Source organism: Aegilops tauschii, chromosome 3 (genome assembly GCF_002575655.3).
Source record: "Aegilops tauschii subsp. strangulata cultivar AL8/78 chromosome 3, Aet v6.0, whole genome shotgun sequence".
NCBI lineage: Eukaryota > Viridiplantae > Streptophyta > Magnoliopsida > Poales > Poaceae > Aegilops > Aegilops tauschii.
This window is the reverse complement of record NC_053037.3, coordinates 51,960,389-52,031,633: the sequence shown is the minus strand read 5'-3', so window position 1 is coordinate 52,031,633 and position 71,245 is coordinate 51,960,389. Positions and strand designations below refer to the sequence as shown.

At 48.1% G+C, this 71,245-nt stretch overlaps 4 protein-coding genes across 5 annotated transcripts; 1 reads left to right on the top strand and 3 right to left on the bottom strand.

Annotated features, from left to right (window-relative positions):
- Window positions 1-18,846: 18,846 nt before the first annotated feature.
- Window positions 18,847-21,156, bottom strand: LOC109754135 (pentatricopeptide repeat-containing protein At5g66631). The gene has a single exon (XM_020313063.4). It carries the CDS (start codon window positions 21,050-21,052, stop codon window positions 19,178-19,180), a length of 1,875 nt encoding a protein of 624 aa, XP_020168652.1. The 5' UTR covers window positions 21,053-21,156; the 3' UTR covers window positions 18,847-19,177.
- A 634-nt stretch (window positions 21,157-21,790) lies between these two features.
- Window positions 21,791-25,619, bottom strand: LOC109754132 (serine/threonine-protein phosphatase 7 long form homolog). Its single transcript, XM_040403435.3, has 6 exons — window positions 25,486-25,619; window positions 24,308-24,984; window positions 23,158-24,212; window positions 22,756-23,050; window positions 22,243-22,624; window positions 21,791-22,073 (listed from the first exon to the last, which is right to left on the bottom strand). The coding sequence occupies exons 2-5, from the start codon at window positions 24,977-24,979 to the stop codon at window positions 22,253-22,255; spliced, it is 2,394 nt and encodes a 797-aa protein (XP_040259369.1). The 5' UTR covers window positions 24,980-24,984; window positions 25,486-25,619; the 3' UTR covers window positions 21,791-22,073; window positions 22,243-22,252.
- Window positions 25,620-32,010: 6,391 nt separating this feature from the next.
- LOC109754133 (uncharacterized) lies at window positions 32,011-37,775 on the bottom strand. The gene is made up of 7 exons (XM_020313060.4): window positions 37,339-37,775; window positions 34,500-34,691; window positions 34,119-34,391; window positions 33,705-33,807; window positions 33,067-33,185; window positions 32,650-32,817; window positions 32,011-32,544 (listed from the first exon to the last, which is right to left on the bottom strand). The coding sequence occupies exons 1-7, from the start codon at window positions 37,627-37,629 to the stop codon at window positions 32,104-32,106; spliced, it is 1,587 nt and encodes a 528-aa protein (XP_020168649.1). The 5' UTR covers window positions 37,630-37,775; the 3' UTR covers window positions 32,011-32,103.
- A 1,705-nt stretch (window positions 37,776-39,480) lies between these two features.
- LOC109754134 (cysteine-rich receptor-like protein kinase 2) lies at window positions 39,481-43,536 on the top strand. Of its 2 annotated transcripts, none has more exons than XM_020313061.4 (7): window positions 39,481-40,561; window positions 41,168-41,296; window positions 41,396-41,532; window positions 41,641-41,851; window positions 42,185-42,419; window positions 42,583-42,733; window positions 42,997-43,536. In XM_020313061.4, exons 1-7 carry the CDS (start codon window positions 39,805-39,807, stop codon window positions 43,321-43,323), a joined length of 1,947 nt encoding a protein of 648 aa, XP_020168650.1. In that variant the 5' UTR covers window positions 39,481-39,804; the 3' UTR covers window positions 43,324-43,536. The 2 variants fall into 2 exon arrangements, with proteins under 2 accessions (XP_020168650.1, XP_020168651.1); XM_020313062.4 differs by having other exon boundaries at window positions 39,503-40,561; window positions 42,239-42,419.
- The last annotated feature ends 27,709 nt before the right edge of the window (window positions 43,537-71,245 follow it).

Below are 71,245 nucleotides of genomic sequence, written 5' to 3'. Positions count from 1 at the left end.
AACTCACCCGGAACCATTCCGATGTCCAAACATAGCCATCCAATATATCGATCTTTATGTCTCGACCATTTCGAGACTCTTCGTCATGTCCGTGATCACATCTGGGACTCCGAACAACCTTCGGTACATCAAAACACATAAACTCATAATACCGATCGTCACAGAACGTTAAGCGTGCGGACCCTACGGGTTCAAGAACTATGTAGACATGATTGAGACTCATCTCTGGTCAATAACCAATAGCGGAACCTGGATGCTCATATTAGTTCGTACATATTCTACGAAGATCTTTATCAGTCAAACCGCATAACAACATACGTTGTTCCCTTTGTCATCGGTATGTTACTTGCCCGAGATTCAATCATCGGTATCTCAATACCTAGTTCAATCTCGTTACCGGCAAGTCTCTTTACTAGTTCCGTAATGCATCACCCCGCAACTAACTCATTAGTCACATTGCTTACAAGGCTTATAGTGATGTGCATTACCGAGAGGGCCCAGAGATACCTCTCCGACAATCGGAGTGACAAATCCTAATCTCAATCTATGTCAACTCAACAAACACCATTGGAGACACCTGTAGAGCACCTTTATAATCACCCAGTTATGTTGTGATGTTTGGTAGCACACAAAGTGTTCCTCCGGTATTCGGGAGTTGCATAATCTCATAGTCATAGGAACATGTATAAGTCATGAAGAAAGCAATAGCAATATACTAAACGATCAAGTGCTAAGCTAACGGAATGGGTCAAGTCAATCACATCATTCTCTAATGATGTGATCCCGTTAATCAAATGACAACTCATGTCTATGGCTAGGAAACTTAACCATCTTTGATTCAACGAGCTAGTCAAGTAGAGGCATACTAGTGACACTCTGTTTGTCTATGTATTCACACATGTACTAAGTTTCCGGTAAATACAATTCTAGCATGAATAATATACATTTATCATGATATAAGAAAATATAAATAACAACTTTATTATTGCCTCTAGGGCATATTTCCTTCAGTCTCCCACTTGCACTAGAGTCAGTAATCTAGATTACACAGTAATGATTCTAACACCCATGGAATCTTGGTGTTGATCATGTTTTGCTCGTGAGAGAGGCTTAGTCAACAGGTCTGCAACATTCAGATTCGTATGTATCTTGCAAATCTCTATGTCTCCCTCCTTGACTTGGTCGCGGATGGAATTGAAGCGTCTCTTGATGTGCTTAGTTCTCTTGTGAAATCTGGATTCCTTTACCAAGGAAATTGCACCAGTATTGTCACAAAAGATTTTCATTGGACCCGATGCACTAGGTATGACACCTAGATTGGATATGAACTCCTTCATCCAGACTCCTTCATTTGCTGCTTCCGAAGCAGCTATGTACTCCGCTTCACACGTAGATCCCGCCATGACGCTTTGTTTAGAACTGCACCAACTGACAGCTCCACCGTTCAATATAAACACATATCCGGTTTGTGACTTAGAGTCATCCGGATCAGTGTCAAAGCTTGCATCGACGTAACCATTTACGACGAGCTCTTTGTCACCTCCATAAACGACAAACATATCCTTAGTCTTTTTCAGGTATTTCAGGATGTTCTTGACCGCTGTCCAGTGATCCACTCCTGGATTACTTTGGTGCCTCCCTGCTAAACTGATAGAAAGGCACACATCAGGTCTGGTACACAGCATTGCATACATGATAAAGCCTATGGCTGAAGCATAGGGAACACCTTTCATTTTCTCTCTATCTTCTGCAGTGGTCGGGCATTGAGTCTAACTCAACTTCACACCTTGTAACACAGGCAAGAACCCTTTCTTTGCTTGATCCATTTTGAACTTTTTCAAAACTTTATCAAGGTATGTGCTTTGTGAAAGTCCAATTAAGCGTCTTGATCTATCTCTATAGATCTTGATGCCCAATATATAAGCAGCTTCACCGAGGTCTTTCATTGAAAAAATCTTGTTCAAGTATCCTTTTATGCTATCCAGAAATTCTATATCATTTCCAATCAATAATATGTCATCCACATATAATATTAGAAATGCTACAGAGCTCCCACTCACTTTCTTGTAAATACAGGCTTCTCCAAAAGTCTGTATAAAACCATATGCTTTGATCACACTATCAAAACGTTTATTCCAACTCCGAGATGCTTGCACCAGTCCATAAATGGATCGCTGGAGCTTGCACATTTTGTTAGTAACCTTTGGATCAATAAAACCTTCAGGTTGCATCATATACAACTCTTCTTCCAGAAATCCATTCAAGAATGCAGCCTTTACATCCGTTTGCCAAATTTCATAATCATAAAATGCAGCAATTGCTAACATGATTAGAACGGACTTAAGCATCGCTACGGTTGAGAAGGTCTCATCGTAGTCAACTCCTTGAACTTGTCGAAAACCTTTTGCAACAAGTCGAGCTTTGTAGACAGTAAACATTACCGTCAGCGTCAGTCTTCTTCTTGAAGATCCATTTATTCTCGATGGCTTGCCGATCATCGGGAAAGTCAACCAAAGTCCACACTTTGTTCTCATACATGGATCCCATCTCAGATTTCATGGCCTCAAGCCATTTCGCGGAATCTGGGCTCATCATCGCTTCCTCATAGTTCGTAGGTTCGTCATGGTCAAGTAACATGACCTCTAGAACAGGATTACCGTACCACTCTAGTGCGGATCTTACTCTGGTTGACTTACGAGGTTCGGTAGTAACTTGATCTGAAGTTACATGATCATCATCATTAGCTTCCTCACTAATTGGTGTAGGAGTCACAGGAACAGATTTCTGTGATGAACTACTTTCCAATAAGGGAGCAGGTACAGTTACCTCATCAAGTTCTACTTTCCTCCCACTCATTTCTTTCGAGAGAAACTCCTTCTCTAGAAAGGTTCCATTCTTAGCAACGAATGTCTTGCCTTCGGATCTGTGATAGAAGGTGTACCCAACAGTCTCCTTTGGGTATCCTATGAAGACACATTTCTCTGATTTGGGTTCGAGCTTATCAGGTTGAAGCTTTTTCACATAAGCATCGCGGCCCCAAACTTTAAGAAACGACAACTTGGGCTTCTTGCCAAACCACAGTTCATAAGTTGTCATCTCAACGGATTTAGATGGTGCCCTATTTAACGTGAATGCAGCCGTCTCTAAAGCATAACCCCAAAACGATAGCGGTAAATCAGTAAGAGACATCATAGATCGCACCATATCTAGTAAAGTACGATTACAACGTTCGGACACACCATTACGCTGTGGTGTTTCGGGTGGCGTGAGTTGTGAAACTATTCCGCATTGTTTCAAATGAAGATCAAACTCGTAACTCAAATATTCTCCTCCACGATCAGATCGTAGAAACTTTATTTTCTTGTTACGATGATTTTCCACTTCACTCTGAATTTTTTTGAACTTTTCAAATGTTTCAGACTTATGTTTCATCAAGTAGATATACCCATATAAGCTCAAATCATCTGTGAAGGTGATAAAATAACAATACCCACCACGAGCCTCAACATTCATCGGACCACATATATCAGTATGTATGATTTCCAACAAATCTGTTGCTCGCTCCATTGTTCCGGAGAACGGAGTTTTAGTCATCTTGCCCATAAGGCATGGTTCGCAAGTACCAAGTGATTCATAATCAAGTGATTTCAAAAGTCCATCAGAATTGAGTTTCTTCATGCGCTTTACACCAATATGACCTAAACAGCAGTGCCACAAATATGTTGCACTATCATTATCAACTCTACATCTTTTGGCTTCAATATTATGAATATGTGTGTCACTACTATCGAGATTCAACAAGAATAGACCACTCTTCAAGGGTGCATGACCATAAAAGATATTACTCATATAAATAGAACAACCATTATTCTCTGATTTAAATGAATAATCGTCTCGCATCAAACAAGATCCAGATATAATGTTCATGCTTAACGCTGGCACCAAATAACAATTATTCAGGTCTAAAACTAATCCTGAAGGTAGATGTAGAGGTAGCGTGCCGACCGCGATCACATCGACTTTGGAACCATTTCCCACGCGCATCGTCACCTCGTCCTTAGCCAATCTTCGCTTAATCCGTAGTCCATGTTTCGAGTTGCAAATAATAGCAATAGACACTACTAGAAACTATCATTTTACCTAGGGCCAAGGTCTTTACCTTGAGCTCATTGGCCTCCTCAAGGTAAAGAAAAGGCATGAACAGTATACCCTAGGGAAAGATCATTTTCTAGCAAAAAAAGAGAAACAAATTTCACCTTAATAGGCCCCACTTTAGCTAGCCTCCCTTGTGTTTTTGGTAGCCAGCGCGCCACATATTTTGCCTCCCCGCGCCCTTTTATTTACTTCTGCAGCAGTTGGCCCACTTATCAGCAAGAGTGAGAGATGGTATGTAGCGAGAAAGTGCACGAAGGGGATGAAAATTTGGGCAATCTTCTCCCTGGCTGAGTCCAAATCCCCCTCTCCCAACGCAGAGAGCTTCCCAGATCTGGGGCGTGCCCAGCTCCGGCCGGCCAAGCTTCTCTGCCATCGAGGTCGTCACTTCTCTTCCCCTTCCTCTGACCCCGATACCATCGCATGCTAGGGTTTCTCCTTTGATGTCGCCGCCGCCGCCCGTCGAATCTCGGGCCACCGGAGTCCCTCCTCTACTCTGACCGGTGGTTCGGGATCCACCTCCTCCCTGAACAACTTCGTCCAGAGCTTTGCCCTCCCATTGAAAAGTTGCCTCTTCCCTCAACGATTGGAAGCCACCTGAGCTGCCTCTCCCATCGCTCGGGCGTTGCTTCACCAATGACTCCCCGAGATGTCCCTCCTGCCGCCGACCCTGCATCACCACCGAAGCCCAACTACCGCTCCTCCCTACATCGAGTACATCTTCGCCACTGACACCGCCGTTCTACTTATCCTCCCCTGCCCCACCGAGGTACCTTTGTCCCACCCTTCCCGCACTATTGTTCGTTGCTTATATCCAATTACAGTTTGTCTAATTCACGTCTAGATGTTTTCTAAGGATGTCACATCTAATCTCCCACAAGTAACGTAGCAACAAGGAATAAAAAAAAGCTGAGACAAAAAAAACAGACCACAATCATAGTGGACATCTGGTTAGATGTGACATAACATCTAGATGTGTCCTAGACAGACCCATCCAATTAACCCTTCTTTTTATGTTACTCTGCATTCCTTGCTGCAGAAATTTAATGTTCAATGTAGAACCGCAGAAGTAGTCGAACTTGTAACATGGTAATTAAGCTTGCACCTTTAGGATATGATGCTCAGTGTGTCATACCAGCTTACTTGGTATAAAAACAAGTTTGTTATATTATATGTTGTGTCTTAACCTCAGACGGACTGACCAATAGTAGCAGATATTTGGCCTAATCAATAGCACTTGTACATGTTGATTTAGGTGTACTGCTAGCTGCAGCAAACTTAAAATTGATTTACTCTTAGAATTCTGGATCTAAATTGATCATGAGTCTGATGTATGTCTTCACTTATCGTGAATCTGATGTGTATGATGAATTTTGGCTGCAATTTATAAATTTGATGCGATGGGTGGGGTGACCATGGCAACGCCCGCCGGGTGACGGCGCCGCAATTCCCTTGTTGCCCGCGCATCGTGCTGACCATGCCGCCTGTGCCGACCTCGCCGCCTGTGGTAACCGAGCCATCCTTGCTTACTGGATGGCCACCGGATCCCTTCTGTCCAATAGGTTCTTCCTTATCTCGCTCTTATGTTCCCTAGATTTGGTAATTTCACATGTCCAGCAAAAATCAGGAATTTTGATTTAAATCTAGGTAGGTGGGTACATTTATGCACACTGCAGGTTAGATCTCTCTGAAAGAGGCGCTTGTTTTGTGGTCAGACTGTGATAGTGCGAGACTATCTTCTTGTGTACGTAAGTCAAACATTATACTCCCTCCTTCCATCTATATAGGGCCTAATGCGTTTTTCGAGGCTAACTTTGACCAAATATTAGAGCAATAATATATGACATGCAACTTACACAAAGCACACTGTTAAATTCGTGTGTGAAAGGAGCTTCCAATGATATAATTTTCACATTGTGCATGTCATGTATAATTAATCTTGTCAATAGTCAAAGGTGGTCTTTAAAAACACATTAGGCCCTATATAGATGGAAGGAGGGAGTATATTCATTTGTGTGTTGCAATTGCAAATGTTTTTGTAGTAGATATTTATATTTCTTGAACACCATTGTTTGTATGTTCATGTAGTTACTAGTCATTGACATTTTCTTGTGTGGGAGGGAGTACATAGCGCCATCTGATTGTGTGTTAAGTGGGTCAGCAATACATGAATTATTTCATGACTTAGATAAGTTCAAAACTGTTTGTTGTAATCCACTAGCATAGAATGTAACTGCCTAAGTTTCATTTCTTAAAGCTGACTCGATTCTGTTCTAATGACGACCACACCAGGCTCCACCTTAGCTCCATGGGTTCTCTGGTTCGGATACAGGACGGAGTGCCTCCTCACCAGTCCCGATCTACTCAGCAAGGAGTCTTGATCTCCCATGGATGCTATTCTCTATTGAGGTAGGAGAAGCGACTCGAGAAGTACATGCACAATTGCAATTTATATATAACTTTTTCCTGCCATGACTAGTTACTGTCTTTGTTTTCTTATATCAGGGTATTATATGAAGATTACCGTCTCTATAAGTGCATGTCTCTGTAAGTGCATCCGGCTCTGCTCCAGCTATATACGTCAATTTTTATGTGAGGACACATGTTTAACATGGTAATTAATATCCCAGGGTAATGTTTTGGGGAACAATTTGATGTTGCAAACATTGTTGTTTATTTTATGATCATGTAGGGCACATTTGATTTAGTTCAAAATACAGCTCATGGGATCCTGAAAGTTCTATCAAACGAACCATCGCGCGCTATATAGATGTGTTACTGTTTGCAGATATGATTGTCTCTGTTGTAGACTTAAACACATTTGATTTTTTTCCACGGAACTGTTGTTTGCTATATAAATACCACACCACCTTCCAATTCTCCTGGAGAATTATAGTTTGATGTATAAATACAAGTCTTGTGTACATTCAATTTAACATGATTCAGTGGCTATCAATCGTAATGGTGGCAACGATATTCAGTTTCATGTTATTGGCAAGCCACATGTACTCTTTTTGTCTAACATAACAGAATTTGTACGGGAAGATAGCAAAACCATCATAACCTGCAGGTTACGGCTATCCTATTTAGGCCAGTAAGCTATACACTTATCCTATTTCTCTATTCAGAATCAGAATGGCATAGCTGCTCAGTTCATACAATATTCTGCTTAAATTAGAAAAAAATTCTGCAAGCAATACATTTAATATCTCACTATGCAAATCAGTTGCAATGCAGGGGATGGTTTGTTTTCCTATGCATCTGCCAACCACCCCTGCCATCTATTTTGCCAATAAATTTCTTTTTTTAATTCTGTTTACAAGGTTGATCAGATCAGATGATGAGGTAAAAGAACTCCTCTTTTATTTCATAGATGATATATAAAACTAATGTTTGCTCGACACATCCATTAAATTATCATAAATATGGAAGATGTAAGATTCTAATTCGTTGAAGTTACACAATGATTAATTTTTCCTGTATTGCAACCTGGCGTGTGAGAGACCACATACCATTCTATGTTTTATCCCATCAAATCGTAGGCACTGTATGTTTGGTTAAGTTCATGTGCTGTGGAGAAGCAAAATTGGTCGAGCCCAACACCAAAATATTAATCTTTGTACATTTTCTAGAGATTAGTGCAACGAACTTTATCAATGAACTTGACCAATATTATTTCCTCGAGACGAATTAATTCTGGTCCAGATCAAATTGTAACCTTGTTAGGCCTATTCACTATAATCCTGAGCCCATTCTTGATTTCTCTGTGTTCAAACTCTTTACTTATCACTGGATTACCTTCTCCGTTTGTAGGAACATGTTCTTATGGGTGGTCATGGTCTGCTGGTCGATGGACACTATCTTATAATTCAGGCTCTTGCTCAAGTTCGTAATCGGAGGTGTAGCAAATCAAGCAGAACCTGCAGATAATTGGCCTGACCAACAACACGTGTACATTCTGATTTAGTTATACTGTTAGCTGTAGCAAACTTTAGCTATAGTTTACTTCTTGAATCCTAGCTGTATATTGACCATGAGTTGGATGTATGTGTAATTGAACAAGAGTCTGATGTGTACATTGAATTCTGGTTGCAATTTATAAATTTGAATTATGGCTCCAAATTTAATTGTTTGAAAATATGAATTATAATTTCGAATTGCATATTTAATATGACTAATATGAATATGATATATCCTGGACCCACCATCTTTCCCTAGAGCTAAACGCTCTTGTAGGTAAAACAACTTTCCATGCTGGACAAACAACTCACATGAATTCTTTCCCTAGGGCATGTGGCCCTAGGTAAAGAAATGGTTCCCTAGGGCTTGATAGGTTCACCCTAGGGAAAGACCTCTTTACCGGCTATACTTTACCTAAGGTTCTTTACCTAGGGCAAGCTCTAGGTAAAGTCTTTACCTATGGTTTTTTGCATTTTACCTAGGGTATATCACTCTAGGTAAAATCGTAGTTTCTAGTAGTGAGAACCAGTATCAAATACCCAGGTGCTACTGCGAGCATTAGTAAGGTACACATCAATAACATGTATATCACATATACCTCTGTTCACCTTGCCATCCTTCTTATCCGCCAAATACTTGGGGCAGTTCCGCTTCCAGTGACCAGTCCCTTTGCAGTAGAAGCACTCAGTCTCAGGCTTAGGTCCACACTTGGGCTTCTTCACTTGATCAGCAACTTGCTTGCTGTTCTTCTTGAAGTTCCTCTTCTTCCCTTTACCATTTTTCTTGAAACGGGTGGTCTTGTTGACCATCAACACTTGATGCTCCTTCTTGATTTCTACCTCCGCAGCCTTTAGCATTGCGAAGAGCTCGGGAATTGTCTTATCCATCCCTTGCATATTATAGTTCATCACGAAGCTTGTAGCTTGATGGCAGTGATTGAAGAATTCTGTCAATGACACTATCATCAGGAAGATTAACTCCCAGTTGAATCAAGTGATTGTTATACCCAGACATTTTGAGTATATGCTCACTGACAGAACTATTCTCCTCCATCTTGCAGCTGTAGAACTTATTGGAGACTTCATATCTCTCAATCCGGGCATTTGCTTGAAATATTAACTTCAACTCCTGGAACATCTCATATGCTCCATGACGTTCAAAACGTCGTTGAAGTCCCAGTTCTAAGCCGTAAAGCATGGCACACTGAACTATCGAGTAGTCATCAGCTTTGCTCTGCCAGACGTTCATAACATCTGGCGTTGCCCCTGCAGCAGGTTTGGCACCTAACGGTGCTTCTAGAACGTAATTCTTCTGTGCAGCAATGAGGATAATCCTCAAGTTACGGACCCAGTCTGTGTAGTTGCTACCATCATCTTTCAACTTAGCTTTCTCTAGGAACGCATTAAAATTCAACAGAACAATAGCACGGGCCATCTATCTACTACAACATACACATGCAAAATACTATCAGGTACTAAGTTCATGATAAATTAAAGTTCAATTAATCAAATTACTTAAGAACTCCCACTTAGATAGACATCCCTCTAATCATCTAAGTGATCACGTGATCCAAATCAACTAAACCATGTCGGATCATCACGTGAGATGGAGTAGTTTTCAATGGTGAACATCACTATGTTGATCATATCTACTATATGATTCACGCTCGACCTTTCGGTCTTAGTGTTCCGAGGCCATATCTGCATATGCTAGGCTCGTCAAGTTTAACCCGAGTATTCTGCGTGTGCAAAACTGGCTTGCACCCGTTGTATGTGAACGTAGAGCTTATCACACCCGATCATCACGTGGTGTCTCGGCACGACGAACTTTCGCAACGGTGCATACTCAGGGAGAACACTTGTACCTTGAAATTTAGTGAGAGATCATCTTATAATGCTACCGCCGAACTAAGCAAAATAAGATGCATAAAGGATAAAACATCACATGCAATCAATATAAGTGATATGATATGGCCATCATCATCTTGTCCCTTTGATCTCCATCTCCAAAGCACCGTCATGATCACCATCATCACCGGCGCGACACCTTTATCTCCATCGTAGCATCGTTGTCGTCTCGCCAACTATTGCTTCTACGACTATCGCTACCGCTTGGTGATAAAGTAAAGCAATTACATGGCGATTGCATTTCATACAATAAAGCGACAACCATATGGCTCCTGCCAGTTGTCGATAACTCCGTTACAAAACATGATCATCTCATACAATAAAATTTAGCATCATGTCTTGACCATATCACATCGCAACATGCCCTGCAAAAACAAGTTAGACGTCCTCTACTTTGTTGTTGCAAGTTTTTATGTGGCTGCTACGGGCTGACCAAGAACCGTTCTTACCTACGCATCAAAACCACGACGATTTTTCATCAAGTATGTGCTGTTTTAACCTTCAACAAGGACCGAGCGTAGCCACACTCGATTCAACTAAAGTATGAGAAACTGACACCTACCAGCCACCTGTGTGCGAAGCACGTCGGTAGAACCAGTCTCACGTAAGTGTACGCGTAATGTCGGTCCGGGCCGCTTCATCCAATAATACCGCCGAATCAAAGTATGACATGCTCGTAAGCAGTATGACTGTTATTGCCCACAACTCACTTGTGTTCTACTCGTGCATATAACATCTACGCATAAACCTAGCTCTGATGCCACTGTTGGGGAACGTACTAATTTCAAAAAAAATCCTACGCACACGCAAGATCATGGTGATGCATAGCAACGAGAGGGGAGAGTGTTGTCCACGTACCCTCATAGACCGTAAGCGGAAGCGTTATGACAACGCGGTTGATGTACTCGTACGTCTTCACGATCGACTGATCCTAGTACCGAAAGTACGGCACCTCCGCGATCTGCACACGTTCGGCTCGGTGACGTCCCACGAACTCACGATCCAGCAGAGTGTCAAGGGAGAGCTTCGTCAGCATGACGGCGTGATGACGGTGATGATGAAGCTACCGGCGCAGGGCTTCGCCTAAGCACTGCAACGATATGACCGAGGTGGATTATGGTGGAGGGGGGCACCGCACACGGCTAAGAGATCAATGATCAACTTGTGTCTATGGGGTGCCCCCTCCCCCATATATAAAGGAGTGGAGGAGGGGGAGGGTCGGCCCTCTCTATGGCGTGCCCTAGGGGAGTCCTACTCCCACCGGGAGTAGGATTCCCCCCTTCCAAGTAGGAGTGGGAGAGGAACGAAGGAGGAGAGAGGGAGGAAGGAAAGGGGGGCCGGCCCCCTTCCCAATTCGGATTGGGCTTGGGGGGGCGCGCCCCCCTCCTAGGCCGCCTCCTCCTCTCTCCCACTAAGGCCCAATAAGGCCCATGCACTCCCCGGGGGTTCCGGTAACCTCCCGGTACTCCGATAAATGCCCGAACTCACCCGGAACCATTCCGATGTCCAAACATAGCCATCCAATATATCGATCTTTATGTCTCGACCATTTCGAGACTCTTCGTCATGTCCGTGATCACATCCAGGACTCCGAACAACCTTCGGTACATCAAAACACATAAACTCATAATACCGATCGTCACAGAACGTTAAGCGTGCGGACCCTACGGGGTTCGAGAACTATGTAGACATGATTGAGACTCATCTCTGGTCAATAACCAATAGCGGAACCTGGATGCTCATATTAGTTCGTACATATTCTACGAAGATCTTTATCAGTCAAACCGCATAACAACATACGTTGTTCCCTTTGTCATCGGTATGTTACTTGCCCGAGATTCGATCATCGGTATCTTAATACCTAGTTCAATCTCGTTACCGGCAAGTCTCTTTACTTGTTCCGTAATGCATCACCCCGCAACTAACTCATTAGTCACATTGCTTGCAAGGCTTATAGTGATGTGCATTACCGAGAGGGCCCAGAGATACCTCTTCGACAATCGGAGTGACAAATCCTAATCTCGATCTATGCCAACTCAACAAACACCATCGGAGACACCTGTAGAGCACCTTTATAATCACCCAGTTACGTTGTGACGTTTGGTAGCACACAAAGTGTTCCTCCGGTATTCGGGAGTTGCATAATCTCATAGTCATAGGAACATGTATAAGTCATGAAGAAAGCAATAGCAATATACTAAACGATCAAGTGCTAAGCTAACAGAATGGGTCAAGTCAATCACATCATTCTCTAATGATGTGATCCCGTTAATCAAATGACAACTCATGTCTATGGCTAGGAAACTTAACCATCTTTGATTCAACGAGCTAGTCAAGTAGAGGCATACTAGTGACACTCTGTTTGTCTATGTATTAACACATGTACTAAGTTTCCGTTAATACAATTCTAGCATGAATAATAAACATTTATCATGATATAAGGAAATATAAATAACAACTTTATTATTGCCTCTAGGGCATATTTCCTTCAGGTGCACCGGCGGTGTGGAACTTGTGTCAGGTGGGGGAGAGCAGAAAAGGGAAAAACACGTTCACCAAAGACAACATCTCGCGAGATATACACACGATTAGACGGACATGAAGGCACTTATACCCTTTGTGAACAGAACTGTACCCAAGAAAGACACATTTCTTTGAACGGAACTCAAGCTTGCGATTATTATACGGACAGAGATGCGGCCAACACGCACAACCGAACACTTTAAGAAACGTGTAATCAGGAACCTGACCAAGCAAGAGTTCAAGTGGAGTTTTCATATGGAGGAGCCGCGAAGGAAGCCTATTTATGAGAAAACAGGCTGTAGTTAAAGCATCACTCCAAAAACGAAACGGGACAGATGCATGAGCGAGCAAGGTTAACCCAGTTTCAACAATATGACGATGCTTACGTTCCATTCTGCTGGTGTGTATATGGGCAAGAGACACGATGAGTGATTCCAAGTTTTTCAAAGAAAGTACTAAGATTTCGGTACTCACCCCCCCCCCCCCCCCCCAATCCGATTGTACATGAATGATTTTATGATTAAGGAGACGCTCAACATGTGCTTGAAATTTTAAAAACACATTAAACACATCAGACTTATGCTTAAGAAGATAAATCCAGGTAAAGCGACTATAAGCATCAATGAAACTGACATAATATTCGTGCCCACTAACGGATAGTTGGGCAGGACCCCATACATCTGAAAACACAAGCTCAAGAGGAGTTTTGACTATATGTGTAGAAACAGAAAAAAGGTAACTGATGACTTTTGCCTTGCTGACAGGCATCACAGATAGCAGCAGCTTTATTACTAGACTCTGACGGTAGCTCATGACGGTGGAGAACATTGCGAACAATGGGTGATGCAGGGTGACCAAGGCGAGAGTGCCACAGTGAAGGAGACACACGAACGCCACTGAAGACTTGGAACGCAGCAGCAGGAGCGGGAACGTCGGTGGGTGCATCAAGAGCATATAAACCATGGCGGTACATAGCTCTGATACCATATTAGACAAGGGTTTTAGGGTTTGTGGCTCACCTCCAACGTGGGATGACCTTTCCATTATATAGAGGGTACATAATGATGTACAATACAATTACAGGTGGGGTCACTAATACGTGTACAAAAGGCCCAGTATATACAGAGTCTAACATTATATATGCACATTGTTGCACTATCTCTTGAAATGTAGAAATTTAACCATGGCTCTTGTTGGGGAGATCTTCCGTGTCTACGGAATCTCTTGAAATGTAGAAATTTAACCATGGCTCTTGTTGGGGAGATCTTCCGTGTCTACGGAGATGAGGGAGAAGCTGGATACACACCTCCATTGGAGTGCCTCTTGAAATGTAGAAATTTAACCAAGGTAGTATTTCATGTTGTACTTGTAGCCATTGACAACATAGTTGCAAGATGGAACATCTCGAAAAAAAGTCTTGCAAGAAGAAAGACCGCTGGAGGACATTGAGATCATTGTGAGAGTCACACATCCCGAAGTATGAGCACCAAATTCACATATCATGTGATGTAGCTACTTAAAGAATGATGGTTGGATTATAGCAATGCCCTCTTCACTGACCTTGTCATGTCACGACACAATTATTTCATGTGCAATGAATACAGGGTGTGTTTGTATGGTGCCCCTGCTAGCCTTACCAACTGTGGACATGCCAAAATATTGGCGAACCATTCAGCTGCCCATAGCTCGCCAACTTATTGGCGTGAAAATCAACTAGCGCAGCTGATGCAGGCCGGGCGAGCCAAAATATTGGGCTCCATCCAAACGGTTGTCTGCCCTCGGTCAACGACCAACTATTTGGCATGGCAGGCTTAGGCTTCAATCCAAACACACCCTACAGTCAATGGATCCAAGCATCCCTGACCAACCTCTCTCTTCACTTTCTGTCCTGAGCCTCTTGACATCTTCATCAGTAGGGGGTTGTTTGGTTTTTAACACAGCCAGCCCCGCCAACAGAGGGCATTCCAAATAATTGGCAAACGATTTTGCTGCCCGAGCTTCACCAAAAAGTTGGCGCATATATACACTAGTAGCACTGTGGTGGGCTGGGCGAGCCAAAATATCGACGCTCATCCAAACGACCTCACTAGCCTGGTCAACGACCAATATTTTGGACGGCGACTGTGGGTAGCAATCCAAATAGCGGACGAGCTCGCGTGCTCCCGCTTGGCCGACCAATGGTACGGCGAGGCGTGGGAGGTTGCATTTAGTGCTGATGAAAGTACGGCCGAAGATACCAGGTGGGAACAGTTCGTGTACGGTGTGTGTACGCATATGACCTGGCAACGGCGCCGTGACGGACTAACGGTAATCCTAGAAAACGTTCCATCGGTACAGAATGGTGGAAACGCGCATCGACGTGAACGAAATCGCTCAACACTCTCTCCTTCACTCATCTCCCACCCTCAGCACCACACACATAGCACACACACCAGGGGGACGCACGCACGCGCACATCGCCGCCCACGTCCCGCTTGCTCGCGCGCTTGCCGGACGCCACGCCGCCGCCGGCCGGCGAGATGCCTCACCCGCGCAGAGGCGGAAGCGGGAGGAGGAGCAGCAGATGACCGACGCCTCGCCTCGGCCAGCCAAGTAGCTGCTGTTGGTGTTCGAGCGCCGAAACTACTTCGCAGCCGACCCACCTTGCACGATGCATGAGCGATTGACCATCTGATGGATGTGATGCACTTGGTTCCTTGATTCGATGGCTGGATGAAGAACCTGGACGACGCGCCCTGGTTCGCCGACTCATAGCTCGCCTTGGCCTGACGGGAGTGCATATGAAGCGTAGTACTAGCAGCATGTACGCTATCGATCTGTATCTGTGCAATTTTTTGAAAATGTTTTGTATTGGTCAATGGGATTCGGGAGCAATTTTTTCCCTCTATAACATACCAAGTTTGAATGAAATTTCTATTGGTCACATGGCAAAGTCAGAACATTAAGTTTCCAAGCACATGGCAAATTTTTGGAAAAATTATAATTGTCACACGACAATTTTCAAATTCTATTTTCTAAACCATGGCAATTCTTGAAACAAATTTATAGTTGTCTAACGGCAATTCTAGAAACAAATTGTGTTTTCTAAATCATGGCAATTGTTGAAACAAATAGTTTACATACATGCCAACTTAATATATATTGCCATGTTCACATGAAAAATACAGGTATTCTTTATTTGCGAGTAAATACAGGTACTCTTGTTTGAATTGTACCATGACAAAAGCAAATAAAAAAAGTATTTATCATGGCATTTTTACTGTAGAGACAATGCCAAATTGTCTTTTTATTGTTTTTATAATGGCATCTGTTTTGTAAATACCTTCGCAATTGTTGAACATGTCAAAAAATTCTCTTCCGTAGCATGGCAAATTCCTAAATTTGCCGTGTTTCTAGTGAACAAAATTCCTAGCAAATTAAAATGCTAATGCACCCATGAAAAAAAAATCCTAAATTTGCCATCTTTCTCAAAAGAACAATACTCTTCAAATTTTCCATGATGTGCACTGTTTTTAAGAGCATGATGGCACACATTTGCGTACGCATCCTAACAAAATTATGTACACAATTACCATGCTTTGTTTTTTTCAACATCATGGCAAGTAGTGTCATGGTAATTTTTACACACAATTGCCATTTTTGCCATGTTGTGATTTTATTGGCTTTGACAACTTATGATGTTTTATTTGCCTTCCACTATGTACATGACATGGAATTTTACTTGATTTTTAGCTATAATCTATACATGGCAACCTTTTTTTTCATGTGCAGTTTAAGTTTTGTACTGCAACCATATAATATCCATGGCAAACTTAATGTGTTTTTGACATGGCGTCTTAAGTAATTGTTCTATATCTATGTAGTTGCCAGGGCAAAAATAAGATCTTTTTTGCCACGCCACCTTAAGTTTTGTAATACATATGCATGCCATGTTAAACTTTTCAAAGATGTTTCTGCCATGGCATCTTAATATGTATTAGATCTATGTTCATTAAATCGAAAAAATTTACTTGCTTTTTAGCTATAAACTAGGCATGACAAACTTTCTGATGTTTTTGCCATGGGCAGTTTAAATTTTATACTACATTTCAATAAATGTACTTATGGGGAATTTACTGTATTTGACCATGACAGATTTATTGCATTGACCTTTGCATTTTTATTTGTGGCTACCACCGTAAATTCTTATTTTTGAAACTTAGCATGTCAAATTTATTTGTACAAAATCAAAGAATTTTGCCATGTTATTAATTCCCATCATTTTAGAAAACATAGGGAAGTGAATTTGTGATCGCCTGAAAAGCATAACAGAAAATTTTGCAGTTGCCATGGTCCACTATGTAGATTTGCCAGCAAAGTCAATTTTTTTTACCATGGTGTAAAAATAGTAGGGGTGTTTCAAGAATTGCCTTGCGTTATAGTGAATTGTTTTTCATAAATTACCATGTGAACATTACAAAAAAAATATGAATGTGCGCTCTTGTATGGAAATAGCAAAAAATAATTCTGAAACTTTCCAATATTAGAGAAGTTGTGGACAATCAATCAAGCTGCATGGATGGAGTAGTTAGCTAGCTCTGCGCACACGAATAAGTGTACCGGTGTATGTGTGTGTCTCAATCGCATGGCAAGCCTATTAGCCAGATATGTGACGGACATCGAGTCTCTGTTTGTGTCGTATGACTTTGTTTAATCTAGAAAGAGTAGTATTACTTATTTCGCAGCTACGCACACCTGCTTCATGGAGCAGTTTTTTTTTTTGACAGTATGCTTCATCAAGCAGGTTTACAATGCGGGGTGGCTAAAATGAGCGGTCCCGGTGTGCCCCAGTCGCAGTTGCTGACGTGCACGGATCACCCGTTACGTACCGTCTTCGCTGCATCAAGTAAACGCCCGTCCGCTATGCACATGGGTCCACCACCCAAAAATAAGGATCTTATAGAAAACCTATACGGCCGAAGATACCTGACCCAACCCATATCCCGAAGGAAACGAGCGCCTAGCGATTCCAAGAGCGTACGAGCTCGTCCGCGCTTGCTAATTTTCGCTAGAATCCCTCAGGTACTCTAGTCCATACATCTTGATCACAACTTTGGTGAATCATCTCACACACTTAAGGATGAGATTTTCCTCGGTGCAAACATAATCATCAATGGCATTGGACGGGCATCCGTCGGCACAGACTCGCATGTTTAAGGACAACTCCAATGCACCAACACAATTTGTCTGCGCATGTCCGTTTGGATCAAAACAGACACAAAATCATGTCCCAACGCGCCAATGCAAATGGACGAGCGTCCGCTTTTTCTCCGCGCGCGACCCATTTCAGGCCCAAATTTGAGTCGAGTTTGCGTCGGCACAGACACAAAGCGGACGCGCGCGGCGTCCACCCTTTGTCCTCCCCCTGGCCCGTCAGTCGATGGCACATTGGTCATTCCCTCCTCTCTCCCATCGATAGGCAACACACCCAGCGACCCCCGCCGCCCAGTTCCGGTGGTCAGGTCGCCGTCCGCACCCACATAGCTCCCCCCCAGCAGCACGTCGCACCCCGACGACCGTGCTTGCCGGCGTTGGTGGACTGTTTTTGCCGCCGTTGTAGCACCCCCCAAGTCCACACCACCCCTCGCCTCCGCCGCCGCCAGCAACGCCCCAAGCGCGGCTTCCTCGCTCGTCGGTCGCCGCTACGGTCGCCTCCACGCCGACAGGCCTGTTGCCTGGTCTAGGAGAGACGCAGGGCTCTTCACCGCCCGGCGCCTTCCGTCATGCCCGCAAGGTGTTCGACGCTTCGTCCGCAAGGTACAAATGGATAATTCAACAACTTAATTTGCGATTTGGATGATTCGTCATCCGGCGACGATTGGGTTTGGTGGTGGGTGGGGTGTGTGTGGGGGGGGGGGGGGCGTTGAGGTAATTAGACAAACAAGGACGACGGCTGGCTACAGAGCTTAGACTAGGGCCGAACGATGTCGGGGGACACCGGCGGCACTGCCTAGTAGCCCGTACAGGCGGTTCCCGGGAAGGGACGCAACCAACACGGTGGGGTATAGAGACGACGACGAGGACGGCGGTGGTGGTCAACTTGGGTGGTTCCAGTGCTGTCGGCCGGGTAGGGGCTTGCGCGTGAGCCTCCTACACAATCTCCAAGGCCAGGCGGTTCGATTCCAACGAAAATGAACCTCGGCAGCAACGAAAATGTTGATTTTGACCCCGGCGAGTGAGGAGAAGGTGCGAGATAGGGTTGCAGGGTGGCGGCACGAAACGATTCCGCCGCCAAGGGCGTCGGCAGCGAGAGGCGGGGCGGTGCGGAGAGGAAGGTCGGGCGCCCACGTATATTTGCTATAAGAAGTGGTGTCCCTAGAGCAAAATTGGCCAGAGGGCTCAGTTTTGGGGATGAAAAAGCTATACTTCTGCGGTATTATTAGTTTGAGAGATCTCCTAGATGGGGCTTAATTCCTCAAACATGAAAATTTCCCTCGGATACATATAGATGCTCTAATGATTATTCTTCCTCCATGCTGCCATGCTTCTCCTTCAACTGCAATGACACTGAAACTTCTGTGCTGTTGGATCAATCTCTTTCATCGAACAGCCACGAGCATGTCAATTTGGTATCTCAACTCCGGAGCGAAGCAGCATCAACCAGTGGCTTCATCAGCCGCCAAGTGCTCTGCATCAGGCTCCCTGAAGCAGCCGGAGTAGATGCCATACACCTTGTTCAAGTCGGCGGCGCTCGCCGTCCACACATGCCCCGGCGCCGCCCCGGGAAGGCCGCCTCCCGCCACGATCATCTCCTCGCACCTCTCCTCGACCAACGCCGCCTCCCGGAGTTTCCCCTCCCGCCACAGGCTCTTCACAAGAAGCGCCTTGGTGGGCGCGTCCGGCGCGACCCCGGCGCCGCGCATTTCGTCGAACAGCTTCAGCGCGAGCGCCGCGCGCTCCCGCTTGCAGTAGGCCCTGATGAGCACGGCGTACATGTGCCCGTCGGGCCGCAGCTCGCACTGCCGCACCATCCCGAACAGCTTGTGCACGCCCTTGAGGTCGCCGGCGCCGGCCAGGTGCTCCATCAGCCCCGAGAATGTCTGCAGGTCCGGGAGCACGCCGCGCGTGGCCATCATCTCCTCCAGGAGCTCCATCGCGTCGCGCCCTCGCCGGCACTTGGCCATCGTCCTCAGCAGCGAGGAGCAGAGCAGCGCGAGGTTGGGCCGGGACACGGGGCCGCAGATGGAGTCGGCGTGCCGGAACACCCTCACCGCCGCGTCGGCATTCTTGGAGAGCCCGTAGAAGTCGACGATTAGTCGCACGGTGGCGAACGGGAGGAGGATGCCGTCGTCCCGCACCTTGGCCAGCAGGCGCTCCACCAGGTCGTCGCGGCCGGCGCGGGCGAGAATGGCGGCCATCCTCGCCACGGTGTCGCGGTCGTGCGCGAAGCCGCCGGGGCGGCACGCCACCCAGCAGAAGAACTGCCACGCCGTCCCCGGCTTCCTGAACGCGCGCAGGAGCTTGCACACGAGCCGCGGCGTCCAGACGATCCCGGCGGCCTCCAGCTCCGCCACCTCCTTGGGGTCCCAGCCTTCCAGCGCCCTCGCGAGCTCGCGCGGGTCCAGCCATGGCTTGAGCGGCGTCTCCTTAGCTCTGGGCGTGCCCTTTTCACCATCCTCTTCCTCCTCGCTGTCTCCCTCGCCGTCCGCGTCGTCCACGGCGTACGGGATCCTCGCGTCCGGCGAAAGCTCCTCGACGAAGTCCTCAGTGCCCTCCGTGTGGCCGGCTTCCCTCATGGCGGCGATGGCAGCCCGCGTCTGCGGCCCGGGCATGACGCCGTCGACGGCCGCCATCTCGCGGACCAGCCACCGGAGCTGGTCGAACCTCCCGGCCTCCGCGAGCGCCTCGGCGAGCACGTTGTACTGCCGGGTGGTCCGCCGCGCGCGCAGCGACGGCAGGAGCCGGAACACCTCGAGCGCCTGGTCCACGAACCCCGCGGAGGCGAGGTGGGAGACGACGACGGTGTAGGTGCGCGCGTTGGGGAGCGCGCCCTCGCGGACCATGGCGCCGAACGCATCCACGGCGGCGGCGTGGTCCCCGGCGCCGGCGTGGAGGGCGATGACGAGGGTGTGCGCCTCGGCGGGGCGGTGCGGGGCGGTCGGGACGGAGGCGAAGGCGGCGAGGGCGGCAGGGTGGTCCCCCGCGGCGGCGAGGAGGCGGAGGCGCACGAGCGAGGGAGGGGGCAGGGGGAAGGAGGCGATGAGGGAGCGGAGGTCGGGGAGCGACGCGGGGTTGGCGAGGCGGGAGGCGAGCGCGTGGAAGAGCGGGAGCGGGGCCGGCGAGGGGAGGGCGCGGAAGAAGGAGAGCGCCGCCGCCGGGGTGGGCGCGGCGCGGATGCCGTGGAGCGCGACCACGGGGTCGTCGGGTGGGGGCGGCGGCGGGGAGGAGGGGGAGCGGAGGCGGAGGCGCAGCGAGTCGATGAGGCGCGCGCGGCGGAGGTAGGTGGCGACGCGGCTGCCGGGCGGGGGCATCGCGTGGCGGCGGCGGCTTGACGAGGGACGGTCGAGCTCGTCTTCCCCCCAGTTCAAGAGAAAGGTTTTACAACTCTAGTCATCTGCACCCAACAGTACAGCCACATCACAGGTTAACAGCATTCCATTTCTTCAGTGTTTCATAGATGATTTAAAGCAGACACCATAATTTCTGCATGACTTTTCTTCAATTCAGTTTAGTTCATCGTGACTACGTGATACAATTCTACCATGTATTTCCCTGTACATGTGAATTCGAGAAGAGAAACACATTACACATCATTTAACACAATACGATTTCGGTCTAAGATACTAGTAGGAAAGATACTTGCAGATCGGTATTGGTTTTGCAAATTGCAACTATGGCCAAGGAGATACATAGATCAACATGCCCAATTCAGTACACCAAATGGTTCCATGGACCAACATTAAAGCCTCATCCCCTGAAGCAGTCATCGCCGCGAATGATGCAGAAACCAGAAAAGCGGGAACATCGGACCGAATTCGGAACCGGTTACAACCTATCTGTTTTTCCCCTGTCGAAGGGAAGCTGATCATACATCACATTTGCTGGAGAATCAGATGTGGAGGAAACTCCTTGAAGGTGTGCCAGAGGAAACCTCATATGTCGTCTGAGACGATTGCTCTGTCAATCTCTGCAACATGCGCTCCCGGGCGCATCAGGGACAGTAAAGCCTGGGAGTAACCACCACTCGGGTAGAATGAGTTCACTTCAAGTTTCAGTCCCACAAATGGGATGAATGAGCAATAGTTAATTATACAGTTTGCCAACGGAGGAGTTCATTGTAGACCATGAACATATAAACACGGGATCCATGCTACGACTGCCTACAAGAAAAAATAGAAAACGAGAACCATACTCCTCTCACTGCAGATTTGCGATCTCCATCGCTTCTACAGCAGCCAATGTTAAATTTGTCAGAGGCATGAACTTCTGGACACGCTAACCATCATGGCCTTTCTTCAGTCCACGGCATCATATGACTGAAACACACGAGCCCTTTAATTTTCAAACAAAACCAGTTAGCAGAGAAATAATGGCCCAAGAATCATTTGCGCGATGGTTCAACTAAAGCAGAGGCAGACCAAAGAGAACTATGATAAAATAGAATGAAGTATGTCACGGCTGTCCAACAAGAGCGGCAAAACTGTAATTCTGAATCACTCACCAAGCAGGTTTCATCTTGGAGCTGGTCCGCCCCTCCTCCTCTTGCTTGGTGACCTTGAATGGACTGTGCTGTCCACTTGTGTACGATCAACCTGGAATCGAGTCCGCTTCTCACGAACAGGGCCCGACTCATTCTCCTGATCAGGCACCATGGAGTTATTTAACTCATCCTCTGTGTCCCTCTGGCCCTCGGACCCCTGTTCAGCTGCAATAGTTGTTGAATCCGGAACCGCAGCAGCAATGTCGCAAAGTGATGACCCGCCAAGTTCCCCAACAAGTTCTACACACGTTCTAGTGACTCGCTCAATGAAAGCGCTACATTCGCCTCTGGAGCAGCCCTTTTGTGAAGCTGCCTCCTTCGCCAGAATAGTGAGTTTGTCAGTCTGGGGTGAAACAAGGAGGTGTCAGAAATATTCATGTGTATGCAGAAGAAGATGATCTGAATCTCTGCGCTTGATAATAGTGTGTGTCGTCATGAGAAAATTAAATACATCTTACAAGGAGAATATCTTACCACTGAGTGGATCAGATGAGCTCTGGGGGTGTACCGAAGCTTTGAAGCACGCAAAGAATCTTCATCATCAGCTGTTGCAGTTCGCACGGATGCCCCATCCTGGTGGCCATTACTTATTCTCGGTGTGCAGAGGCGGATACGTGTCGATCGTCTGTACCACCGCAAATAATCCATGTAGTTGGCATGATCGTATGGTCGTTCTTCCATGATAACATGCTGCTCCTTTACTTCCCACATATCCACAAAAGACTTATGCTTGTCTGCCCAATCACTACGGACCTTTCCACGGCAACACCTGCAAAATCATCAGAAAACCTCATGGGTGGCTACTGGTACATAATTTCCAACTTCCTCGAATCGAAAACAACCATGCACAGACAACAGACATATCTTTGGACATACCAATGGAGTTCCACGCTGGTGTCCCGAAATGGTGGCGGGCATTCCTGATGGAGACCAAATTGACGCATCACTCTCTCCGGTGTGTAAACCTCCACCATAAAGAAAAAAACTAGAGGTGCTTGAGTTAGCCACAAATGAGAGTCCTGGGTACATATAGGTGCAAGATGTAGTGTCTTCACACGGTCGTCCCTATATGGGCTCCAAACAACCTGGTCATCTGTTAATAAGTCGAACTCATTTGTAAAGTGCTCATAGCAACGTGCTGGAGCTGACCGATACGTGCACGCCCCCACAACCCATCTGAGACCAACTGTGGGTCTATCCCTGTCATCCTCTAGCTCATCCACGTTTGGGAATTTCGGCTTTAGCATATCTGGCCTGCCGATTGGGAAGCGCTCCCATGACCAGAACTGAAGGAGCAGAAGGCAACCAGTTAGATTACTTTGATCTGATTGCCTCCTGCAAGCATCACACATTGCCCTGTAGAGATATGCCAGAGTAGCAGAACCCCAACTGTATGAACCAATGTTCTCAAGATCAGCTATCAGCGGAAAGGGATAGACGGTGTACCTATCACCAGAGGCATCAGGAAACAATAGACCACCAACCAGGCTAAGGATGTATGCCCTAGCATGCTGCTTTACGGTCTCCTCGTCGGCATCTTCAGGGCACTTATTAAACTCAGCTCTGACCCATGCAACCCTCAACCCAGGACGGGACTTATCTGAAGGAGGTGCCTTCCCAAGGTAACGCTGGTACAATTCAATGTAGGACTCTGTTTTGTTTACAATGACAGCATGGCCAGAGATAGGTAGCCCAAGAATCATCGCAACATCCTGTAGTGTGATTGTAATCTCACCACAAGGCATGTGAAAAGTGTGTGTCTCAGGTCTCCATCGATCAACTAGTGCAGAGACGAGTGCACGATCAATGGAGGGCAATCCAGCCCTGCAAATGTTCGCCAACCCCATCAACCCAGCTGGCCTAAGGTAACGTTCATACCGCTTGTCAAACCGGAGAGGCTCACGGTTACGAGGATTGAGCTCAGTTAGATGCTGTGCCAAATCAAGGAAACAAGAATCAGTCCTCTATCACTATACCACATTTTGTTTGCATATAATGATATTGATACAGGTTGTCATTGATGTACCTGGCCTGCTGCTAAAGCACGAGCACGATGAACCTCGTCATACAGCCCAATTAAAAGACAGCTAGTTGTATCAACTGTCCCTGAAGCTCCACACTGGTATTGACCAGACTGAACCTCTTCACCTGCAACCTGCCCACGAATGCCAGCACGGGCTCTGGCGCTCCTTATTCTTCGTAGCCAAGAATGTTGAGGATGAACGGTTGGTGCATTGGCGGTCACCATCGAAGGAGCAAAAAGAGAAGCGCCCAGTTCTGGATCTCGCGGTGGGGTATTCTGATGCTGCGCATCCAGTGGTTCACTGTCCAGCAATGCAGGCTCTGGGGAAACCGGCTCTGCAGATGGAAGCTCCTCTGTCTGAACATAAACCTCCAGGCAATTCCAGTCGGTGCCATTGAAAACTGCTTTGACATAGTTACTCCAGGACATATCGTCATCGATAGGCACCATGATGAAGTGCCGATGAGCGCCGCCGCCAACATTCGTCCTTCCCTGTGCGCGGACATTGTGTGTCGCTGGTTCCAGCCCGAGCTTCTTGTACACGGCGTCGATCAGCTCACTGTATGTGGGTGCTGCCTTGAACCATATACCCTGCTCCGAGAGGTCCCCGAATTCCACCCCATTTGGACCCTTCACCAGCTCCCCACCGCTGTAAATTCGCACAAATTTGTCCATTGCCCCTGCAAACATTAATGCACCCATTTCAAAGGGTGCCCAAATTTACAATACAAACGTTATAAACCAAGAAATGTGATGCGTGACTAGCATGTGGGCAAATCATGGAGTACCAAATTGGGCAAAAATAGGGGGGAAAGTTCATGCGCCCAATCCAGGTGCCAAGCTAACTAGAGGAGTCACCATTAACTAGTATTCTTGGTCCCAATCGCGTAGGCGCCGTTCGTCTCAAGTTCCCCGCTGCTGCAAACCCTAGCTAAACTTTTTCCCCCACTTCACTCCCACTGCTAATTAAGCTAAACCATGGGTGCCCAAACACAACAGCCTAGCTTAGTTCCCGCTGCTCACAGAGGCCGCGCCAGCATCCAAAGTGAAATCGAAAGAACACGTAACTGAAAATCGCCCCCCAAATCTCCGGCGAGTACAGCTCGCGCGAGAGGGCTAGGGTGGCTCCAGGGCGGGTGACGGACGAGCGCGCTTGTCCGGGAGGGAGGGGCGGAGCTTACCGAAAAGGCGCGGGAGGGTTCCGCGGCGGCGCCGACGTCGCCGGGGACGGTGGCGGCGAGTAGGTGGGAGCTCGCGTCAAGCGTTTGTCACTGTCGCGTTTTTGGTCTCCAACGCTGGAGAGTTCAGCGTCTATACAAAGGAAATGACGCATAACTTTCCAGTACATACAAAAAAATCGAGAAAATTCAGAGGTTGTGTCTAGATGAATAAATAGAAATAATAGTTAGGGCATCTCCTACGCAATCCCTCAAAATGGACAGCCCAAACATCCGTTGTTGTGTCAAAAAAAAAGGTTTCCCCTACTTTATAGATTATAAAGTAATCATCTGATACAACAAGTTTACTGGGCCGCGGCACAAACCAGCCCAAAAGAAAAAAAAGAGAGAAAGAAAGAGAAATAAATGCCGGCAACCGCTGCACCCTCCGGAGAAGTACCACTGCGCTTCTAGCACTCTGAGGCGTCGCGTACAGGGCAGCATCTTCAAGAAGGAATGCGACAACGACGCCACTGCTGCCCGGACAAGTCCAAGGGTTTCCCCCGGTACGCAGAGGGCAGTGAGGAAGGAGTATATCCGACGCCCTTCAGAAAGGTATGGCGGCGCCCGCAAACGTCACCGCGTCGATGACGGACGAGCCACCAGGGATTTCTCCCACCCAAACGACCACCACCACCCCCGACGCTCTAAAGTGCATCACCAGAACTGCCGCCCACCAACATGTGCCACCACGGTCACCGAACCATCATCACCGTCTCTCTGAGCCACCGACACGAGACCTGGGGAAGGGACGAAGAGCCAACGGGCTCGGGGGCATCTGCCACTCAGCCGACGGATGGGGACTACCACCACCGCTGTCGCGGAGCCGACCGGACGGGACGACAGGAGCTTACCAAGCCCGCATGGATCCGGACAACCCCTGCCGCCACGCTGCAGCACATCGGCCGACGAGGCCGCCACCGCCCGCAACCCCCGACGCCGCGCCGCCGCGCCGCCGGAGCACCAGCCCACCCCAACCCAGGTGAGGCCCAGAGGGGCCCAGATCCGGGCGGAGCAGAAGCCGGCGGCCAGCCGCACCACCACGCGCCCCGCGGCCAACGGCAGCGCTGCCGCACCACCACGCGCCCCGCGGCCAACGGCAGCGCTGCCGCATCAGGAACGCCCGCGACCCGCGGGAACGCCGCCAAGTCGCACTATCGGAAGCCGAGGAGCACCGCCGCCGGCCACCGACGCCCGAGCAGGGATGGCCGCACGCGGGGACAGGCAGACCCGCCGGCGGCACCACGCGGGCAAGGCCCGGCGGCGCGCGCTAGCAGCGACGGGAGGAGGGAGGAGCGGTAGGGGAGCGCTGGGAGGAGCCGGGAAGGGGCCCCAGGTCGCCTCGCTCGGGAAGGCGACACGGGGGTACGGGGGAGGGCCTGGGGCGAGAGGGGGGCTAGCGGCGGCGGGCGCCGGCCGCGGCAGCGGCTACCCGCGGCGGGGTAGCCGGCGGCGGTGCGGGCGGAACCCTAGGGAGAGGGAGCGCTCGGGGTCAGTCGCGCCGCTCGCTCCGTTGTTGTGTTCACAAACACGAATGCAGAAACTGGCCATCTAACTTTATACCTCAAATGTTCACTTTATCAACTTTAAAATAGCTCGTGAGCTGCAATCCTTCCGTCAAATAACCAATCAATTGTGTGTTAATTTTCTTTATTATTAGTCATTAGCACGTTCCGTCAAATCACATGGAGTAGCTCACGACCGCGACCGCGCTCCTAGGGTTCCCCCCGCTCCGCCACCGCCGCCGGCCCCCTCCCCCCACCCTCCCGCGCCTCCGGCCGCGCGCGCCGCGCCGCGCCCCGCCTCCCGCCTCCCTCCCGGCCCGCCCCCCGCGTCGCCTCCCCGAGCGAGGCGACCGGGGGCCCATCTCCCCGCCCTCCAGCGCCTCCCCCTCCCATTCCCCTCCTCCCGCCGCCGCCGGCTTGCGCCACCGGGCCCTGCCCGCGTGGTGTTGGCGGCGGCGGTGGCCATCCTTCCCCGCGCGCGGTGCCACGGCTCAGGTGGTGGCGTCCCGCGGCGGTGCTCCTCGGTCAACGGTGATTCCGGCAGCGGCGGCTGCTCCTGGCGGCGCAGCTCCGGGTGGCCTAGAGGCGGCGGCGTGCTGGCGCGGTGGATGGTGGCGGCGCCCTCCCGGCCCAGATCTGGGCCCTTTTGGGCCCCATCTGGGTCTGGGCGGGCCTGACTCGGTCTCGCCTGCGGCGGCTCCGGCGGGGGCGGTGGTGGTGCGGCTCATGCGAGGGGTGGTGGAGACGGCGGCACGTCTTCTGCAGCTCGGCGACGGGTGCTTCACGAGCCCCTTTTGGGCTCATCCGGGCCTCGAGGGCCTGGTACGCTCCCCTTGCCGCGTCCGGTCGGTGACCGCCGATGGCGGTGGAGGTTGTCTCCTCCGGCATGGCTGCCCTCGTTGTCGTTCCTCGTTCCCGGCTGCTCCCTCTCGTCCTCGTCTGTCTCGCTTCGATGACCACGGTGAGGCGGCGGTGATGATGGCAAGTCCTTGGTGGCGCACGTTCGTGGGTGGCTTGTCTGGTGGTGCGCGGCGGACCGTTCGGGGTTGTGGGTGTTTGGCGGATGCGAGAAATCCGGGCCGGCTTGCCGGCACCGACGCGGTGACGCCCGTGGGCGCCATCGTTCCTTCCTGAAGGGCGACGGGTCTCCCCCTTCCCCACGCCCCTCCGCGTACCGGGGGAAACCCTAGGACCTGTCCGAGCAGCAGCGTCGTCGTCGTCGTGTTCCTTCCTGAAGGTGCTGCTTGGTATGCGGAGGTTCGAGGTGCCTGGAGCGAGGTGGTACATCTCCGATGGGCGCAACGGTTTTGGGTTATCATCGTTTTCGTCGATCCAACGCTGTGGACATTATTTTCTCTCTTCTTTCTCTTTTGTTTCTTTTGGGCATGCTTGTGCTGTTTGCCCCAGCATTGGACTCTTTGTTGTATCGGACGGTTGCTATATCAATATAGCGGGCGAAAGCCTTTTTCGTACAAATCACATGGAGTATGTGTTAGCACCTTCCGCCAGATCAAATGCATGCAACTTTCTTCTGCCAAATCGAATGCATGTAACTTAGCACCTCCCGTCAAATAGCTTTTTAATCGCACTCCTTCCATCAAACAGCAATCCAAATAGCAGCGGCTTTCTCCCATCCTACGTGGACGGAGAGGAAAGAGATTGTGGCTTGGAGGTATGTGGTGGTATTTAATTGGTGAAGCGGACGTTCGGATTACCGCAAATATCCCCCATTTTACTTCCGGTTTGTGGGAATTGGACATGTAGACTACGTCCAGACAACTCTACCCGAACGTATGCAGGTGTTTTGAAGATCAGCGTTGAAAATGCCCTTATAAATTGAACTTATAAACCTGTAAGACATAGTCGGGACAACCAAACACTCGAGACAAGACCACAACCGACTTGGATGCAGTTATGTCAATACAAGTCCTTGCTCTAAATTTTATTAGATTCCTCAAGAAGATATATGAACTAAAAACATGGGTGAAGGCCACAAGGGGTGTTTGTCACTGCCAGGCCTAATTTGGTTGCAAGGGGTATCCAAGGGCTCTAATGTTTCCATGGCCACAAGGGATCCTCTCCCACCATGGGGAGATCACCATGCCAATTTGGACGACAGGGGAGAGAAGATGATATCACGTCTAGAAAAATGATAGGGCGGTGTGAAGTTTCTTAGAAAAAATTTAATATTCAAAAATAATGAAAATTGACTCTAGTTTCTTTTCAGAAACATCATATCAATTCAGAAGTAATTAAAAATTTGTATATTTCCTTCAAAATCTAGGAAATTCAGGAAGGTGCAAAATACTCAGGAGGGTAGAGAATAACTCTAGAATTTTAAGGGGAAAACAAGAAATACACACAAATCAGCAAAAAAAGCACTTCAACCCAATCACAGACGTTAACCATGAGTTACACATGTCAATTCGCACAAATAACATAACACTACTGAGGTGTGCTAATCGCGGTTTTAACATCGAAAATGCAAACTACGGCTAGACATCCAGCAAGAATAGCATTTTTTTTCCATCAAGCTCATGTGTGACTGGTCCATAGCAAAATGTCTTCTTGTTGAAATAGTTACTCTACTAAAACTTCCACCATCAACTTCTCTGAACATTTTTATCGGCTAGCTTTAGCAAACCTGCAAAGCAAAAAACAACATTATTGTTACTACACAATATCGCATTTTTCATTATATGCATTTTTTTGCAAAGAAACATATGCAAAGATAATAAAATGCTATTTTTGCTGAGAATAATCTGTAGGAAAATTTTAAAACCTTAACAATATATGGATTCATGTTTTAATTGCTTTGTTACTAATACATGTTTTCCAAATCAAGCTTGAAGTTAAGAAAACAATAGATCAACTCAATGGTGTACATATAAAGTGTAAAATGGACAGAGATAATGAACCAAATAAACCACTTGGGTCCATAGAGTTTAAACCCCAAGGCCAATTATCAAGATTGAGTATGCCCAACCCTTGGTTCTATAGCTCGGTACAAAAGGAAGAACTTGAATGAGATTAATTTTCAACTTTGTCGATGGTCAGAGTTAAACTGAACAGTTTGCTTGATACTAATGCTACTTTCAGCAATGGAATTAAATTCCAATAACTAATATGTTTATGCTACAACATTATTATAGGCTAGACAAGCATACTTCAGGTTATCCTGAAGAATCTAAGTTAAAATTAGGACAAGGGTGGTACAAGTTGACTAGTCCCTTTCATATGTGATTTCTAGATTCGGTTTATTGACATAAGCAAATTATATCAAGGATTCAAGGGCTATCTTGATCATGCAAGAAAAAAATTGGTGAGTTGATGTTATTTGGATTACAGCCTTTGTACCTACTGATTTGGGGGCAAATTTAAGGCCTCTAAATGGCTTGCAACCAATCTATTTGGCAAATGTCGATGCTTGATTTGATTCCAATTCAGTTTTAGTGATGAGAATAAAAAATGAAACAAATAACAAAACCTAAATTGATTAATTTGCCAAGAGGAACAAAATTAGCATGTACAATACAGACGTGTTGCACATACTCAAATATGCCATTGTCACTTATGTTGGGAAAAAGACGACTGCTTATAAGTCAGGAATTATATGTCCAGGTTTTACCACCGTAGAGGTTTTACCTAGGTTCAGCCCCCTGTTCTAGGGTAACACCCTACTCCTGCTATATGTGTCTCTCTTGTATGAACAATGTGGTTAGAATATGATGAATGAGTGATCCTGTGGATTTGGGTGATTCTAATGTGCTTGTCTAGATTCTATTCCGACTTCGCCTTATATAGGAGTGACGAAGCAAGGAATACAATGTCATTATGGCCACATCCTGCTAAGGGTGCAGTTAAGTTGGTCATTACCAGGGTCCTGATAACATCGTGGTGTAACTAAGGTTTTATGGCATCGTTGGTAACGTCAATCTTTAACACCCCACGATCGGCTTAGTCGGATGAACATCGTGTATACCCAGATGGGCTTAAGGATGTCGTCCCAGCCGACTGATTTTCTCTAAGAGGGCTTGGCGGTGAGGGCATGTTGGGTCGTATCCTCATTATGGGCCTACCCCGGGATCCCGCCATCAGTAGCCCCCGAGTTCTTCAAGGTCTCGCTGATGGCGCCGATTCCTTCGCGTTGAGGAAGATCTGGTTCAGTTAGACCAACTGTAAAAGTCCTCAAATCGCCTATGGAGAGGCCTTCATGGACTCGATTGATGACCTGAAAAGGTTAGTTGTAAGCAAATTGTGACAAAGGCTCAGTGATATCGAACTTGTCCGTTTGTGGTGGCTTGCGAGGAAGTGTATCATGAATTTTGAGTGATGTTGAAGAACGCCTGGGCAAAAACATTTGGTCACGAGACCAACTTGTCCCTCCGGGGATGTCTGGTCTGTTATTAGCCTAGGTGTAGCCGAGTGGTCTGAAGCTCGTAGAATATGTGTATAATTACATGACCGATAGTTTAAAATTGTAGAATATGTGAAAATAAGTTTATTTACAACTCAAGAATGGGCCCGAACCAAACAGTGAAATTCAACATGGCCCGTCAAAAGTGGCTTCTCAGCAGAGAAAAAAATACAAGGCAAACTAAAATTCTGGCAAAATCTATGACAATTTTTCAGATGTCATTCCATTGCATATGTATTGACAAAGAACACATACTAATGATCAGATAGTGATGTACACCTATACCAAGCCGCCAGAAAACCGTGTCCAAGAATTTGCACAGACTCTCTATCATTTCATCACGGGTACCAATCTAGCGGGCGGTCGAAAAGGGATGATATGAACTACCGAAGAAATAGAAATGTAGTATGCAATATCAAAATGTATCCCCTTACGTAAAATGAATTAACTGTTTCATGCCATAAAGCTTTCCTTCATGAAACTCTCCATTGTCCGTACCAGCTTGATATTTATACATACACTATAATATAAAAACATCAAACAAACAAATAACAACCGAGCAATTAGTTAAAAAATTAGCAGTTAAAATTTTAACATCATCGCATACAGGATTTCCTACAAAATCTCTCAGAAGGCGTGGTTAGTACCTTATTTCTAAAGTTAGTCCAACCGGACGTTGTTGGTGTCACTGGGAGGCACGTCATTCTCTGCAAGCTGGTCGATGAGCATCTCCATCGTCTCAATGTACCTAGGCATGTAATGGTCCCTTATCATCGATTTGTCGAGTCGGATCTTGTTGTACATGTCGCGAGGGGTCTCGTAGAGGGCAACACCCTCAGTCTGGCTGCCTTGCTCTTCTGATATTGGCAATGCAACCATGTGCATGATTCTTCCTGGGGGGTACAACTGGCGATGTCGAGGTGTCCGAGAGCCGCTCGACGATGATCGCAGGGCTTCCACGAGCTGCTCCATGTGTTCTCCATCTGTTCCTTTCTTAGCTTCATCAAAAGTCTGACTCTTTGTAGCAACATATGACCAGCAGGATAGGGCAGAATGTTTCTTCACTACTTTATGCACGCCTTTTGAATGCTTCATCCCAGCCTGGATTTGTAAGCCAAATTAACTCGGCACATGATAAAATACAAAGATGAACATCTGATGTTGCATCACCAGTTTGTTGTGTGTTTGAAAAAAAAGATCTAGTACCTTAGTAGTGCAAGATCGCAGCATACCGACATCTGCAACCTTAGAACTTGGACTGGATACAAAAGGAATGTAGGATCGTATGAGGTCTAAAGAGTGGTTTATAAAACTCAGGAGTCTTTTCTGCTGAATATGTTCCTGGAGACCAGGTGCCCAGGATGATGCCATAACCTGCAGAGATTCCGTAACAAATGCAAATGTATGATCTATGATCTTTCTGCGCTAATAAATTGTGTTTACAGCACACACATTTTTTGCTTTTACTTTAACCAGCTAATTGTTTTTCGCCATGAAATGAAAAACAAAACTAGAAGAGAAACAACCAAGTCATTGCATTTTAGCTATGGAAGGAATGCACAGATTTAAAGATTTCATCTGTATTCGCATCACTATATGAAAATATGTGGCCATATGGGGTACCTTTGTACGGAGCTCAGAGGCTGAGACCTTGCCAAAAGATGGGACCAGATCATTTTTATTGACAACAGTGGTGACAAAGTCTTTGCTGGACTCAGCCAAGTCCCAGCTCATGCAAGCAGCTGGACAGTAAAGTTCGAAATGTTATGTTATACTACATCTGTAACGAAATATTGATAAGCAATTTTTGGAACCAAAAAGGGACTATGGCATCATTGCAGATATTAGTTGCGTCGTTTCAGGCTAGTGATTCTTTAGCACATCAATTGAGTAGCACGCCTGTTGCTTCGGGTGACAATGCCAATGCTGGTGTTCAGCATACTTGAGCTTTTAGTATGAGAGTGATTTTTCACTTCTCGGGTGTCCTTACACCCTCAATGAATAGTAAATAGATAAAAAATAAAATAAAAAGATTCCGCACAGACCTTTCTTAAAATGAACGATTGTTTCTTAACAGTGCAATGTGCATCATTATTACGTACGCCCTCTGTTCCTAAATGTAAGACATTTTTGCAGTTTGAACTGCAAAACATCTTATGTTTAGAAACAGAGGTAGTATTCGATTGACATGCAGTACTTTTTCTTGATATTCATTTGTTTAAAGGTCAACTTTCAATCTGGAATTGACTTCAGTACAATACCTGGTCCAAAGGCAATACATGAAGATGATGACAACTTCTTGTTCTCACGTAGTATGTATGTTAAAATAGCTGCAATAGCAGCACCCATGGAATGCCCAATGATCTAAAATGAAACAACAATGATATCATTTTAGTTAGCAAAAATCTTGATGCAGCAATGAAATTGTTTTGTGAGAATTTATCCTGAGGCGTCCTTATGTCATCTGCATTACCTTACATTGTCAAATCCGTGCTACTTTACTGTGAAAGTTGACTCGTACTACCAAGAGAAATACCAAAAATAGTACCATTCAGACCAGGCTAACTCAGCAAGGTCTTCTACAGCTCTAGTTTTGCAAAGCATTCAAACGGAAATCACATTTTCTGAGGTTCAGAAAATATTTAGTAAAAACTTTAAGATCGGAGGGAGCTTACCTTAATTTTGTAGTCTGGAAATTGCTCGATTGCTCTTCTGAGGCAGGGAATGGCCTGATCCGCAACCCAGCGAGCTGCTGCAACCATTCCACAATGTGCATGCCCAACAACTATACATGATCCACGGCCTTCTTGTGACACAACATGGTGAAATGGAACCTCTGCAGCAGTTGCTGCCGTCAGGCGATCCTTAACACTGATAGCTCCCCGGATAAAAAGGAGGAAGCATCTAGTACTTTCGTCGCGAACAACCGTGAACGCAGGCTTCATGAGCTGCATAGACGCACAAGATTTGCTGTAAGACATTTCCAGATCATAATGCTCAGTGTGATACATACCTGCATTCAAATGGAAATTTGGCTCAGTGTGATACATACATACCTTTGCCTTGGACTTCCTTATGAGAATATCATTCTGCCCATATCCACCAAACTCTAGGAACACTTCATAATGCTCCTTTGAGAAGAACATGCAGAGTCTCAGGTATCTGAGAAGTACAATCAGCTCCTGCCTTACTCCAGGACCTTCCAAGGGCACACAATTGCCACTTGTATACTCATGCTGCAGATTGCCCTGAAGAAAATGAATAGTTAATCAGAGAAGAAGCAATACATTCTCTTCAACCAAATCATGTTAATGAAATTGGTTGGGTAAAGGCCATGGGTTTTTCATAAGTAACAAACCAATCAGAACCATGTTGCTGAGCTGAATGCCCCGACTTCCTATCCCTTGACGCCTGGTGGTTGTGGCCGGCCGGCGTCTGAGGCAAAGAAACCTCGCCGCCGGAGGCTTGAGGACCTGAAGCCCTGTAGATCTAGCATCTACATCTGCAAAGAAACCTCGCCGCTGGAGGCTTGAGGGCCTGAAGCCCTGTAGATCTAGCATCTACATCTGCAATCTCTTGGGCATACGAGAATCCTTTTTTGGAATATGCGTGGTTTCGGTGCTAGGGGGCGCTGCAACCACCTGCATGACTACATTAGAAAGGAGAACATTGACCTTCTATATCGGATAAGGCTCGCGCCCCGCTATATATATAAAGCAACGACCAAATATACAACTCAACACACCCGACTCCACTCCACCACACACACTTAAGGAGAGATACAAGGGTGATTAAGAGCAACAACATGACCCCCTACTACCCCAAGCAATCTACATGTAGGAAGATAGGGCACCGCTTGAGGCCTCCGGTGCCCTCCGCGGTGAACAAGCCACCGTGAAGATATGAAGCCTTGCATGACGACCCGAGTGCTCCAAGGTGGCGCCTTCAGGAAGGATACGACACCGGAGTGCCGCCACTGCCCGATCCAGGGATCAAGGTTTCCCCCGGAGCAACAAAGGGGAAGAAGAGGAACCGCGACGATGCCGCTTCAAGAAGGAGACGACACCCGCAGGTGCCGCCACCATCTACTTGTCTAGGCTAAAGAAGGTTTTCACCTTGGCAAGCCCTCTTCATCACCAAGAAAGAGTACACCATAACACCAAGCCACACTCGCCGCACCACCGCCACCGGCCGTCACACGCATGCCACCACGCCTCCCGCACGACCATGATAGGCAGCCAGCACCCGAGCAATGAGCTCCGCCCACGAGCACTGTGACTCCGACCACCAAGGCATCGCCCTGGCATCCATGACCCCTACACCACCTCACCCTAGACTTGCTGCCACGATGACCAAAGAGACAAGTGGAAAGGCCCCTCCTTCCCCACCCCTGGACGGCCCCCAACTTCGAGACCCTCCTGGGCTGGCCAGATCTGGCCCCCACCTCTTCGCCCCGCCCTGCCCGGGCAAAGGGCGAGCTCCCCAATGGGTTATCCCAAAACAATTAAACAATCCCAAACGAGTCTTATTTGATAAGGTCAAAAGCTTGGACGTCCTGGCCGACTCCTCTGGGTTAGATGCCATCAGATGGCAACAACGATATGATCTAGAAGCGGACTTGGTGCCCATTCATCATCAAAGGAGATTTAGTGGAAACAAAGGGGCCGCCTCAATTGGATCTTCAAGGGCGACGCTAACACGACTTACTTCCACAGACTCCCCAACGGTCGTAAACGTTGCTGCTACATTAATCTGCTGATCATTAATGATGTCATGGTCACCGACCCCCATGCGGTTACTGCTCACATCTACAAATTCAACTCCTCTTTGCTTAGCCTTCAGCATCCTGCTGGCTTTCTGTTTGACCCTCAAGCTTGTGGTCCCAATCGTTGTGTTTTTTACGCTGATAACGCCGCCTTGATGATTGCCCTCTCTTGTGGATGATGCCATTTCTTCCTCCAATTCCTCTTCGGCTCTTGCCCTGACGGCTTCTTGATTCCGTTCTTTGAGAAGTTTTGGGGTTTGCTTAAACGCATCCTATATAAACTATGGAGGGTTTCTGTCTGGGGACGGTGGATATTAAAGGCCTCTTATGCGATACTTATGCTCATTCCAAATGTTAAGGGTGTTGATAACATCCACCTTTTTAGACCCTTAACAACATTGCCAAATTCTCTACCAAGGCGTTTGCTACTAGACTATCTCCGATTGCTCATAAGCTCTTTAGCCAGACTCAGTGTGCATTCGTTAAGGGGGTAGTTATTCTTCATTGTATCCTTTGAACTACATGAAAACTGGTCAATGACATCCACACCCGGAGCGTGAGGTGGTCATCCTCAAGCTTGATTTCGAAAAAGCCTATGATTGTGTTCATTGGTCTTTCCTTCGTGATATTCTCTTCACTAGAGGTTTCGATCCTAGCTATGTTCGCCGTGGTTATGCGACTAATTTGTGATGCACACTGCCGTCTTCATCAATGGGGTTGTGGGCCCCTATTTCAAGATTGGTCGTGGCTTGAGACAAGGTGATCCCATAACGTAAGTAGGTCTGTTCATTTCCAAAGTACTTTGAAACGGACACCAATTTTTTTAGGGGTTCTTTCATGAGTAAACAAAAGGCGTAAAGTAAGGTTATGTCCTTGTTCACCATGCATGTACCTAACATGTTAGTCATTTCTACTTCTACATTAAGCAACTCATATGAATTCATCACGCATTGATCTGTCAGAAAACACCGAGGAGACAACATGTTAAGGGTCAAAATCAACATGTTAAGACGCATGTCTTTTCCTCAATTCATGACGAGCAAGCAGAAACGGCTGGCACTGCGAGTCTGCGACTATTCCAGCAGATGGAAACAGTTGATTTCGGGCCGGGGTGTGGTGTGATCACTCACCTGGAGGCGCATGTAGTGGCTGATCCCGAAGGCGATGTCCCCGAGCGGCCACTTCCCTAGCGTCTCGCCGTACGCGAACCTCAGCGTCCTCGCCGCCACGGCCGCGGCTTCCCTCCAGCTCGCCGGCGCGCTCTCCGGCCACCTCGCCTCGCTCTCCCCGTCAACGTCCCTCCGCCCGTGCCGCCTCCTCGGCGCCTCCTCCGCGCCGTCGGGGGACAGCCGTCCGGAGAGCACGACGTAGACCAGCGCCGCCGTCCCCGCCGCTGACGATGCCACCCACTTGGCTCCCATTCTGGGCGTGCGGTGGCGGAAGGAATTACGCAGACGTTCATCGAAGTACCATTTCCCTCTTCATGTGTATGGGTGTTCTGGGAAGTCCGAACCCCATGGCTGGAGCATATCCGGGGTGCTTATGCTGATGCTGTGAGGAACAGTTTTTGGATATTCTACTGGCGGGAGCCGAAAGATACCTGCTGGCTGCTGCCTTTCTGAATGTGTACCAGTTCGGTCACGTTTAGCTGTTGGGACTTGGGAACCAAAATTGTATACCCAAGTGCCAAGGGCACATACAACCAGTGGCAAATCTAGCGTGACAATGGTGAGTAGGCTTAAAACATCAAATTTCTAAGCCTAATTAACAAGTGCATTGGATGTCGAGTGGGGCGTTGCAAAGGCCGAGCTCCATGGAGGAGCTCGTTCTGCACACAAAAATCAAAATATATTTAAAAGTTTCAAAAAATGCCAAAAACAATTCTACAAATACATATGCATATTCCCTCGAGTATGTATAAATTTTTATCAACTAATTTGATTGTTTGCATGTTGCACAAAAAAGACAAATATCTAGCCCAAATACAACATAGAAAAAATCCATTTTAATATGTGTATTTGTCTTTTTAGTAGTGGACATCACATATGAATATATATGTTCATGAAACTTTTTACATGTATACTACAAGTATATGTCTACATATGTACTTTTTCAGACTTTTTTTAGGTGTGAAAAGATTATTTTCGCTGAAAAAAACTAAAGAGCTCAATGGAGCTTGGCCTTTGCAGGCACTTTTCGATTGGATGTCGCATGTAAAGCACCTTGATAAAATTGTCAAGTGATATGTTTTGCTCACTAAATATATACTCGTTTAAACTAAAGTCACGACACTCATTTTGGAACGAAGGGAGTACATATTTTGAGGGCAAGCTTAATTATACTTGTGTATATGATTGGAGCGGGTGGTCAGGGAGGTTTTTACCCAACATGAATGGCAGGATAATCTTCGAATATGTCCACCACCTCCTTCGACATAGGCACAGTGTCGATCCTATATGACTCTACTATTGCCGATATGTCGATTTTTTTGTATATTATGTTTTGTCAGATTGTTTGTAGTACAATTGCGGAGACAGACCCCCGCGTCGCTCACACTGGGTGACTCAAAGGAGACCAACCTGCAGCCGCCGGTTCCCCCCGTCGATGATCTCTCCCCCGTCGCTGCCGGCTAGGCCGCAGCGGAGGCGGCACCCGTCTTAGAGCGAAGGGCGTGCTCCTCCACGTCGTCCGGCTCCCCTTCGTGCAACAACAACTCCCAATCATCGTCGCTGTCGAACACTGTGTTGCTGTCATCGCTTGCCATTGATCGGAAGGGGAGGGGATGGTGAAAGGAGAAGACGAAGAGAAGTGGAGCGGAGTGAGCTTTGACTGCAATCTAGAGTTCGTCTGGAGTGGGGATATATGTGGGGCCGAGGTGGGCCAGGGTAGGCCGGTCCGACGTGATGGACGCGGCTCCGGGCCTCCCAATACCCGCCTTAGATTTGGGCTAGGTTTGAGGAGCGCCGGTCCGTATGTCCGCGGCTAGTTTGTGGAGGCCGGCTGGGTCGCGGTTTTGTGACCTGACACTGACCGAGCCGTCCGCCCGATCAGTTTGGGGAATATGGCTGTAGAGTCGGTGGATTAAGATGGTTGATGCAGAGGTGGAGGGTTTTCCCCTCTTTTTATATTATACTATATGAATAAAAATATGTGGGTGGATTTTCTGTCCAAAAATATGTGGGTGGATTAAGGGCTCATTTATTGGTACGGCACGCCAAGGGTGATTGATGATCCCGCTTTTGTTCTGGTCGGCGCCTATCACCTTGCGCGAGCGCCAGACTTTCTTGCCCGCCTCCCCCAACAGCGACCGCCCGCGCCGCCGCAGCAGAGCACTCCACATTCCGAGCCATGCGTCGTGCTGCACCTCACCTGACGTGTCCCGGCCGTCTTGCCCAGTGTCCAAATCCAGCAATCCATTTTCCCGTTCCATTCGCCCCGGTCACCAAATCCAGCCGCCTCCTCCACCTTTTGGGCAAATTTACATTGGACCCGGCGTCTCCGTCCGGTCCGGCGGCCACCGGCTCGCTCAGCCCAAACCCACCCACCACCTACCTAGCCGTAAGTTCCCACCGCCACACGCCCCCACGCAGCCAACCATGGCACCGCCCACGCACCGGCTCCTCCTCCTCCTCGCGCTCGCCTGCGCGCTCTGCGCCGCGGCGGCGGGGGACCCGCGCACGGCCGTGGCGGGCCAGTCCTGCGCGCCGGGGTCGGCCGTCTCCGGCTCCGTCCTGGCGGACAACTTCGTGCCGGCCATGGACGACCTCAACAGCAACGTCAGCGCCAACGGCTTCGGCACCTCGGCCGTGGGCGCCAGGGGCCCCAACACGGTCTTCGGCCTGGGCCAGTGCCACCGCGACCTCTCCCCGCTCGACTGCAAGCTCTGCTTCGCCGAGGTCCGGTCGCTGCTCCCCAAGTGCTACCCGCGGGTCGGGGGCCGCCTCTTCCTCGACGGCTGCTTCGGCCGCTACGGCAACTACTCCTTCCTCGGCGAGGCCCTCGGGCCGGCCGACGCCAGGGTCTGCGCCCCCGGGAACGCCAGCAACCCGCGGGGGTTCGCGGACGCGGCCAGGGCCGCGGTGGCCAACGTGACCGAGGCGGCGGTGCGCGGCGACGCCGACGGGTACGCGGTCGCGTCGGCGAGCGCGGGGGGCGCCACGGCCTTCGCGCTCGCGCAGTGCTGGGGGAGCCTCAACGCCACCGCGTGCGGCCAGTGCCTCCGCGCCGCGGCGCGCGCGGCGGCCGGGTGCGCGCCGGCGACGGAGGGCCGGGCGCTCTACACCGGCTGCTACCTCCGCTACTCCACGCGCCTCTTCTGGAATGTGAACGCCACGGCGGGGTCGGGATCATCAGGTACTGCTGCAGCTCTAACATGAAAATGCATTTTTTTTTTACTACTAATCATTCATTCATTCGTCTGAGATGCTAATCCATTAGGCCGGGGTAGGGGAATTTGACTATTTTCACCAAACAGCTAGCTTTGTGCTGTCAAATTCAGTGGCAGTGCCACATAATTTTGACTATTTTCAGCTCCTGGTCACGTTTATGACCTCACTTTGTTGACTGAAATGCCCAAACCCAAAGAGGCGGTGCTTTGAGGCTGTCAAAAACCGGTTACAAATTCACCAGTTTCGGAATACTTTTGACCCAGCATTGGTGACTTCTTCTCTAGCTATTTTACTTTTTGAAAATGGTAGCTATGGTCTATGGAATAACTTCCACTTGAAGCTTTTGTTTAGGTTATGCAAAGCAGGAAATAAAACATTAAAACCTACAGTACAAAGTTACCTTATGTGAGTGCATATGCATGACTAATCTACATCTACATCTAACCACCAGTATGGTAGCTTCATTTGACTGACTAAACACACATTATGGCGTTAACAATTCTCTGAATCCTCCTGATACATCCATTTGTTTTTGTTTTTGCACTGATGATCAAATCTCTACAATGCGCAGGAAAGAATGGCGTCGTTTGGATATTAGTGGGTTCCTTTCTAGGTGCTTTTATAGTTGTCCTCATTATTGCTTTTCTGGCTTGGAAAAAGGGAATTCTGAGGAGAAAGAAACAGTCAAAATCATTCATAGGTCAGTTTTTCTAAGGAGAAAGAAATGTTTAATCATTCATCGACCATCTTCTTCTTTTCTTCATATTATTCTTTTGAATGTGTTTATGGTGAACTACAGATATGTATGGAGATGGAGTCTCTGTCAGAATTGCACAGTCCAGTTTAAATTTCAAATATGAAGAGCTAAGGAAAGCAACAAATTATTTCGATCCAGCAAACAAACTTGGTCAAGGGAGCAACGGAGCTGTATACAAGGTAAACATGTATAGTTAGTTAATTTATCCTGAATTTTCGATTGACTTGCCCTCAGAGGTAGTGTGAGGAAGAAAATATGTTGACCCTGATATGCGATGAGCTCTGTAGGCTGTTATGCCAGATGGAAAAGAAGTTGCTGTCAAGAGGCTTTTCCTAAATACAAGGGAGTGGGTCGAGCAGTTTTTCAATGAAGTCGAACTCATAAGTCAGGTTCGCCATAAGAATCTAGTGAAGTTGCTTGGCTGCAGCGTGAATGGCCCAGAGAGCTTGCTTGTTTATGAATACTACTTCAACAAGAGCCTTGAACTATTCTTGTTTGGTAAGCCTCTTGCTTGATGCCACACGTTAAATCTCCACTTCTACCATATTTTCTTTGATTTTTTTTCATTTAACAATGAAAAACTCTAGCTTTTGTTGGTACATGGGTATAGTTGTCTTGGTTGACTCTTGTTGATTTTGCATGACCGTATTATCCTATCCCTTTTATTCTCTCATATTAAAGCTCTACAATGGGCCCTTATCCATCTCGCTCTAAAAATGGAATGATTAGGAATGCAGTGGACTTGAACTCTTCTATCAGTGCAACTTTCTGAAGAAATTTTAATTTAAATGTTGTAAACCGTATAACTTATTTCCTGTAGTATCCTCCCAGATGCAAGTCGTAGCAGAAAATTAACCTGGGATCTGAGGGTTTGTATCATTCAAGGCATTGCAGAGGGGCTTTCTTATCTCCATGAGGAATCAGAAATACGGATTATCCACCGAGACATCAAAGCTAGTAATATTTTGTTGGATGATAAGTATAAGCCCAAAATAACAGATTTTGGTCTTGCAAGAGCATTTGCAGCAGACATAACTCATCTTACAACTGGTGTCGCTGGAACATTGTAAGCTCCGTTTTTCTTTTCATATTCTTAACCATCGGTACGATATTGCCACACGATTCTTAACCAGAGGTGTTGCAGTTGCCACATGATTTATTTCACTGTCATGTCGAATGGACACAGCGGGATTTTTTGATCTTGAGCTCACTGAATAAGTTTGTTGCAGAGGCTACATGGCTCCTGAATATATCGTGCATGGCCATCTTACGGAGAAGGCCGATGTCTTCAGCTATGGTGTTCTTCTTCTGGAGATTGTAACGGGGAAAAGATGTAGCGGCCCAATTGGCTCACACGGAGGGCAGGCGTTGTTAACAAAGGTACTGCTCAGGTCACTGATCTCATGCTTGAGTTACTTTTACTCAAAAAGAAGAGAGGTTTCTCTATGAAAGTAGATTTATGGTTATGTTCCATCGGACACCATTCCTGTGTTTGCATGGCTAAAACAGAATAGGTGAAAGCATAACTTTATTGTTCAAAAGTTTCTTTCTTATTTGACTTGCATCATAACATTGTGTCTCAAACAGGCACCATGTTGCCGTCTCACAATCTGTTTAATGCAAGTGACTTGTTTGCATTGAAGGTATGGAAGCACTACAAGGACAACACAGTAGAGACGATTATCGATCCGATCATCTACAAAGATACGATCCGGCATAAGGTCTTGCATATAGTGCAGATCGGGCTGCTATGCACCCAAGCGAACCCTGGTGACAGGCCTACGATGACCAAGGTCGTCGAGCTGCTGAGAAGCCACAAGCATGATGTCGAGATTGTCCTGAGTGATCCTCCATTTCTGAATGTTGAGGGGGTTGAGGATATGAAACAAGGGGAGCAGTCGCGGTTGTTGTGCGCACACTCTGGTCCTTCAGTGTCAGGGTCGTCTCGGTCTTACTTGAATGGAAGATAACCCTAAACATCTGTCTTCCATCTCCCCCCTTTTTTTATTCCTGCGAAGAATCTGTGTTTTTCCTCTCAATTGTCTTTTATAACCATACTTGATACTTGTACATAGATAGAAACCAACTCAACTCTGTATTTTTCACTTGCAATATTTGTACATATGACATGCTAAATAAATGAAGCCGAGAGCTCACCGATGAAGGTGGCAGTGTTTCTGTCCTGTCGATGTTGTAAGTTGTGGTACCGTGTTCATGACATGAATCATGTCAGCATCAGGATTCAGAGCATGGGATGCCTAGAGAAATGGTTTAATTCTTGCTAAGATACTGAAAAGGCTCCCGCATTTAAAACGGTCTTACGGCCGAAAACCAACAGTTGGGCAGAGAGGAAGGAATGACACAGGAAAAAAAAGGGCAGAGGAGCGGGTTCCGATAGGAAATGAATTAGACGCAACCAGGCAAAAGATCCACACGCACACGCAGGGTCGACCGGAAGACGCTACATGAAGCCGGCACAAAGGTGAGAAACGGGTTAACAAGATCGAACAGCGGTGAAGCCGCCAGGCAGGCACAGGGCCGCACTGGGAATCGATTGAACAGTGCAGGGGCCATTGAAGCCGTGAATGGCCTGAGAAGGCGGGTATTGCAGCATCCTTTATAGGAGTATAATAAGTACAAAATCATTAGGAAAATACCTTAAACTTGGCCACAATTAGGAAATCCATGACCACCATAGTTCCATTCAAGAGAAATTCTCCTATAGTTGAAAGGCATTGGAGCAGCAAAACGGGGAAAATGTTAGCCGGCTGATCATTAACAGAAGCATTGGATTTGAATTACATTGCTTTTGACTAGTAGCTTAATTTGGGGAGACACGCTAATTAAATTGATAATATTTCCTGTTGATCATAGCCCTTTTTCTTTCTTTCTGAAATTAGCTAGTTAGTATCTCATAGTTCTTCGAGAAAAGCTTACAGCATGTCGATGTGCTCCTCCATGCAGCATTGTCTTCTTACGATAGTGGTGACGACAATACATGAGGACTACGGTTTGGTGGTGCTCTTCTGAGTACCGGGTCTTTCGGCCGAAAACCTTAGGTTTGGCTTTTGTTGGTTGCACCTAACAATGATTGTGCTTACACATCATGCCCTTGTTGAAGGCTCTCACATGTTCTCTTCGGGGTGAAAACTCAAGGTCTGACCTTCAATGGTAGGATTCAACGATGGTGGCGTTTGTGCATCGTTCCCTTTTTGGTGATGTTGCTTTCGGAGAACCTTTCTCATGGTCCCCACATTGTCAAAGATGGTTGATAGTGTTCCTTGTATGTTGCGTGTCTTTGTCGTGTCACGCTCTGACGGTACTAAAAATTGTCAGTGGCCTTGGTAGGATGGATAGCATGACCGGAAGTGCCAGAGGCGATCACACACACGGAGTTTACCCAGGTTCTTGTCCTCATGGTTGAGGTAATACCTTACTCCTGCTTTGATTTTACTGGTGGTGGAGAACACATCGCGTGAGGGGGTTACAAGTATGAGGTGATTGTTTCTACCGAGACGATGAATATGAAGTTGATGCCCTGAGCTATCCCCTAGCCTCGTCTATAAAGGGGGACGAGGCTTAGGGTTACAAGAATCCTAACTGACCTAAAGCCCTACTCAAAAGAGGAGTCCTTGGCATGCCCTTCAAGTTAGTAGACTTTCTTGGAGAGGGCTCCCTTCATTAGCCGGAGGCATTTAGAATTGTCACAACCCACTGGCCCCGGGTCCGGCCCACCATCTGGCTTGCCATCCGATGGGCCACCCTCGGTGTAGTACGCTGTCAGTAGCCCCTGAGCTTGTTTGGAATGCCCTCATATCTGCTTCTACAGGCAGCAGGTGTGTACAAGGAGGCCGGGGTGATCTTCACTGGCCGCGTCTCCACCACAACTGCAAGGTGTTCAACACTTTGCTCACGAGGTACCATGGATACTGGGGATGAGTATTTTTTTCAACAACTTCATTTGTTCATCAGAATTCATCATCAGACGATGAGGAGCTTGTGGTTGTTGCATTGGTCGTCAGTGACCACATTGCTAGGCAGCGACTGAGGTTTAGGGGATCAATCCCGAGCCATGCTCTGGCATTGAACCGCAATAGAGAGGGTGGTCATTGCCTCCTCTTCGCCAATTACTTTGAGAGTGTCGGTGTGGAACGACACCTATGGGATCACAAGAATCCCTACTACGATTGCCGGGGCGCAGGGTTGCGAGAAGAGCAGGATTAGTAATCAGCACAAGGATCGTTTACCCAGGTTCGGGCTGCGAGGATGCGTAAAACCCTAGTCCTACTTTGGTGGGTGTATTTCAGGGAGTTCTTGAGCTCTCGAACTAGCTATGGTGGGTGCGTGGTTCCAAAGAGCCGAATCCTTCTCCAGTATGCCATGGGCCTCCTTTTGTAGTCGAAAGGGGCTGCCACAGTGGCATACAGGAGGTGGAAAGGCGTACAGTATTGCGAGCTTATCGCTCGTATTACAGGACAACACGCATTTAATGCGCCGCTGAGGTGTCCCCTAGCTTTATCGGGGACGGGGGGGGGGGGGGGGGGGTGAGGCCCGTCCCGTCCGTCGCCGCTCCTCCTCGCTTCGACACGCGCCCCGGCCAGTGATGCGTGCGGCGCCATGTAGCCAGGAATGCAGCCGAGGTGGCGCGGTGGTGGAGCCTCCACGAAGATCTGCATGTCACCACGCAGGCGCTTGATGAGTTGGTCTGGGAGCTGCATGTTTCCACGCAGGTGCCTGCTCAGCTGGTTGAGCTGGCAGCTGCATGCGAATGGCGGCGGAGACTTGGTTGGTGCGGGCCTGGCAGTGGCCCTGCTGGCATCCTCGGTGAGGGCCTTGCCGGGTGGCCTGGCAAGGGTCTTGCCGTGGCGCGTTGTCGTCCCCGGCAAGGATCTTGCCGGGGGTCTGGTGGCCTTCCTCGGCAAGGATCTTGCCGAGGATCGTCGTCTTCTAATCCTCATATGATCTTGAGTGTTCCTTGTTTTCACAAAGATCTGCATGCCACCATGGAGGTGCCTCCTGAGCCCTGGTCCAACGTGGTTGATGGTGTTGGAAACTATGGGCTCAAGGGTGGTGCACTCCGCTGGTGTTGGAGGGGCCGCCCCGGCAAGGGTCTTGCCGGGGGAACCTGCTTCGTCCCTCTGCTCTTTGTGGTCTTGGCCTTGGCGTTGCTCTGGCTGTCTCGGGCTTCGGTTTTACCTCGGTTCACCTCCCCTGCTCTGCTTGGTGTGGCCGTGGGCGCGGCTCCGACTATCCGTGCACAGGTAAAGGGGTACAAAGGTGCGCCCCTTCTTTCGTACACCGACAGGAGCCCCCGGGCCTGGGCCACACATAAGCACGACACGTTGTTAGGCCAGGGCCAAAAACGATGCGCGGGCAGGCGGGGCGGTTTTTACCGTGGTGAAACTTTTCGCGCGCTGCGCTTTCCACGACCCGCGCGCGGCGTGGAGGGGTGCGCGTGATGTGGGCGGCATGCGTGGGGCGGTTCCCGCACGCATGCGTCACATCGCAGTAAATGGGCAGCGCGACCCGCGGCTTCCCCATAAAAAGGGATAACCGCGAGCGCACTGTTCCTTTACCCTCCGCGCAATCCCAATCTCGGAAGCCTCCGCTCGTCTTCCTCTTCTTCCCTAAGCTTCGCTCTTGCTCGCCGCCGTTGCGTTCCCGTCGCCCTCCGCTTTGCCCTTCTCCCCCAGCCGCCATGGTGCCAAAATCCGCCAAGGGCAAGGGTGTGGCTAAGGATGCAGGAGCGGCGGAGCCGCTGGAGAGTGCGCTGGCAGTGCAGCGGACGCAGTCCGCCTTCTTCCCCTCGACAGTTGACGTGCTCGAGCTTAGGGAGCGACAGCGAGGAAGAAGGCATCTGCTTCTTCTTCGTCCAAGCGCACGCAGACTCCACCCTCCTCCCCTCCTCCGGCAGATGCCGACACGGGGGTCACTTTCAACTTCGGATCCCTCAGCCCGAGGAGGAAGAGGAAAACAGCAGAGGAGGAGGTGGACGACGAGTGAGTATCTGGCTTCTTCCCGTCATCTCTGCCTCCTCAATCTGTGTCGCTTGTCGTGACTTGTTTTCATCTTTGCAGGGACGTGGAGACGCTGGCCCAAAGGGTGAAGAGGTCCAAGACCTCGGCGGGCGGCCAGCCCCCGGCTGGTACTTCAAGGGCACCATTGGTGGTGCTGAGTAGCCCGGACAGCAGCCCCCGGCGTAAGCTCACTACTCTCCCCTCGTCGACATGTGTCAGGGGTACGATACTTTGGTGCTGACCTTGCCGGGTATGCAGGAGGAGAGCGGCAGCAGGAGGATACGCAGAGGACGTGGACGCCATCATCCCTGTTCCGGGGAGGGGACTTCTTTTTCCCAGCCTGGCACTGGCGCTGCTAAGTCACTCGCCTTTCGTCCCTGTTCCTTTTTCTTTCTGGCTCTTGGTCTTGGCCTTGCCTCACTCCCTTCTTTGGTGTCCAGATTCCTCCTCGGTGAACCCAGAGGACGTGGACGCCATCATCGAGGACGTCGCCAAGCCCGCCGAGGCGGATGCCAAGAAGATCGCCGCCAAGGAGGCCGCCAAGGGCGCTGCTGAGGATGCCGCCAAGGGGCCTGCCGGGGAGGCCGGCAAGGCCGCCGCTGAGGAGACCAGCAAGGGGCCTGCCGGGGAGGCCGGCGGGGCCGCTGCCGAGGAGGAGGAGGTGGCTGATGACCAGCCTTCCTCCTCTGCTGCTTCCGGCTCCGGCAAGTACCTGAGGGGGAGTGATGACTTGTTCGTCCACCTTCCAGGCACGTCGAGCACCAGGACACCCGTTGAGGGAGAGGTGTTCGACGACGAAGTGCTTGCCGCTGCCGGGCTTGAGGTCGTCGACGAGCCGAGTGTTGGTGGCGACGACTCCCAGGAGGAGCGGCTGCTCCAGGCCATGGGTGCCAACTTCCGCAGGCTCCAGGCGCTCCACCATGCCCGCCTGGACAAAGTCAGGTCCAGGACGGCGGTGGTGGAGAAGGCGGAGGCGGACCTCCAGAAGTGCGTCGCCGAAACACAGGACTGGTTCCGCCAGGCTCGCGACGAGCTGAAAGCCGCCCAGGGCGAGCTGGCCAAGCGTGATGTGGAGCTCATCATGAAGCTGGCCGACGTCAAGAAGGCCCAAGAGACGGCGAAGAACTTGGTCGCTACCACCGAAGCCGCCCGGACCCAGCACGAGGCCGCACTGAACTCCCAGGAGAAGGACCTCGCCGCGCACGAGGAGAAGCTTGCCGCCACGCTTCGCGGCAAGGATGAAGAGGTGGGGAAGCTTGTCTTGCAACGGACCCGTGAGCTGGAGCAGAGGCACCAAGAGGCGCTCGATGCCCAGGCCCTGGTCCACGTTGGCAAGGTGAAGGAGCTGGAGGTGGAGCGGGACGGGCTAAAGGAGCAGGCCCTGAAGCTGTCCCAGGAGAAGGACACGCTCAACGACGCCCTGACGGAGGCGCAGGGCGCGGCCATCAGCAAGGCCGGGGAGCTCTCCGAGGCCAACAAGTCCATCAAGGACCTCACGCTGAAGCTGGAAGGCCTCGAGGGGATGCTCATGGAGGCCAAGGCCCGGGAGGGGACCCTGGCCAAGGAGCTGGAGACCGAGAAGCAGCTGCAGAAGAACGAGGCCGCCAAGCATAAGGATTTCAAGGAGGGCGTGAACCGCTGGATCGGCCGCCTCGAGGACATTGCCGGCAGGATCACCGTGCAGCTGGCTACCATGGGGATGCCAAACGTGAGGTACGCCCCAGAGCGCAGCGGGACCACCAACGCCAAGCTGACCCTGTTCTTTGAGTGCGTTCTTGGGGCCCTGGAGCAGCTTCAAGCCAACCAGGCGGCCTAGCTGGCCGACGAGGCCCGGAGGCTTTGCCGGGGCGCCATGACCAAGGTTCTCACCAAGGTGGCATACTGGTACCCCAACCTCGACTTCGACGCCGCGCTGGAGAGCTTGCCGGAGGATACTGACCTCGTGCCGCTCAGGGAGCGCATCAAGCCCATCATCAGCCGTGTCAGCAGAATTCTGAGGGTGGAGGGCCAGCGCCGGGATTAGGCACCCCTTTTTTATCATCGCTGTAGGTTCATGTCCAAGACAGTTTCTATCTTTAGTTAGAACCACAGCAACAATTTGATGTAATATAACTCTGCAGTACTCTTGATATTATGCATGTTATTTTCCCGTTCGATTTCTCCTTGTATGTCCACCCTACGTAACTGGGTAGGCTTGCCGGCGCGTAAACCCAGGGTGGCGTCTTGGGGACGGATCCCCATTGGCCTGCCGGGTGTGCTTGCTGCCGGGCGAACCACCTTATCGCCCTTAGCGCGGCCGCCCGAACTGTCGAGCTTGACTCGAGTCAGAGTCGGGAGCGTTGCCAAGTGCGGAAGGCTACCTCGCCACTCTCGACGCGGCCGCTTTGAGCTGTTGAGCGGACTCGAAACAAAACAAGGGCGTTGTCAATCGCGGGAGGGCCCCTTCGAGTGCAGGTTTTCCATACATAGGCAAGATCTCTGAGGACGATAACCTTATGTATAAAAGGAAATAACTCAAGGCTCTGAATGACTTAGCTTTTCTGTCGCCGCGCTGGCGTCCTTCGCGTTCGCAGGCGGCGCTCTTTTCTCCTGGCCGTCTCCTTCTTGGGAGCCATGGCGACGAAGAACTGCTAGGCTAACTACCAGACCAGATTCTCACAATTGCATCCCCTACCTAGCGCGCCAAAGATATCGGTGTGGAACGACACCTATGGGATCACAAGAATCCCTACTATGGTTGCCGGGGCGCAGGGTTGCGAGAAGAGCAGGATTAGTAATCAGCACAAGGATCGTTTACCCAGGTTCGGGCCGCGAGGATGCGTAAAACCCTAGTCCTGCTTTGGTGGGTGTATTTCAGAGAGTTCTTGAGCTCTCGAACTAGCTATGGTGGGTGTGTGGTTCCAAAGAGCCGAATCCTTCTCCAGTATGCCATGTGCCTCCTTTTATAGTCGAAAGGGGCTGCCACAGTGGCATACAGGAGGTGGAAAGGCGTACAGTATTGCGAGCTTATCGCTCGTATTACAGGACAAGACGCATTTAATGCGCCGCTGAGGTGTCCCCTAGCTTTATCGGGGAGGGGGGGGGGCGAGGCCCGTCCCGTCCGTCGCCGCTCCTCCTCGCTTCGACACGCGCCCCGGCCAGTGATGCGTGCGGCGCCATGTAGGCAGGCAGGTAGCTGAGGTGGCGTGGTGGTGGAGCCTCCACGAAGATCTGCATGCCGCCACGCAGGCGCTTGATGAGTTGGTCTGGGAGCTGCATGTTGCCACGCAGGTGCCTGCTCAGCTGGTTGAGCTGGCAGCTGCATGCGAACGGCGGCGGAGACTTGGTTGGTGCAGGCCTGGCAGTGGCCCTGCTGGCGTCCTCGGTGAGGGCCTTGCCGGGTGGCCCGGCAAGGGTCTTGCCGTGGCGCGCTGTCGTCTCCGGCAAGGATCTTGCCGGGGGTTTGGTGGCCTTCATCAGCAAGGATCTTGTCGAGGATCGTCGTCTTCTAATCCTCATCTGATCTTGAGTGTTCCTTGTCTTCACAAAGATCTGCATGCCACCATGGAGGTGCCTCCCGAGCCCTGGCCCAACGTGGTTGATGGTGTTGGAAACTATGGGATCAAGGGTGGTGTGCTCCGCTGGTGTTGGACGGGCCGCCCCGGCAAGGGTCTTGTCAGGGGAACCTACTTCGTCCCTCTGCTCTTTGTGGTCTTGGCCTTGGCGTTGCTCTGGCTGCCTCGGGCTCGGTTTTACCTCGGTTCACCTCCCCTGCTTTGCTTGGTGTGGCCGTGGGCGCGGCTCCGACTGTCCGTGCACAGGTAAAGGGGTACAAAGGTGCGCCCCTTTTTTTGTACACCGACAGAGAGCAACCACCTCTTCAAACTCCATCTTTTTCGGCGCCGCTTCCGGATGGCGAGGCATGTGTTCAATCATATTCGGGAGGGAGTGGTAGCATATAATGATTATTCTGGGTGCAAGGAGGATGCCCTTGGTAAGGTTGGCTTCTCCTGTTATCATAAATGCATTCCGGCTATTCATATGCTTGCATACGAAATTCCCGGTAATCTTGTGGATGAGTACGTCCGCATGAGTGATTCCACATTGTTGGGAAACGTAGTAATTTCAAAAAAATTCCTACGCACACGCAAGATCATGGTGATGCATAGCAACGAGAGGGGAGAGTGTGTCCACGTACCCTCGTAGACCGAAAGCGGAAGCGTTAGCACAACGCGGTTGATGTAGTCATACGTCTTCACGATCCGACCGATGAAGTACCGAACGCACGACACCTCCGAGTTCAGCACACGTTCAGCTCGATGACGTCCCTCGAACTCCTATCCAGCCGAGTGTTGAGGGAGACTTTCGTCAGCACGACGGCGTGGTGACGATGATGATGTTCTACCGACGCAGCTTCGCCTAAGCACCGCTGCGATATTATCGAGGTGGACTATGGTGGAGGGGGGCACCGCACACGGCTAAAAGATCAATAATCAATTGTTGTGTCTATGGGGTGCCCCTGCCCCCGTATATAAAGGAGCAAGGGGGGCAGAGGCGGCCGGCCAGGAGGAGTCCTACTCCCACCGGGAGTAGGACTCCCTCCCTTCCTTGTTGGATTAGGAGAAGGGGGGAAGGAGGAGAGAGAGAGGAAGGAAAGGGGGGGCGCCGCCCCCCTCCTTGTCCAATTCGGACTAGAGGGGGAGGGGGCGCGCGGCCTGCCCTGGCAGCCCCTCCTCTTCTCCAGTAAGGCCCATGTAGGCCCATTAAACCCCCGGGGGGTTCCGGTAACCCCCGGTACTCCAGTATATATCCGATAACCCCCGGAACCATTCCGGTGTCCGAATATAGTCGTCCAATATATCAATCTTCATGTCTCGACCATTTAGAGACTCCTCGTCATGTCCGTGATCACATCCGGGACTCCGAACTACCTTTTTTACATCAAAACATATAAACTCATAATATAACTGTCATCGAAACTTTAAGCGTGCGGACCCTACGGGTTCGAGAACTATGTAGACATGACCGAGACACGTCTCCGGCCAATAACCAACAGCGGAACCTGGATGCTCATATTGGCTCCCACATATTCTACGAAGATCTTTATCGGTCAAACCGCATAACAACATACGTTGTTCCCTTTGTTATCGGTATGTTACTTGCCCGAGATTCGATCGTTGGTATCTCAATACCTAGTTCAATCTCATTACCGGCAAGTCTCTTTACTCGTTCCGTAATACATCATCCCGCAACTAACTCATTAGTTACAATGCTTGCAAGGCTTATAGTGATGTGCATTACCGAGTGGGCCCAGAGATACCTCTCCGACAATCGGAGTGACAAATCCTAATCTCGAAATACGCCAACCCAACAAGTACCTTTGGAGACACCTGTAGAGCACCTTTTAATCACCCAGTTACGTTGTGATGTTTGGTAGCACACAAAGTGTTCCTCCGGTAAACGGGAGTTACATAATCTCATAGTCATAGGAACATGTATAAGTCATGAAGAAAGCAACAGCAGAATACTAAACGATCAAGTGCTAAGCTAACGGAATGGGTCAAGTCAATCACATCATTCTCCTAATGATGTGATCCCGTTAATCAAATGACAACTCATGTCTATGGCTAGGAAACTCAACCATCTTTGATCAACGAGCTAGTCTAGTAGAGGCATACTAGTGACACTATGTTTGTCTATGTATTCACACATGTATTATGTTTCCGGTTAATACAATTCTAGCATGAATAATAAACATTTATCATGAAATAAGGAAGTAAATAATAACTTTATTATTGCCTCTAGGGCATATTTCCTTCAGTCTCCCACTTGCACTAGAGTCAACAATCTTGTTCACATCGCCATGTGATTTAACACCAATAGTTCACATCACCATGTGATTAACACCCATAGTTCACATCGTCATGTGACCAACACCCAAAGGGTTTACTAGAGTAAATAATCTAGTTCACATCGCTATGTGATTAACACCCAAAGAGTACTAAGGTGTGATCATGTTTTGCTTGTGAGAGAAGTTTAGTCAACGGGTCTGCCATATTCAGATCCGTATGTATTTTGCAAATTTCTACGTCTACAATGCTCTGCACGGAGCTGCTTTAGCTAATTTCTCCTACTTTCAATATGTATCCAGATGAAGACTTAGAGTCATCTGGATCAGTGCCAAAACTTGTATCGATGTAACCCTTCACGACGAACCTTTTGTCACCTCCATAATCGAGAAACATATCCTTATTCCACTAAGGATAATTTTGACCGCTGTCCAGTGATCTACTCCTAGATCACTATTGTACTCCCTTGCCAAAATCAGTGTAGGGTATACAATAGATCTGGTACATAGCATGGCATACTTTATAGAACCTATGGCTGAGGCATAGGGAATGACTTTCATTCTCTTTCTATCTTCTGCCGTGGTCGGGCTTTGAGTCTTACTCAATTTCACACCTTGTAACACAGGCAAGAACTCTTTCTTTGACTGTTCCATTTTGAACTACTTCAAAATCTTGTCAAGGTATGTACTCATTGAAAGTCCAATTAAACGTCTTGATCTATCTCTATAGATCTTGATGCCCAATATATAAGCAGCTTCACCGAGGTCTTTCTTTGAAAAACTCCTTTCAAACACTCCTTTATGCTTTGCAGAATAATTCTACATTATTTCCGATCAACAATATGTCGTTCACATATACTTATCAGAAATGCTGTAGTGCTCCCACTCACCTTTTTGTAAATACAGGATTCACCGCAAGTCTGTATAAAACTATATGCTTTGATCAACTTATCAAAGCGTATATTCCAACTCCGAGATGCTTGCACCAGTCCATAGATGGATCGCTGGAGCTTGCATATTTTGCTAGCACCTTTAGGATTGACAAACCTTCTAGTTGCATTATATACAACTCTTCTTTAATAAATCCATTAAGGAATGCAGTTTTGTTTATCCATTTGCCAGATTTCATAAAATGCGGCAATTGCTAACTTGATTCGGACAGACTTAAGCATAGATACGAGTGAGAAACTCTCATCGTAGTCAACACCTTGAACTTGTCGAAAACCTTTTGCGACAATTCTAGCTTTGTAGATAGTAACACTACTATCAGCGTCCGTCTTCCTCTTGAAGTTCCATTTAATCTCAATGGCTCGCCGATCATTGGGCAAGTCAATCAAAGTCCATACTTTGTTCTCATACATGGATCCCATCTCAGATTTCATGGCCTCAAGCCATTTTGCGGAATCTGGGCTCATCATCGCTTCCTCATAGTTCATAGGTTCGTCATGGTCAAGTAACATGACCTCCAGAATAGGATTACCATACACTCTGGTGCGGATCTTACTCTGGTTGACCTACGAGGTTCGGTAGTAACTTCATCTGAAGTTTCATGATCATCATCATTAGCTTCCTTACTAATTGGTGTAGGTGTCACAGGAACCGGTTTATGTGATGAACTACTTTCCAATAAGGGAGCGGGTACAGTTACCTCATCAAGTTCTACTTTCCTCCCACTCACTTCTTTCGAGAGAAACTCCTTCTCTAGAAAGGATCCATTCTCAGCAACGAATATCTTGCCTTCGGATCTGTGATAGAAGGTGTACCCAACATTTTCTTTTGGGTATCCTATGAAGATGCACTTCTCCGATTTGGGTTTGAGCTTATCACGCTGAAACTTTCCCACATAAGCATTGCAACCTCAAACTTTAAGAAATGACAACTTTGGTTTCTTGCCAAACCACAGTTCATACGGTGTCATCTCAACGGATTTAGATGGTGCCCCTTTTTAACGTGAATGCAACCGTCTCTAAAGCATAACCCCAAAACGATTGCAGTAAATCAGTAAGAGACATCATAGATCGTACCATATCAAGTAAAGTACGATTACGACGTTCGGACACACCATTACGCTATGGTGTTCCGGGTGGCATGAGTTGTGAAACTATTATGCAATTTTTCAAATGAAGACCAAACTCGTAACTCAAATATTATCCTCCACGATCAGATCGTAGAAACTTTATTTTCTTGTTACGATGATTTTCAACTTCACTCTGAAATTCTTTGAACTTTTCAAATGTTTCAGACTTATGTTTCATTAAGTAGATATACCCGTATATGCTCAAATCATCTGTGAAGGTGAGAAAATAACGATATCCGCCTCGAGCCTCAATATTCATCGGACCACATACATCTGTATGTAAGATTTCCAACAAATCTGTTGCTCGCTCCATAGTTCCGGAGAATGGCGTTTTAGTCATCTTGCCCATGAGGCACGGTTCGCAAGTACCAAGTGTTTCATAATCAAGTGGTTCCAAAAGTCCATCAGTATGGAGTTTCTTCATGCGCTTTACACCGATATGACCTAAACGGCAGTGCCACAAATAAGTTGCACTATCATTATTAACTTTGCATCTTTTGGCTTCAATATTATGAATATGTGTATCACTACGATCGAGATCCAACAAACTATTTTCATTGGGTGTATGACCATCGAAGGTTTTATTCATGTAAATAGAACAACAATTATTCTCTGACTTTAAATGAATAACAGTATTGCAATAAACATGATCAAATCATATTCATGCTCAACGCAAATGCTAAATAACATTTATTTAGGTTTAACACTAATCCCGAAAGTATAGGGAGTGTGCGATGATGAGCATATCAATCTTGGAACCACTTCCAACACACATCGTCACTTCACCCTCAACTAGTCTCTGTTTATTCTGTAACTCCTGTTTCGAGTTACTAATTTTTAGCAACCGAACAAGTATCAAATACCCAGGGGCTACTATAAACAATAGTAAGGTACACATTCATAACCTGTATATCAAATATACCCTTTATTCACTTTGCCATCCTTCTTATCCACCAAACCTTCAGGGCATTTCCGCTTCCAGTGACCATTTCCTTTGCAGTAGAAGCACTCAGTTTCAGGCTTTAGTCTAGCTTTGGGCTTCTTCACGGAAGTGACAACTTGCTTGCCATTCTACATGAAGTTCCCTTTCTTTTTCTTGAAACTAGTGGTCTTGTTAATCATCAACACTTGATGCTCTTTCTTGATTTCTACCTTCATCGATTTCATCATCATGAAAAGACCGGGAATCGTTTTTGTCATCCCTTGCATACTATAGTTCATCACGAAGTTCTACTAACTTGGTGATGGTGACTAGAGAATTCTGTCAATCACTATTTTATCTGGAAGATTAACTCCCACTTGATTCAAGCGATTGTAGTACCCAGACAATCTGAGCACATGCTCACTGCTTGAGCTATTCTCCTCCATCTTTTAGCTATAGAACTTGTTGGAGACTTTATATCTCTGAACTCGGGTATTTGCTTGAAATATTAACTTCAACTCCTGGAACATCTCATATGGTCCATGACGTTCAAAACGTCTTTGAAGTCCCGATTCTAAGCCGTTAAGCATGGTGCACTAAACTATCAAGTATTCATTATATTGAGCTAGCCAAACGTTCATAACGTCTGTATCTGCTCCTGCAATAGGTCTGTCACCTAGCGGTGCATCTAGGACATAATTCTTCTGTGCAGCAATGAGGATAAACCTCAGATCACGGACCCAGTCCGCATCATTGCTACTATCATCTTTCAACTTAGTTTTCTCTAGGAACATATCAAAAATAAAACAGGGGAGCTAAACGCGAGCTATTGATCTACAACATAGACATGCTAATACTACCAGGACTAAGTTCATGATAAATTAAAGTTCAATTAATCATATTACTTAAGAACTCCCACTTAGATAGACATCCCTCTAATCCTCTAAGTGATCACGTGATCCATATCAACTAAACCATGTCCGATCATCACGTGAGATGGAGTAGTTTCAATGGTGAACATCACTATGTTGATCATTTCTACTATATGATTCACGCTCGACCTTTCGGTCTCAGTGTTCTGAGGCCATATCTGTTATATGCTAGGCTCGTCAAGTTTAACCTGAGTATTCCGCGTGTGCAACTGTTTTGCACCTGTTGTATTTGAACGTAGAGCCTATCACACCCGATCATCACGTGGTGTCTCAGCATGAAGAACTTTCGCAACGGTGCATACTCAGGGAGAACACTTATACCTTGATAATTTAGTGAGAGATCATCTTATAATGCTACCGTCCATCAAAGCAAGATAAGATGCATAAAAGATAAACATCACATGCAATCAATATAAGTGATATGATATGGCCATCATCCTCTTGTGCTTGTGATCTCCATCTTCGAAGCACCGTCATGATCACCATCGTCACCGGCGCGACACCTTGATCTCCATCGTAGCATCATTGTCGTCTCGCCAACTTATGCTTCTACGACTATCGCTACCGCTTAGCGATAAAGTAAAGCATTACAGGGCGATTGCATTGCATACAATAAAGCGACAACCATATGGCTCCTGCCAGTTGCCGATAACTCGGTTACAAAACATGATCATCTCATACACTAAAATATAGCATCATGCCTTGACCATATCACATCACAACATGCCCTGCAAAAACAAGTTAGACGTCCTCTACTTTGTTGTTGCAAGTTTTACGTGGCTGCTACGGGCTGAGCAAGAACTGTTCTTACCTACGCATCAAAACCACAACGATAGTTTGTCAAGTTGGTGCTGTTTTAACCTTCACAAGGACCGGGCGTAGCCACACTCGGTTCAACTAAAGTTGGAGAAACTTACACCCGCCAGCCACCTGTGTGCAAAGCACGTCGGTAGAATCAGTCTAGCGTAAGCGTACGCGTAATGTCAGTCCGGGCCGCTTCATCCAACAATACCGCCGAACCAAAGTATGACATGCTAGTAAGCAGTATGACTTATATCGCCCACAACTCACTTGTGTTCTACTCGTGCATATGACATCTACGCATAAAACCAGGCTCGGATGCCACTGTTGGGAAACGTAGTAATTTCAAAAAAATTCCTACGCACACGCAAGATCATGGTGATGCATAACAACGAGAGGGGAGAGTGTGTCCACGTACCCTCGTAGACCGAAAGCGGAAGCGTCAGCACAACGCGGTTGATGTAGTCGTACGTCTTCACGATTCGACCGATCAAGTACCGAACGCACGACACCTCCGAGTTCAGCACACGTTCAGCTCGATGACGTCCCTCGAACTCCGATCCAGCCGAGTGTTGAGGGAGAGTTTCGTCAGCACGACGGCGTGGTGACGATGATGATGTTCTACTGACGCAGAGCTTCGCCTAAGCACCGCTGCGATATTATCGAGGTGGACTATGGTGGAGGGGGCACCGCACACGGCTAAAAGATCAATAATCAATTGTTGTGTCTATGGGGTGCCCCCTGCCCCTGTATATAAAGGAGCAAGGGGGGAGAGGCGGCCGGCCAGGAGGAGTCCTACTCCCACCGGGAGTAGGACTCCCTCCCTTCCTTGTTGGATTAGGAGAAGGGGGAAGGAGGAGAGAGAGAGAGGAAGGAAAGGGGGGGCGCCGCCCCCCTCCTTGTCCAACTCGGACTAGAGGGGGAGGGGGCGTGCGGCCTGCCCTGGCAGCCCCTCCTCTTCTCCACTAAGGCCCATGTAGGCCCATTAAACCCCCGGTACTCCGGTATATATCCGATAACCCCCGAACCATTCCGGTGTCCGAATATAGTCGTCCAATATATCAATCTTCATGTCTCGACCATTTCGTGACTCCTCGTCATGTCTGTGATCACATCCGGGACTCCGAACTACCTTCGGTACATCAAAACATATAAACTCATAATATAACTGTCATCGAAACTTTAAGCGTGCGGACCCTACGGGTTCGAGAACTATGTAGACATGACCGAGACACGTCTCCGGCCAATAACCAATAGCGGAACCTGGATGCTCATATTGGCTCCCACAAATTCTACGAAGATCTTTATCGGTCAAACCGCATAACAACATACATTGTTCCCTTTGTTATCGTTATGTTACTTGCCCGAGATTCGATCGCCGGTATCTCAATACCTAGTTCAATCTCGTTACCGGCAAGTCTCTTTACTCGTTCCGTAATACATCATCCCGCAACTAACTCATTAGTTACAATGCTTGCAAGGCTTATAGTGATGTGCATTACCGAGTGGGCCCAGAGATACCTCTCCGACAATCGGAGTGACAAATCCTAATCTCGAAATACGCCAACCCAACAAGTACCTTTGGAGACACCTGTAGAGCACCTTTATAATCACCCAGTTACGTTGTGACGTTTGGTAGCACACAAAGTGTTCCTCTGGTAAACGGGAGTTACATAATCTCATAGTCATAGGAACATGTATAAGTCATGAAGAAAGCAATAGCAGAATACTAAACGATCAAGTGCTAAGCTAACGGAATGGGTCAAGTCAATCACATCATTCTCCTAATGATGTGATCCCGTTAATCAAATGACAACTCATGTCTATGGCTAGGAAACTCAACCATCTTTGATCAACGAGCTAGTCTAGTAGAGGCATACTAGTGACACTATGTTTGTCTATGTATGCACACATGTATTATGTTTCCGGTTAATACAATTCTAGCATGAATAATAAACATTTATCATGAAATAAGGAAATAAATAATAACTTTATTATTGCCTCTAGGGCATATTTCCTTCACACATGTCTCCCACGCAAGGCCATGGTGGCAGTGCTAGGACCTGAGTACATGAGAGAACCAACTGCCGCAGATACAGCCCGGTTGTTGGCGATCAATGCAGATAGAAGCTTTCCGGGAATGCTTGGTAGCATATACTGTATGCACTAAAAGTGGAAGAACTGTCCATATGCTTGTCAGGGGCAGTACAAGGGGCATGTGAAAGGTTGCACTGTCATACTAGAAGCAGTGGCTTCACATGATATTTGAATTTGTCTCTTTTTTTGGCATGGTTGGGTCTCACAATGACATCAATGTGCTTCAGCGTTCTCCAATGTTCGCAAGGCTTGCAGAAGGCCACTGTCGAGATGTCAACTTTGAGATCAATGGCCACAAGTACAACAAGGGATATTACCTACCTGATGATATTTATCTACAGTGGTCAACTCTTGTGAAGACAATATCCAATCCGGAAGAAGAGAAGAGATAAAGATTTGTCCAAGCACAAGAGAGTGCTAGGGAGGATCTGGAGCGTGCTTTTTGTGTGCTTCAATCTCGATGGACCATCGTTCAACACCCTACACAGACATGGAGCACCGAGAAGTTTTGGGAGGTGATGACTGCTTGTGTGATCATTCAGAACATGATCGTTTAGGATGAGCATGATGACAACATCCGCGACCAAGGGTTCAAGTTCAGAGTGAAAATGTTGTGCCTGAGCAACAAGAACCTGCAAAGTTTGAACAGTTCATCCAATTTCATCATGAAATACGTGATTGGCAAACTCATGCAACTCCAAACTAACTTTATTGAGCACATGTGGATTCACCTTGGCAACTAGTAGATGTATCGGTTCATTTTCTTTCGATGTATTCGTGACAATTTAAATTTGGCAGTAAACTTTGTTATATTTATTCGTCTGTGAAACTATTTATGATTATGATACTATATGAGTTATTTGGTTGTAGTAAACTATATGCAATGTTTCTTTTTAGTTTAAAAAATTGTTTACATTTGGCTGTCGGCAGGCCGAGCGGATCAAATTCATCGCCCGTGTTGGACGCACTGTCAACACGACCACAAAAGAGGTCGGATGTCGCCTTTCTACCCGACTCAAACGAACAGAATCTAGACAAACGGACGTCTTTTGGTCGTGCGTTGGAGTTGGCGCTGATGAGCGCGTCCCTGCCGGCGCTGTCGTTGGCTGTTTTTTTTATTGAGGGACATTTGGCTAGTCATTTGTTGGACTGACTATTGAAAATCGAAAAAGCGTTGCAAACCGGTGCCTATGCATACCCGACGCGGATGCATGCCGCATGGCCGCCCAGGCCATCTGACGCCCATGTCGTCTCCACTTCGTAGTGTGCTGGCAGGGATATTTGTGCAAAACGCCACACGCTTCTCTGTAATAACAGAGTATTAAATTGGGGCAGTTCTGAAAAACACCCAAACCCCTCCGAAACCCTCGCCGGCTCGCCGCCTTCACCTCTTCTCCGGGTGATCGGCCATCGGCGTCGGCGCGGCATTCCCCCTGCTTCTCCGTGACCTCCCCGCGCCTTCATATGGAGTTTGTAAGGAGAGGGTGTCGCAGTCTTCTTAACCTAGGCCGTGCCAGCGCCAATGCCCGCGCACTGCCCCGATCGGGCGGCGACAGGCGATACCTGGTGTCCCAGCCGCATGGTGAACAGCTATGGCTCGCCGATAGTTTCTATGGCTACGGCTCCAGCACGTCCTCCGGCCGGGCGCTGTAAGGCTAGTCATAGTGGGAGTAACGATTGTAACATAGCGTACTCCAAGAAATTTTTGCTTATGTGGCAAGTAGTTAATGAGAGGTGGTAACATACTGAGACAAGATGAGTATACAAATAAATAAATAAAGCCATCTGTGATACTACTATTATGTTACTTTGCATTATGAAGGTAGTAACTTAAGCTAGTGCTGACACTAGTCTAAGTTACTCCCCACTATGACCAGCCTAAGACTACCCACAGTGGGAGTAACATAGGTGGTAACATCACACTTATCTAGGCAAAATAGATGATGTGGCATGTAATCAATGAAGAAAGAGAGGCATGTGGTAACATAGCTAGTTACTGTAACATCACACATATCAAGAAAAGATGAGTCTACAACGTAATAAATGAAGTGATGCATGACACAACACATATGTTACTACCAACTATGAAGGTACTAACATAGACTAGTAACATATGCATGTTACTACTCTAAGTTACTCCCCACCGTGACTAGTCTAAGCACCCCCCCCCCCCGCGTGCTCGGCTCCAAATAAATTGGACTGTGTAATTAGTCTCGTGATGCAAATCAGATTGGACTGTGGCCCGCGTATGGTGGCGATTGGTTTGACTTGGCCTCGTTTAATACAATTATTAGACTCTGCGCGACCCTTGTTTTTTGCCCAAAAAAGAGTACTATGGCCCTTGTTGAGTAATGAAATTGGGGGATTTTGGCCTATTGCCTGTGATATGTCTCCACCGTATCTACTTTTCCAAACACTTTTGCCCTTGTTTTGCACTCTAACTTGCATGATTTGAATGGAACTAACCCGGACTGACGCTGTTTTCAGCAGGATTGCCATGGTGTTATTTTTGTGCAGAAATAAAAGTTCTTGGAATGACCTGAAACTTCACGGAGAATATTTTTGGAATTAATAAAAAATATTGGCGAAAGAATCAAGGCCAGGGGGCCCACACCCTGTCCACGAGAGTGGGGGCGCGCCTAGCCCCCTGGGTGCGCCCCCTGCCTCGTGGGCCCCCTGGTGCTCCATCGACCTCAACTCCAACTCTATATATTCACGTTCGGGGAGAAAAAAATCAGAGAGAAGGATTCATCGCATTTTACGATATGGAGCCGCTGCCAAGCCCTAATCTCTCTCGGGAGGGCTGATTTGGAGCCTGTTCGGGGCTCCGGAGAGGGGAATCCGTCGCCATCGTCGTCGTCAACCTTCCTCCATCACCAATTTCATGATGCTCACCGCCGTGCGTGAGTAATTCCATCGTAGGCTTGCTAGACGGTGATGGGTTGGATGAGATTTACCATGTAATCGAGTTAGTTTTGTTAGGGTTTGATCCCTAGTATCCATTATGTTCTGAGATTGATGTTGCTATGACTTTGCTATGCTTAATGCTTGTCACTAGGGCCCGAGTGCCATGATTTCAGATCTGAACCTATTATGTTTTCATGAATATATGTGAGTTCTTGATCCTATCTTGCAAGTCTATAGTCACCTATTATGTGTTATGATCCGTTAACCCCGAAGTGACAATAATCGGGATACTTACCGGTGATGACCGTAGTTTGAGGAGTTCATGTATTCACTAAGTGTTAATGCTTTGGTCCGGTACTCTATTAAAAGGAGGCCTTAATATCCCTTAGTTTCCAATAGGACCCCGCTGCCACGGGAGGGTAGGACAAAACATGTCATGCAAGTTCTTTTCCATAAGCACATATGACTATATTCAGAATACATGCCTACATTATATTGATGAATCGGAGCTAGTTCTGTGTCACCCTATGTTATAACTATTGCATGAGGAATCACATCCGACATAATTCTCCATCACTGATCCAATGCCTACGAGCTTTTCACATATTGCTCTCCGCTTAGTTACTTTTCCGTTGCCATTGTTACAATTACTACAAAGCTGCTATGGTTACTTTTGCCACCGTTAGCGTTACTTCCATACTACTTTGCTACTAAATACTTTGCTGCAGATATTAAGTTATCCAGGTGTGGTTGAATTGACAACTCACCTGCTAAGACTTGAGAATATTCTTTGGCTCCCCTTGTATCGAATCAATAAATTTGGGTTGAATACTCTATCCTCGAAAACTGTTGCGATCCCCTATACTTGTGGGTTATCAAGACTATTTTATGGCGCCGTTGCCGGGGAGCATAGCTCTATTCTTTGAGTCACTTGGGATTTATATCTGTTGATCATTATGAGGAATTTTAAAGACAAAAGAACTAAAAAATTTCCCTCAACTACGAGGGGAGGTAAGGAACTGCCATCTAGCTCTGCACTTGATTCACCTTCTGTTTTGAGTAAACTTGCGACACCTAAACCTGCTTCTGCTATTAATTCTGATATGTCGCATGTTATTGATGATGCCACTTCTGCTACGCATGATACTTATGATGAAACTACTTCTATGCTTGATACTACTGTGCCACTCGGTGAATTTCTTGATGAACAACTTGCTAGGGTTAGAGAGAATGAAATTATTGAAACTGATAATATTGATGAAAGTGATGATGAAGATTCTCCCCCTAGATATGAGTTGCCTGTTGTGCCTGAGGGTTATGTTATGGATGAAGAAACTGCTAGAGACTTTCTTGCTTGCAATGATAGATATGATCTTAAGAAATTATTAGCTAAGCTGAAAGAAAAGTCTTTGAATGCTAGAATGAAATATGACCCTGCTTTTGCTACTTCACCTATCTGTGTTACTGATAAGGATTATGATTTCTCTGTTGATCCTGAGATAATTACCTTGGTTGAATCTCATCCTTTTTATGGCTATGAATCTGAAACTGTTGTGGCACATCTTACTAAATTAAATGATATAGCTACCCTATTCACTAATGATGAGAAAACTCGTTACTACTATATCCTTAAGTTATTTCCGTTCTCATTAAAGGGTCATGCTAAAACAAGGTTTAATTCTCTTGATCCTGGTTGTGTGCGTAGTCCCCAGGACATGATTTATTACTTCTCTGCTAAATATTTCCCCGCTCATAAGAAACAAGCTGCTTTAAGGGAAATATATAATTTTGTGCAAATTGAAGAAGAGAGTCTCCCACAAGCTTGGGGGAGGCTTCTCCAATTACTTAATGCTTTGCCTGATCATCCTCTCAAGAAAAATGGAATACTTGATATCTTTTATAATGGACTAACCGATGCTTCCAGAGACCACCTAGATAGTTGTGCTGGTTGTGTTTTCAGGGAAAGAATAGTTAATCAAGCTGAATTGCTATTGAATAATATGTTGACTAATGAAAATAATTGGACACTTCCTGAACCAACTCCTAAGCCAACTCCGAAGAAAAGGGGCATTCTATTTCTCAGTCCTGAAGATATGCAAGAGGCAAAGAACTCTATGAAAGAAAAAGGTATTAAAGCTGAAGATGTTAAGAAATTTACCACCTATTGAAGAAATACATGGTCTTGATAACCCGACACAGGTAGTAAAGGTAAATTCTCTCTATAGATTTGATGAAGGTGATATTCCTCGTTATAAGTCCGCTAGCCAATGCTTAGATGAGTTTGATAATTTTATTGTTAAACAAGAAAACTTCAATGCTTATGTTGGTAGACAATTGAAACGTAATGCTTATATGATTGAACACTTGAGTGATTATATGTCTAGAGTTAAAGGTGAACTTAAACTCATTAATAAATATGCTTCTATGGTTACTACTCAAGTAGAACAAGTGCTTAAGGCTCAAAATGATTTGCTCAATGAATTAAATAATGAGAAGAATGATAATGCTATTAGAGTTGTGTTGAGGATATAACCATTAGAGTCACCCGCCCAGGAGGGGCCGGGTTATGTTATAATGATCATCACGTGAAGCCCAGTACCAAGCTTGCGGAAGGCGGGTCAGTAATGGGCTTAAGACCCGGAGGTGGCTTAAGGCCCGTAGTGATGAACCGCCATTATGGCAAGACTTGTAGTGTAAGGCAAGAATAGCTAAGAGTCCGAGCCGGACACTGTTATAAGCCGGCCGGAACTCTGAGGGCCGCCGGGGAGTCAACCTCTCTATATAAAGGGACGACCCGGCGGCGGTTTAGGACAAGAGACAACAGATCGATAGCCAGGCATAGCGATTAAGCTCCCTGGTCATCGAAACCCCAAGTAATTCTACCTCAACTGGAGTAGGCTTTTACCTTCACCATATGGGGCCGAACCAGTATAATCCCCGTGTCCTTTGTCCCGTTTAACCCCTTTAAGCTTCCTAGTTGCGATGGCTCCACGACTAAGTCCTTGCACGAGGACATCTGCCATGATAATTCCACGACAGTTGGCACCCACCGTGGGGCCAGCGCACGGTGGATTTGAGTTCTTGAAGGGCAGCTTCGAAGGGCTCAAGGGATACGCTATGGGCCGGATGACCAAGAGTCGTCGCGGCAAGCTTTACATCGACGATGCGAGCTGGGGCCCCGACGCCGGCTCAATCGAGTACGGGTGCCGGGTCCCCTTTGGCGGAATCCACGTTTTCATTGGCAAGATTGGCGAGCCGGGCCCTGAGCCGGACCTCTGCACCGACCTCATCGAGACGGCTCAGCGTGCGAAGCCCGCCCAGACTCTGCCCGCCTTGAAGCGTGCTTTCGTGGGATGCATCCATTGGGGACTCTCCGAAGGATCTGGATCTGGCGATGAGGCGGCCGCTCGCTCTGACGGCGAGTCGTCCACGGATGAGACCGACTCGTTATACCAGCTTCAAGATGGCAGGCTCAGGGGTTGTTCCGATGGCTACAGTATTCCGGATCCCTTTGAGCGGCCCAGCCGGGTTGGAATCTTCATGGCCGGCGCACAACCTGTTCAAAACTCCGCCACTGGGGCAGGAGGCCCTGTGCACTTGCCGGCTCAGGTGCTGATGGATCTCACAGCCAAGATGATGGCCCTGTTAACTGCTACGGTCGCCCCAGCTGATCAGGCTCAACATGATGCGGAGATAGCACAGTTAAAGCTGGACATAGCAAGAGCCAAGGAAGACCTGGCAGCAGAAGGGATCAGGATGGTTGCGAAATGGGCGGCTCTCGACGCCCAGACTCAGCTGATTCAGGCGCAATCTTTCCGGCTCACGATGGATCAGAACGCATCCAATGAGATCATGAGAAGGAAGAATCAGAAAGCTCAATCTCGACTCCCTCCGGTTTACGACCCTCGAAACCTCTTCAACACGCCTGGTGCAGGACCCAGTAACCCAACGGAGATCATGGCACCCGAGGCTGGAACGCCGATTCAGCCACAAGTGATGGGGCCTCCCCGTGTGAGCACTACCCCGCCTCAGTACGTACCAATACCGCCGGGTCATTATGCCAACCCGTTGGAAAACATGATCGCCACGGCATCGCGACTGGCGGCTCTTCCAATCGAGGGCGACTCTCCAACGGCGGTCGAAACCCGCCGGGTCAGAGAACTTCTTGAGACGGCTCTGGCGCAGCAAGAGGCATACTCATATAGCCGGGACAGGATTCATTCAACCCCTCGTCCAAACCAGAGGCCAAGTTATAGCAGGCACATGGAATCAGCGACCGGCTCAAGCAACGTCCGGCGCTGCAACTTACCAGCTGGCCACGGCCCGGCGCATAATGAAGCCGTTAACATGGTAGACCATGACAGAGCACGACAAGAGGCGGAGCAGGCGGCTCAGTTGACGGCTTACCAGCCACTCCCGGCTTATCCGACGGCTTCTATCGACGCGGGTATACCTACGAGGACTGGAGGTGTTCCTTGTCTGGTGCCGGCTCTCCGTAATGAACGTCTGCCCAAGGATTTCAAAGGGCCTAGGAAGGTACCTAATTACACAGTGGATTTACAACCCGGAGCATGGATCGAGAGTTACGAGATGGCTATGGAGTTGCTGGAGGTCAGTGAAGCGGCAATGGCCAAGTACTTCACCATGATGTTAGATGGGACTGCCCGCACTTGGTTGAAAGGACTGCCGCCTAACTCTATCGGGTCTTGGGCTGAGCTAAAAGCCCGGTTCATCCAAAACTTCAAAGATACATGTAGGCAATCTATGTCAATTGTGGATTTGACTAACTGCAAGCAGCAGGAGGGTGAGTCTACAACCCATTGGGTTCGCCGGGTCAAAGAGATAATACATTCATCTGATAAGATGGATGCCGGCTCTGCAGTCTTAATGTTGGAGTAGAATTGTCGTTTTGCGCCCCTGAAGATGAAGCTCGGGCGGCTCAAGCGCGATTGCAATGATATGGGTACGCTGATGGCGGCTCTGGTCAAGTACGCCGACTCTGATAGTACCAAGGATCCCGCGTCGGATGATGAAAGGACAGGGAAGGGAAAACGGAATGGCAATGGCAAGGGCCCCCAGCATAACCCGGCGAACCAGGGAGGTAACAAGCGTAAGGCTGATGGCAGTATGGAGTTTGTGGCCAACGCCAATTCATAGGGTAACAACCACCGGCGTAAGGGGAGACCACCTCCCCGAGCCGGCGGGTCAGGCCCGACGCTCGAGCAGTTGTTGAATGAGCCTTGTCCAAGGCATGGCTCTAGGGAAAAGCCGGCCACTCATCGATGGAAGGACTGCGCAATCATGAAGGCCTTTAAAAATTCCAATGCTTTCAATGGCAACAATGGCCCGGGCGGCGGCTCGGGAGCCGGCGGCTTTCATGGCCCGGGCGGCGGCTCAAATTCCAACTCTCAGAATTTTCAAGGGGGCTTTAATCAGCAATCTGGCCAGGGTAATCAGCAGCAGCAGGGGGGATACCAGACCAATCCAAAGCAGCTCAATGGTGGACAGTATCATGTGTTTACCACCAGTCTGTGCAAGCGAGACCAGAAGCTTCACAAGAGGGCTGTAAATGCTGTTGAGCCGGCGATTCCCCGTTATTTAAGATGGTCTGAGCAGCCTATTGTGTGGAGTAGAGAAGATCACCCTCCACGGGTTGATAATCCGGGTCACCTGGCCTTGGTGGTGGCTCCTCAGGTGGGGGGGTACAAATTCACTAAGGTGCTCATGGACGGAGGCAGTAGCATCAACATCCTCTATTATGAGACCTTCCGTCGTATGGGATTAACTGATAAGAACCTCAGCCAGTCTAATACTGTTTTCCATGGGGTGGTGCTCGGTAAGTCGGCGTATCCAGTCGGTAAGATCGAGCTGGAAGTGGCCTTTGGAGATGAGTACAACTATAGGGCGGAAAAACTAACCTTTGAGGTGGTTAAGATAAGAAGTCCGTACCATGCTTTATTTGGGCGGCCAGCTTACGCCAAGTTCATGGCACGGCCGTGTTACGTGTATTTGCAGCTCAAAATGCTGGGTCACAATGGGACCATTACGGTTCATGGCAGCCGAAAGATAGCCTTGGAGTGTGAGGAAGGTGACGCGGCTTATGCGGAATCTATTTGTGCGACACAGGAGTTGAAGTTTTACAAGGACAATGTTGACCCGACAGATATACGTCTTTGAAAAAACCAACCACGGAGCATGAGCCGGTAATGAAATTTAAGTCAGCTGATGAGACTAAACTTGTTGATTTTGTTCCAGGTGACTCATCTCAGCAGTTCAGCATCAGTGCCAATCTGGATCCGAAATAGGAAGGCGCGCTCATCGAGTTCATCCGTGAGAACAGGGACATCTTTGCATGGAAACCTTCTGACATGCTGGGTGTACCTAGAGAACTTGCTGAGCACACTCTCAATATTGATCCGAAATTTAAGCCGGTCAGGCAATTCCTCCGGCGGTTTAATGAGGAGAGGCGGAAAGCCATTGGTGAGGAGGTAGCCCGGCTCTTGGCGGCCGGGTTTATTGTTGAAGTTTTTCATCCAGAATGGTTGGCTAACCCGGTGCTCGTGCTTAAGAAGAACGGCAACTGGCGGATGTGTGTGGACTATACGGATTTAAACAAAGCTTGTCCGGCTGATCCTTTTGCTCTCCCCCGTATTGATCAAATTATTGATGCTACGGCGGGTTGTGAGCGTTTAAGCTTTTTGGATGCTTACTCTGGATACCATCAGATCAAAATGGCAGTTAAGGACCAGGAGAAGACGGCGTTCATCACCCCCTTTGGAGCCTTCTGTTATGTGTCTATGCCTTTTGGGCTCAAGAGTGCACAGGCGACTTACCAGCGTTGCGTGCAGAATTGTCTTCATAACCAGATTGGGCGCAATGTTCATGCCTATGTGGATGATATCGTGGTTAAATCCAGGGAGAAGGAGACCTTGATAGATGATCTGAGAGAGACCTTTGATAATCTCCGGGTCTACAAGATGATGCTTAACCCGGCCAAGTTTGTTTTTGGTGTTCCTGCAGGCAAGCTCTTGGGTTTTCTGGTTTCTCACAGAGGCATTGAAGCTAACCCGGAAAAGATCAAGGCAATCACCTCTCTGGCTAAGCCGGCGTGCATAAACGACGTCCAGCGTCTGGCGGGTCGCATCGCTGCTTTGAGCCGGTTGGGCGAAAAGGCCATCCCACTGTACCAGATGATGAAGAAAATAGATGACTTTATCTGGAATGATGCTGCTAATACTGCTTTTGAGGATTTGAAAAGACAGCTAGCTGAGCCACCAGTCCTTGCTGCTCCCATTGATAAGGAGCCCTTATTGTTGTATGTAGCCGCTAACACACGAGCTGTCAGTGTGGCTGTGGTGGTTGAGCGTAAGGAAGCGGGTAAGGAGTATCTGGTTCAACGGCCGGTTTACTACGTCAGCGAAGTACTCATTGAGTCCAAACAACGGTATCCATATTGGCAGAAGCTTGTTTATGGGGTATTCATGGCAAGCCGGAAGCTTAAGCATTATTTCCAGGGTCACCCTATCACTGTGGTTAGTTCTGCTCCCCTAGGAGATATCATCCAAAACAGAGAAGCCACAGGAAGAGTTGCTAAGTGGGCTATAGAACTTAGGCCTCATGGTCTAAAATACGTGCCACGCACTGCTATCAAATCTCAAGCATTGGTGGATTTCATCAATGATTGGACAGAGTTTCAGGTGCCTGAAGAGAAACCGGATAATACATACTGGACTATTCACTTCGACGGATCTAGGCAATTGGAGGGCTCGGGGGCTGGAGTTGTATTAACTTCCCCTCGAGATGACAAGTTTTGCTATGTGCTACCGTTGATGTTTCCCTGTACTAACAATGCAGCTGAGTACGAGGCCTTGCTCCATGGTCTTCGGATGGCTAAGGAGATGAGCTAGAGCCGGGTAAGGTGCTTTGGCGACTCAGATTTAGTGGCCCAACAAGTGTCAGGGTTACCAAGTAGAGCACATCGATCACAGGAAGAACGAGGCGGCTGATGCATTAAGCCGGCTGGGCTCTCAGCGAAAGCCGGTACCGCCTAATACTTTCTTGGAGATTTTGCATAACCCTTCTGTTAAGTTGCCTACAGAGGAAGACTTGGCTATTCCTGACCCGGAGGCACAGTTGGTGGCGGCTCTCCACATTATCCCAGACTGGACAGTACCATACTTGGCTTACATGACCCGGGGAGAATTGCCTGAGGATGAAACTTTGGCCAGACAAATAACCCGGCGGTCTAAGTCAATGATAATTATCAATGGCGAGCTGCATCGTCGCAGTGTCACTAGAACTTTCCAGCGTTG

Bases quoted from the DNA above. Each gene is read 5' to 3' on its own strand.
- LOC109754135 (XM_020313063.4), bottom strand. From the start codon at position 21,052: ATGCCCCCGCCCGGCAGCCGCGTCGCCACCTACCTCCGCCGCGCGCGC.
- LOC109754132 (XM_040403435.3), bottom strand. From the start codon at position 24,979: ATGGACAAATTTGTGCGAATTTACAGCGGTGGGGAGCTGGTGAAGGGT. The intron at 23,051-23,157 runs GTATGTCCAAAG...ATGATTTTGCAG, and splicing joins ACCAGCGTGGAACTCCATTG to GTGTTGCCGTGGAAAGGTCC. The intron at 22,625-22,755 runs GTAAGATATTCT...GTTTCACCCCAG, and splicing joins CTCATCTGATCCACTCAGTG to ACTGACAAACTCACTATTCT.
- LOC109754133 (XM_020313060.4), bottom strand. From the start codon at position 37,629: ATGGGAGCCAAGTGGGTGGCATCGTCAGCGGCGGGGACGGCGGCGCTG. The intron at 33,808-34,118 runs GTAAGCTCCCTC...GTTTCATTTTAG, and splicing joins TTCCAGACTACAAAATTAAG to ATCATTGGGCATTCCATGGG. The intron at 33,186-33,704 runs GTATTGTACTGA...TTTACTGTCCAG, and splicing joins ATGTATTGCCTTTGGACCAG to CTGCTTGCATGAGCTGGGAC.
- LOC109754134 (XM_020313061.4), top strand. From the start codon at position 39,805: ATGGCACCGCCCACGCACCGGCTCCTCCTCCTCCTCGCGCTCGCCTGC. The intron at 41,852-42,184 runs GTAAGCCTCTTG...GTATCCTCCCAG, and splicing joins CCTTGAACTATTCTTGTTTG to ATGCAAGTCGTAGCAGAAAA. The intron at 42,420-42,582 runs GTAAGCTCCGTT...AGTTTGTTGCAG, and splicing joins ACTGGTGTCGCTGGAACATT to AGGCTACATGGCTCCTGAAT.